This window comes from Electrophorus electricus, chromosome 20 (assembly GCF_041902795.1).
Source record: "Electrophorus electricus isolate QZ-2024a chromosome 20, ASM4190279v1, whole genome shotgun sequence".
In the NCBI taxonomy this organism is placed as follows: domain Eukaryota; kingdom Metazoa; phylum Chordata; class Actinopteri; order Gymnotiformes; family Gymnotidae; genus Electrophorus; species Electrophorus electricus.
Window position 1 is genome coordinate 14,596,139 of NC_137516.1, and position 71,644 is coordinate 14,667,782.

General features: G+C 41.0%; 3 protein-coding genes and 1 long non-coding RNA gene across 11 annotated transcripts; 3 read left to right on the top strand and 1 right to left on the bottom strand.

Moving 5' to 3' along the window:
* Positions 1 to 242: 242 nt before the first annotated feature.
* Positions 243 to 13,157, bottom strand: brinp3b (bone morphogenetic protein/retinoic acid inducible neural-specific 3b). Of its 2 annotated transcripts, XM_081703790.1 has the most exons (8): positions 12,244 to 12,381; positions 11,143 to 11,208; positions 9,486 to 9,676; positions 7,724 to 7,917; positions 3,164 to 3,269; positions 2,720 to 2,956; positions 2,096 to 2,318; positions 243 to 1,516 (listed from the first exon to the last, which is right to left on the bottom strand). In XM_081703790.1, the coding sequence occupies exons 3-8, from the start codon at positions 9,616 to 9,618 to the stop codon at positions 400 to 402; spliced, it is 2,010 nt and encodes a 669-aa protein (XP_081559916.1). In that variant the 5' UTR covers positions 9,619 to 9,676; positions 11,143 to 11,208; positions 12,244 to 12,381; the 3' UTR covers positions 243 to 399. The 2 variants fall into 2 exon arrangements, with proteins under 2 accessions (XP_081559916.1, XP_026876854.2); XM_027021053.3 differs by lacking the exon at positions 11,143 to 11,208 and having other exon boundaries at positions 12,244 to 13,157.
* Positions 13,158 to 17,860: 4,703 nt separating this feature from the next.
* LOC145652599 (uncharacterized) lies at positions 17,861 to 29,260 on the top strand. Of its 5 annotated transcripts, none has more exons than XR_014118874.1 (5): positions 17,861 to 18,095; positions 18,440 to 18,474; positions 26,822 to 26,906; positions 28,101 to 28,219; positions 28,553 to 29,260. It is a non-coding gene; the product is annotated as an uncharacterized LOC145652599 (long non-coding RNA). The 5 variants fall into 5 exon arrangements; XR_014118872.1 differs by having other exon boundaries at positions 28,115 to 28,219; XR_014118875.1 differs by lacking the exon at positions 18,440 to 18,474.
* Positions 29,261 to 51,269: 22,009 nt separating this feature from the next.
* rgs18 (regulator of G protein signaling 18) lies at positions 51,270 to 55,593 on the top strand. Of its 3 annotated transcripts, XM_027021024.2 has the most exons (6): positions 51,270 to 51,288; positions 51,429 to 51,515; positions 52,378 to 52,494; positions 52,727 to 52,788; positions 53,288 to 53,454; positions 55,053 to 55,593. In XM_027021024.2, exons 2-6 carry the CDS (start codon positions 51,463 to 51,465, stop codon positions 55,296 to 55,298), a joined length of 645 nt encoding a protein of 214 aa, XP_026876825.1. In that variant the 5' UTR covers positions 51,270 to 51,288; positions 51,429 to 51,462; the 3' UTR covers positions 55,299 to 55,593. The 3 variants fall into 3 exon arrangements, with proteins under 3 accessions (XP_026876825.1, XP_026876824.3, XP_026876823.3); XM_027021023.3 differs by lacking the exon at positions 51,270 to 51,288 and having other exon boundaries at positions 51,321 to 51,515; positions 55,113 to 55,593; XM_027021022.3 differs by lacking the exon at positions 51,270 to 51,288 and having other exon boundaries at positions 51,327 to 51,515.
* Positions 55,594 to 57,953: 2,360 nt separating this feature from the next.
* rgs1 (regulator of G protein signaling 1) lies at positions 57,954 to 62,860 on the top strand. Its single transcript, XM_081703845.1, has 5 exons — positions 57,954 to 58,030; positions 60,903 to 60,915; positions 61,203 to 61,263; positions 61,989 to 62,155; positions 62,684 to 62,860. Exons 1-5 carry the CDS (start codon positions 57,954 to 57,956, stop codon positions 62,858 to 62,860), a joined length of 495 nt encoding a protein of 164 aa, XP_081559971.1.
* The last annotated feature ends 8,784 nt before the right edge of the window (positions 62,861 to 71,644 follow it).

Sequence of the window (71,644 nt, forward strand, 5' to 3'; positions counted from 1 at the left end):
TCGATTTACATAGAACAGTGAAAACACAATCACCATATTACTGCTTAAGATTAATGTAGAGTTAGGAGCGTGGCAAAAACATCTGGAGTCTTTCACTGAAAAAATAGAAAAAAATTGCATGATTAAAAGATTTTTAAATTTTTTAAATAGGCCCACTTTATTAAATTTAAATTTGGCAAGTTGATGAAATTGTGCTAAAATGTTTGTTTTTTAACTACTGTTTGGATCAAAAACATCAAATATATATTGCGTCTATGAACAGCAAAGCGGTTTATATCAAACACCACCAACAAAGAGCTAGGTCATAAAAACATACTTCAGAGTCCTGGAGAAATTGAATTTTGTCTCAGTAAAATGAAACACAGACAGTAAAAATAAATTGGATCCAAATGCTGCTTATTAACTACATAGTTTTGTTGCTTCGTACTCTGTGTAGTAAGGGTGTCTGGCACCAAAAGCCTGCAGTGCTGTGAGAATTCTCAGGACCTCAGAGCTGGAGAGTTTGAGTCGGTGTCGAAGTAGACAGGAGAACAGATCCAGAGGCACCAGCCCAGGTGGAGAAAGCCTGTTCACCCTGCGTCGGATCTCGGTGAGCTGCAGCAAGGCGGAGTCCTGGGATCCCTGAGTGTATGGGTAGTCCAACTGCAGGATCAGGTCCTGGATGGCTTCCGGGTCGAAGTGCACGCTATAGCCAAGGAGCTGCATGCTGCTGATCTTCATGTAGCCGAAGTTCTGCGAGGCATCCGTGCCATCGGTGGGCTCCGAGTAGGCCGTCTCGTTGTCCTGCACGAAGTCGGCCCGGATCCGGCTTCGCAGGTAGAAGTGGACCGTCTCGAAGAAGCTCTTCCAACGGTTTCCTAAAGTCAAAGTCCAGTTGTAACAGTCCATTGGGATGTCGAGCTTGGCCTTCTCCCAGTCGGGGTATCCGCTTTGCCCGACAGGCATGGTCCAGCTCTCCGAGTGGCTCCCGCCGAACGGGTTGACGGAGACGGCCAGCGCCGGCTCCAGGGTGGAGTTCTTGGTGGTGCAGATCTGTAGCGAGACGCCCAGCAGCATGTGTACCCGGCCAGACTTGAGCCGGTTGCTCTTTAGCGTCAGAAGCATCCTCTTCCTCCAGGAGGGGTCGAACCAGGCGTTGAGGTGCACGTCGTTGCTGACGAAGACGGCAGGTGCAGCGATGCGGCCGTCGCGTCTCCGCAGCAAGTGCCGCAGCTCCAGGTCATGCAGGTCTGTCTCGAAGCCCAGGTAAGGGTCGGCAGGGTCGGGCACGGCGGGCCGGCACAAGCCGTGGCTCAACGTGAACCCGGGGTTGCAGGCCGAGCAGCGCGTCCGGTTGTCCGGTGAGCAGGAGGAGCAGCGAGGTCCATCCCCCACTGCACAGGGGATCACAGCCTGGCACGAGGCATGCTCGGCCGGGCACAGGCAGCGCTGTGCCTCCTCCGAGTAGAATCCCAGCCTCTGGCCCTCGCCGCAGTACAGGATGGAGAGGACGCGATGCAGCCAGTAGCCAAGAGACCTGCGAGCCACACATTAAGCAAACGAAGAAACCCAGAGGTGAGGATACAGCGAAACAACAGAGCGAAACAAATCAAAGCTAGAGGGAACAAAAAAATCCCTAATTATATGTAGTTCATGTGTGCAAATTGCAGAAAGAAACACAATGGCACCACTAAAAGTAACAAATGACCACAATATAAAAATAATAGACAGCAAATGAACAATTTGCATTTTGCAATACTGATAATGGCTTTCAAACATCACATTATGGTAAGACCTGCTTTTAAAGGCATAAATGGCAGGAAAAGAGCCCACTAATGCTGTCTAATAGCTCCAAAAGTTGCAGCCAGTGGTGCAATAAAACATTAGTCATTAGCAGTAGAAAACAGATAGAGAAACAAAACAGAAATGGTTAAACCACAGGGCTTTTAAATTGTAATGTACTTATGAAGATTTTAGCAGGTGCCTTTATGTCACAGGTTAATAATACTTTTGATCCTCACAGCCTCGCGATCGAATTTGAGGGCGTCCCCTCCAGAGAGTTTTCTGAATCCCACACAGGTGCTAAAACTTCACAACCTTTTAGTGGAGCACTTACCTCTCCCTGGGCATGACTATTTTGGGCCTGGAGTGGCACCTCCTGCTGAGGCGGAAGAGGCGGTGGGTGGTGCGGCGGGCCTTGCTGAGCAGGAGGCTCACGCGGCTCTCCAGCTGGGCGTAGCGCCGCTGCAGGGCGCCGTCGACCCTCCACGCCTGCCGCACCGCCGTGGAGTTCAGGATGGCAAGCATTGGCAGGCGGCCCACGAAAGCCTGGAACTCATCTGCTCGGAATGGACAGGGAGGCCTGGAATGACCGATTAGTATATACTAGGGATCTGTTTACTGCTTGGGAAGCAAATAGGGACTGGCCAAATGGAATAATAATGAGTCAGGTTTTGTGGACTATGGGGCTTCGGACTGGAGAAGGTCATATCGGCAAACAGAAAAACTCTAATTCCGCCACTCATCATGTGAAGTGACAACCATGTCATTTACACTTACTGCAGTGATTTATCAGTGATCAAAATACATCACTAAAGGTACAATGCATCATGATATGCTTTACAGTGAAAACCGTCTATGTCTTCTATCTAAACAACAACAAAAACATATAATATAGTAATAAGTAATGGACATTCATAAGTCACCCAATAATTGGCTAAAAAAAGAATACTTTTAGCACCTGACTCCTCGAACTCCTGGTTGGCCTGGCTCCAGGCCCCCTTAGTGCGCTCCAGGGAGTCTTCGTTGGCACGGATGTCCACATGGGGGCAGTTGCAATGCGGATGCTCGTGGTCGCACTGGCACCAGCAGTCATTGTTTCGGCATACAAACTGACCCTCGCCGCTACAGCCAACATAGCCCAGGGCGGCCTTGACGAAACGGCTGCGCAGGTATGCGGGGAGCAGAGCCTGGATGCCTGGGGAATAAAACAGGGGCATTTTATCGCTCCTGCGCCAGTTGCTGAACCATCGCAGGGCAGGTGAGTCCTGCCAACGAGTAGCACGGTGTGTAATCTGCTGGCCAGAAGCGGTGCTTTGATCATGTGGCTTCCGTAGCATGTCATTCATGAGCAGGAGCTGTTACGGTGCTAGGAAGTGTCAGATATTTTCGAGTGTGTTTCTACCTTGTAACTGAACCTTGTTCTCTGGGCTGTGAACCAAAACTGAGCTGACCGAGTCAAGGTTGTCATAGTTACTGCAGCCGAGAGGGCCAGTCCTGGTCTCTGTTACCTGAAAAGGGAGAGAAGGTGGAGTAATGAGCTTCACTGAAATGTTAAGGCACACAGCATCTGATTATAAGTTGTCTGAATATCTCTGTTAATGTGTTTGACTGTCTCATCTGTTAAACACTAACTGCAGTATTAAATCCAAATACATTAATTGGGTCCTTATTTGTAAGTCATCAGTTCATCATTAATCAAACAATGGCAACCAAAATGCGTTTCCTCCGCTTTGCTAGTCTACAGTCTACAGCAGGGGGCAGCAACTCATGGCCAAGCACACTATGGGTTTCAAATTAAAAACAAGTATCTTAATTCCTTGTAGTATTGGAAAAGAGAGTAATTAAATTGATATTTCTATTATTTGTGGGCTACCATTAACGTCTTTCACAAATCAACCAAGTTTACACTTCCTAATAATAAAGAATTTGTAACCAATTCAAAAGGAACAGAATGTAATTAGAGTACATTATTGGCACTGAATCATTTGGACTAAACTCAACAACTGCATGATTTCCTCTGGCTATTTAGAGCTGAAGAACGGTGTGACTCATGTTATGATACAATTGATTAGTCTATTGTCATCGCTTGAATGATTAATCGATGATTAGTCTATTGTCATTGCTTAAATGATTAATTGTTGTATTGGTGTATAGTGCAGTTCTTAAATAAAACTAAACAATCAATAAAAGAGCAGCAGAGTTATGAGAAGTTACACATCATTCAGCATTCCTAAAAAAAATTAATAGAGCTGAATAAAATTTAAAAATCTGAATAAATTCTTCAAAGTCTTACTAAAGAGTCAAGGACAATAAGTAGGTGAGTGTGTGTGAGAGAGCAAAAAGAGAGAGAGAAAGAAAGAGCTTCATTACACCCACAGCAGGCTCCTGTGTTCCTCTTAATGGTGCTGCAAGGAGATTCATTAGAGGTACAAACTCTTCGGCAGGGTTCAGGCTTACTGGCTCGATGCACGGCCCCATAACCACAGTGAAAGTCAAAGACCTTGAAGCCCACTAACAAAGCACCCTTTGTACTGCATGCAAATGCACATTAAATACCCAAGAAGGAAAAAATAAGCCAGCATTAACACAGCTGTCAATTCACTGATCCTTCTGTTAAGATGACGTTTAGCTAGCTTTGTTTTGGCTGACTGGGTAACATTCCCCTAGTAACTGGGCAGGGGTAGCTAATATACTTGACTTGTAATCAGAAGGTTGCTGTTTCAAGCTCCTCAGCTGCCAGTATTGGGCCCCTGTGCAAGGCCCTTAACCCTCAAGTTGTACTCCGTCATAATTGTAAATTGTTTTGGATAAAAGTGTCAGATAAATGTAACTGCAGTTATACTACAGTCTCAGTTTAAATGCAGAGAGTTTCTTCTCTTCAAAAGAATGTATTACATTTGATGATTCAGATTTTTTGTGCAGTTCACCATGACAAATGAACATGCACCAAAAAGTATGCAAAAATTCCAATTGTGAAAAGAATTCAAGTGTTCACATGGCAATTAATGGCCAATATACTTTCATTTAACATATTATTAAAAGAATGCACCTGCAATAAAGTGCCATAAAATAGGTTATTAATCATTCAGAGTGGTTCAGTATGGATTTAATGTTTTTTTGTCAAATGTTCTAGAGTTACAGAGTAATAGAGTTATAGAAGATGTTCAAATTGTGCCATGGAATTTACACTGGAGTATTATTTGGAGTATTTCTTTAATACCACAAGACTTCAGTATGAGTTATTCTTTTAATACCACAAGAATTCAGTATGGAGTATTCCTTTAATACCGCAAGACTTCAGTTTCTTTCAGTCTTCATTTTAGAAGGACAAAACCTGAGAAACAATGTCATTTAAAAAAAAACAACAACACCCACCTACAGTCCTTCCCTCAGGATCTTTATACCTTTTTAGCCAATTCATATTTTTTGTTCCACCTGCAACTACACCTGAGCCAGGTAATCATAGCTTGCACGATCACGCCCGAGTCTGGCCGGACATGTCAGGAGCTGAAGTGAAGCCAAACAAAAAGGAAAGAAAAAAAATAAAGTTGGCCTGGGCCAGATCTTATTCACAGGCACTTCTAGCCACCGACTAAACATTAGAGCCCAAACAAACATCTTTGGTTCCTGTGGCGCTGGGGAATTCTGCAAAGTGGGTTCCTCTGGACTAGCTAATGACACCCTGCGGTCAGATTCACTTTGAGCATTTCTTAGCAGCTTATCAATTCTAAAGTAGGAGGAAAGGAAAGTCTGGGCATTGGCTGAAGTCCTCCTAGCGTGCTTTTTTAATGATTGAGCAAGCCCTAATCGTAGCTTGGAAAATGGCTAAGAAAATGCCTAAACAATCTAACTGCAGCTAACTTTTCGCACACCATCCAGCTGCACCAATTAGAAGGATTATTAAGAGACGCTCAGTGTATTTAACCCTTCAGGAGCTATAGTAAGTTCTGAATGAATGAACAAAAACTGAACAGTATTCAGTATTCACAGTCCAATATCAAGGACTTTTTTCATTTAATGAAAGCTAACACAAGTTAACTCAATCGATATTTATTAATAACGGAGTGTTTTATTATAGAAATAATAGACTTTTTAAAACCAAATCCATTTATAGCTGATTTTTCTTCAAGGAATTGAAATATCTCTTAATAACCTTTTCACACATCAAAACTGCTGTGACTGTATATTTAATTGAAATGGTAACTCTGCAACTTGTACTTTTACTGTGAAGCAGGTCCTTTGTTGAAAAAAATTGCCTGCGGTTTATAACATTGTCAGAGGAGCCTGAAGTGGTTTGAGCCTGAATTCGGCTCGTAGAGAACTAACCCAATGCCACGTGTTTCAGATCTTGGCAGTAGAATCTGAACTATTGTTCAAAAAACCCATATTCTATTCTGTAAGGCTTTTCTGAAGTTCCAGAGGCAGGGGATCTGAAGTCCGTGAAAGGCATGGATCCTGCATTTTCCTGGCCAAAATCCTGCACTATTGCTTATCAGGCACTTGTTCAGTGCTTTACCTTACAGCATCTTTTACCTTACATGCATTGCATAAATCTAATATGATGGAGATACCACTTTTCTGTGGCATTTAATATTCTCTCAAGGTCTGTATCCTCTTGCATTTTTAATTGCTTTTTATCATGTCATTTTCCTCATCTGATAGCTAAGATATGACAAGGAACATATCTGATATCATCTGAGATGAGGTATATAAGATCCATTCAGTTCTTTGGACAAACGATTGCTCATGTTTGGTACATTTATTATTATTATTATTATTATTATTATTATATCTTCATGCTAAGCCAGGCCACTGTTAGGGGTAGCATCTGGGGCTCTAATGAAGACCCAGCTAAATGAATAAGGCCTATGACCTCCTCTCTCTTGCATCATCATTAAACCCCTAATTTAATCCATGCCTGCACTCTTCTTCCCCAGTCACCTGTTCATCTGTCAGAGTGGTGCTGAGGAATCACTCCCCTTGCAGCCGGAGTTTTAAACGCTCCTCGGAGGCGGCCCACGCGCCGTGTCTGTTCTTCAGAGCGCCTCGTTTTTCTCGCCGCAAATATAGTTAATAATGAGAGGAATTAGCCATTGTGGAGAGGAATATGAATAGACATGCCAGGTTCATCCGTCACCGTGACACCTGCCCCCGTCCCTCGTTAATGGAGCACCGTTCGCAGTCATCTCAACCGCAGTGGAAAAGTAAATACGACGACTCTAAACCTGGGTTGCGTGTACCTGGGTTGTGAATTACTCCTGAAGGAGCAGAGGCAGAAGCCTATTTATTCTTGGATGATAATGTGAAAACATTTGCACTAAAATGAGTACTTAAGTATCATGGCTAAAAGTAAATGCCATTATATAATTTTTCTCAACTAGGTTTATCCCTTTTCAATGTATTCCACTTGAAATGAAGCTCAGAAAGGCTTTCAAAGAATTCATTTGTTATTTAGACTACCTTATTACTGCACACAGCTATAGTTCATTCACGAAAACTCATTTATTTTCATTTATCATGAATCTTTAATTAAAAAAAATAAAAATGCTGGTTTCAAAATATGACTACTGATGCTAGATGTGTAGCATGAGTGATTATCCACCGCTACGCACAGCTACACTTGACACATTCATTAATCTACTTACAGCATGAAAGGTTTTCAAACTTTGCAGACTGCACTAGAATGTTTAAAAAATATTATATTAGTATTTACTCAGGTTACCCTCAGAATATAGTAGAACAGTAAAAAACGAGTTTCAGTCACTTTCAGTTTGTTCCCTAATGCATAGTACTGAAGACACCTACCCAAGGCGTCTCTAAGGTTCCGCATACATTCTGCCCTCGTGTGAAAATATCATTCATCGTATGCAGAAACAGGACATGGAGCAAGTCTCACACCTAAAGGCAACTGAAGGGAGTGCACGGGCCCGGTCTGACTGCTGCGGAAAGGCAAGCGCTGTACCTTAATTGCTGCGGTGGCGATCTGGAGGTGGTGGAGCTTGCGTAGTGTGCTGTCCCTGTCGATGAAGTAGGAGGCAGCGAGTTGATGCAGGGCCTCCAGGGATAGAGGCGAGGCTGTGCCGTTGGCAGCCGAGCGGCCAGGCGGGCCGCCACTCAGCTTCCCCTTATCCACGAAAATGGTCAAGGACTCCTCCCCTGGCAGGCGAGAGCGTGGCAAGAACCATTAGCCCCGCGCCAAGGCGACCGATCAGCTCTAATCACCCACAGCCCGAACTCTCTGTCTCTATCCTTGGCCGCCAGGAGCTCAGTGAACCCTGCAGCCCTTGCCGAATCCCGGAGGGCTCATCACTTATTTTATGGATGATATGCATGTGGGGGTATCGTTCATCTCTAAATGGGCGAGGGAGAACCGAAGTCAATTGACTCTGCTGGAGGGTTTATTTAGGGAGAATGCATTTTGGAGAAAAATGAATCCAGTCAGGGGGTGTTCTGTGGTGAATCAGGTAGAGCTTTAACCGATCTCCCAAAGGAGCCCAAATGAGGGCAGAGGAGGTACGTTTAGTGACTGAGATATCGATCATAGCATCACCTTGGTGTGCAGTGTAATTACTCTTTAGAAAAAGGCAGCTGTGGAGCTCCTTTTACAGTTACAGCACCATAACTGCCATGGGCCAATCATCACACACAGGCAGCATGAGGTGGGAAAATTGGCATCAATACCAGCCTCTCTCGTGTTCATCTTCCAGTTATCTCACTTTGCAATGTCTATTCTTTAGGTACTCTGAACTGTATGCTCAGTTCAAAACACCTAGAGCACATAAGAGAACACCTCCCACTAACAGCCCTGCAATTATGACTAATAGCCTAGCCTGTTAAAGTTGGACAACCACTGTTTACCAACATAATGTATTTCTTTTGCATTTTTGTGATATTTTCATATATTTTATAATACACTTTTGTGACACTACATTTCTCAGGCTCGTTAAACTGCATCTAGATAGCCAGAGAGCAGCACCTTGACTGTCTTTATGCCTTCCAGCTCACACTGTGCTACAGTGTACTGCCTTATTCAACACCTAAGGTTAAATGGCACTATGTCATTGTCCTGGAGAGAAAACACATTTTACACTTTAACCTAAAATTGCCCTTAAGCCTACACTTGAAGATGGTTCACATTTTAGCAATGCAATGCAAATTTGTGAGTATGCTTTATTTTACAAATAATATTATGACAGTTACTGACCGTATACAGTATCAGAAACTGTAAGCAAACTTAAGCAAATCTATTTAAGGATGTGATGATTTTGGTACGTGGTTTCTAGAAAGCTGGTAGGTATAAGCTTCCCTTCCTTTTTAGCTACACTATCCTTGCAACTCCAGTGCAAAACTAAGGAAACGACCTTTAGACATCAAACATGTTTGGGTTGATCAATGACATTCAAGGTAAGGGCAAAATGCTGTAAATTGATTTTTCACTGTACTGTACCTTTCACCTGTTAAAGTTCAGGCTTAATATTTAGTTATTAATCTTAAAACCTGAAAATTCAGTAACTACTGTGAAATATGGGGAAGCCACATTGAAACTGACATGGAAGGTGCATAGATACAACAGTGGGATTGAAGTGGCCCTTGGAGAGCAAGGGGCCACACCTTCACATAAAATCCATTGGGGGGAATTAAGAATAACTGATGAGAAAACGGGAATATCAGAAATTAGCGCTGAACTGTCCTCATACCATGAGGACACTTACGCATCCCCTTACCTCCCAGGGTGGCCGATACCAGGAAGTGAGTGCCATACTTCCTTATGAGGCTGTCCGTAATCCTCTGCAAACTTGGCCTCCTCCCCAGCTGACGGATGTTGTGGATGAAGTCTGGGTCAAAGGGCGCAGCCATACCTCGGGCCTCCGGCCGCTCCGCCACCAGGCTGTTCACCTTCCATCGGCCAAACTCCCTGTGGAGCCCCACAAGCGGAGCAGACCATTCAGGACACCCCATCTGGTTCCCTCCTACACCGTATCACAGTCGTTTCGCAGCCTCCCCTGGGTTAGCTCAGTGTGTCTCCCCTCCATCTCTGCCTTGCCCCCGCCCCCCCCCCCCTTTGTTTTTGCTCCGGATCCGTTCCAAACTTTGCCACTGTAGTCAGCCAACACATGCAGGGACAGTGCGGGGTATTTGATTGGGCTGGGACTTCAACAGTCTCAACAGGGGGCCAGGTGCAGGATCCACCTAAGCACACTGTAGTGCTTCACAAAACGCTCAAAATGGCATCCACACGCATCCTTCTGTTCTAAGCCCGGCCGAGCCGTGTTCTGCCTGCACTCTTCTGCAGTGCATAAACCCACGAATCTATCAGGTGGAGCATACCGTTAACTGGTCAAATAAGTTGAATTATTAAAATGTTACACTTGAGTATCATATAACATGAAAAGTCCGCATATATCTTTTCATTATTTGTGGGATTAATTTACGAAGGCATTTCATCTTTCAAAGCCCATAGCTTATTAACACCATCCACTGTAATAATTGTCAGTAACAGTTTACATTATATTGCCACAGTTACCACACTGTTATAGTTTATATCTACATTATACTTTACATTACATAGCCATACAGCGTAATACAGTGATTAACAGTGCGTAACAACTGTTTGAAATTGGTACTTGTGCTGACCTTACTCTATGCACACTAATACTCTGTTTTTCATTATGAGTATCAGAGTGTGATGCACATTGTTATTCAGTATATTAAACTGTAATTAATCACAGTGTAACAGGGTAACAGTGTAAAGTGAATTCTGTTTTAGACGTTGATAGTATGCACACAAACAAACCTGACAGGATGGATGGCTGATCTCTCTATCTCTGAGATGTCTGGCAGCACTTGCTACTGGCCCTAGGGGACTTCCATCTCAGGTTTGCCCCCCCCCCGCCTACATAAACACTTATCTTTGCTTGAATATCAGTAACACACTCTGTAACACTGTGTAATACTTAATACATCAACATGACATAATTTTTAAACTTATCATTTAACGCTCGCAGCTACATCGGCTAGGCCCACTGCTTTTCATTCCTGTTCTGAACCACCAATCTTATCTGGAGGTCACATATGTGACATTTACGAATGTCTTTGCACCTGTGTAAAAGTTACCAGTCGTCTGTGCAATGCCATCTGTGTTGAGTCAATACACATGCCACCTACAGACATGTACCCCATATCAACCCATGACCGTCTGACCCATCTGGGCCTCCTACCACAAGGTCATTGGACCTACCGTGCCGCAGACTTAATATTTATTTTCGTTTTGTTTACTCATCAAGTTCCCACAATACCATTCCATATTGGAACCACACAGGAGACAGCTCAGGAAGAAATCTTCCCCTGCAGATTAAAAAGCACCAGCCCCAACTCGCTTACCTTGATCAACACAAGCCCTCAGGATTCAGGGGAACCAATAGAATCACTTGTCTGAAGAGGCCAATCCTGGAGGGAGCAATCATAGACTGAACGGAGGACGTCATTACCACCAATCAGCCCAATGACAGAAGTTCTGAATGGGTGTGGAGAGGTCTGATGGGTGGCACAGCAATGAGGTGCTAACCAGTGATGGAGTAATATGGCGTTCCGCTCAAGAGCCTTCGGCACTGTCCTGAAGGCACCACGTAATCAAAAATCAGAAAGCCACCATGTAATCAGGGGCAAAGAGCGTAGCAGCAAATGAAGATGAGGTCAAGTGGAAACCGAAGCTAATTCTCCAATCAGAGAGGGTTCTACTACAAAGCAGGAACATCAGGGGAAAGGTCAATGGCTTTTATGTGGTGATTTGGGGAGGGGGAATCCATTTCTAAACTGAATTTCACTTTCTACGCAATTAAAGAGAAGACTTTGCAGCTCCTGATGCAACCATTTTAATCATCACAGCCGAATCTCAGCAGCTGTCACAAATACAGGGTCCAAACTGGCACAAAATGTTAGACAACAGGAAAACAACTGAACATAAGTAACCTTTACTGCACAAGTTGAATAGCCGAGCTTGTGGCATCCTCGCTATCTGTCTATACTGTGATAATCTTAAGAGTAAACGCCTATGCCATCTATCCACCTTTCTACTGATGCCATATCACACATGCACAGCCCATACGTATCTACGTGCTCTGCAAGAGTAGTTATGATCCGCTAGGGAAATGTCCGTCCAGCAAAAGGTATGTGAGGTGAAGGAATGTTACCACAAATCTTTTCATTTCACACAGTCAACAACTATCATACAATAAATGATCAGTTTCGGATGACAAGGTCAGTATCGTAAAAGTAAAACATTACGCAGTATCAGAATCAAAATTAACAGAAATTTCTAAACAACTGCTGGCTCATTATAATAAAAAGAAATGAGTATTTAAATGTATGGCAAAATTTTAGAATGATCTGGAGCATTTAGTCAGTTTTGTCACCACTATCTTATGTATAAAAAAATCTATCAAAAATAATTATTTTTATGTCAAGTAAGGCAAGTTAGCGTACCTGTAAATTTTGTATTTAGTTGTAAATCCGTGTTGGTATCGCTCCGTAAACTCGGTGAACTCTTGAGCGCGATGGAACGGACCTTTATCCGACAACAGCCACCCAAGAGGTTCAGAGGCGTTGGCACAAGCGATCACGGCGAGCAGAATCCAGCAACAGCGGAGATAGAGCACCATGCCCAACCATAGGGACATCAGGTAAAGCGGTCTAAGACCAACACTCCGTTCCTGCATTCTTCAGCCATGCACTCTTCAGCCATGCATTCTTCATTCTCCCAAGTCTCTCCTGCAGTGGCTCCAGTTTACGGTAAGACGGGGCATTTCGCGCTTCGTCTTGTTTATGGCAATCGCGCGTCACAACTCCAGGAGTGATGGAGAGGGTCACTACCTGACTTGTGGACGACTTTGGTTTGGAAACGCTGCGAACACCCTAGAAGGCTATTAGATGTGGTGCCAAATCCAAGGTCGCCAAAGCGCCACAGTGAAATACTACTCAATACATATGTGTTGTCTCCACAGACAGTTTGTCATATCAAATTAGGACACCGTTCAGTACAGTGTAATCGATCTAAAAGCCTTTCTCTGTTTTCTCAACCGAGCAGTTTGTTGTTAGAAATAAGTTGGCTGGCGTCGTGCAAAAATTCTGACAAACATAAAAGGAATCCAACTCTTAGAAATGACGATGCGTGGCAAGGTTTAAATAATAATAATGTAAAAAAACCCTGCAGGAGCCAGGTGAAACTAAACATCCGCTTAACAATGTTCTGTTCTGCCTTCAGGAGGCACTTCGGGTTTGCAATCAAAGAAGTGCACGCGCTCCTTGTCGCCGGTGCATTCAGAGGCAATCGCATTCATCTGCTCGCGGCCAGCTCGAGCAATATTTGTTCTTGTGTTTGTCTTCTCCGAAACATTCACTCCCTCACGCACTAAAGAAATGGACAAACTCTCGCTTGCTTGTCCGCCCACCCCACCTTAGACACGTCTCCTCCCTCTCAGCCCATTCGTATATATTTACTTTGTTTTCTTCCGTCAACATTACTGATTTCGGTAGTCTTATTATAAATAAGTGGCTTCAATTTTATGCTAATGGGTATTGGTCATGTATACATATTTTTTAATAAGATTTGCTAATGAGCTTTAGTGGGATATAGTTTGGATCATTTTTAGGATAGGATTTACCCAACCAACCAGCCAGGCAAACAAACAAAAATATAAATAAATACAAACATGAAGATAAAAAAAACCAAAACAGATTCTATTTGTTGGAAAGTATTCATGTATAACAGCTTGGTACGAATGACTTAATACAGGACATAAATTCTGTAGAACCCAGCAAAAATGCTTGTGTTAGGGTTTTTTTAAACAACAGGCCTACTCTGTTCTGCATAAAATCCCTTTGTGTTTGTGTGTGTGTGTGTGTGTGTGTGTGTGTGTGTGTGTGTGTGTGTGTGTGTGTGTGTGTGTGTGTGTGTGGCAAAAAGTGAGTTATAGAATTCAGATGGACCCCATACAGATGTTCACTTTTCATGCTCTCGTTAAATTTGCATGGCTAGTATCCTTGAATCTTTAAACCAACTGAGGTTCATGAATGAATCAATCTTGTAAGAAATCTCCTAGCAGGTTTTTGTGATCTGCAGACACCTTAAACTCAGTAATGCCGATGCAGTATTATATGCGTTCCACAGTAGGGAAATTACACCAGTCAGCTGAGACGATGTGCTCCACTGACACATCGAGACCTGGTTGTCCTTTGTGGAACAATTTGACTTTCCAGGGCAAAAAGCATGCAACGTTTGCTATTGTTGAATTTGCCGTTATTTGTTTTTTAACGAGAAAAGGAGGCAGAGATAGGAAAATGGGGAAAGGGCATGGAGAAAATATGAAAGAAACAGAGAGATAACTGTTCATAAAGAAAGAGAACGAGAACGAGAAGACAACAAGAGGCAGAGAGAGAAAGAGCGAGAGCGAGAGAGAGAGCGAGAGAGAGAGAGAGAGAGAGAGAGAGAGAGAGAGAGAGAGAGAGAGAGAGAGAAGAGGCAAAGTGCTCTCCTGGGGATAAAAACTCCAGTCTTCTGAACCTTTGTTCTTTGTGCACAGTATTCAAAATGCTCCTAAACCTCCGTCCCTAGTCTCTGATATGCTGGCATTTTTCTTCCTGTTCCCACCATTCCTGTGTTCTTACTTAACTCTCTTTTGTGTTACCCCGCCCCCTCCCCTCCAGGTCAGGCTGTGAGCAGTGAGCATCTCCTGTGACTCCCACTGCATAAGTCACACAGTCTGTCCCAGAGAGGAGCTTGATGTGGATTCCACCCAACACCCCTGTGTGACTAAGACGAGAAAGGCAGGCATGCATGATGAAGGACCAACAGAGTATTACACACAAGGTGTGTGTGTGTGTGTGTGTGTGTGTGTGTGTGTGTGTGTGTGTGTAGGCACAATGCTGTTAACCCACATTGCATCAATGGAAAGACTATACACAGGTGCATATCTGCAGCAATACCTGTGATCTGTGCTTTTTGGATGTGTTTTGTATATATTACATACCATTTAACTACAACAATGTAAATAATAAATAAGTGGTCATTCATGGATAAAACCATTAGCATTCTGTTCTGGGAAATGGGAATATCAGTTAATTTTTATTTTAAAAAAAGATTCCATGTGCACAGCAGTGCCAGAGAGCAAACACAAAAATTTGCATTCCAACGGAAAGCCTGAAGTTGTTTGTTGGGCCCATGTTTGCCAAAGGGCAGTGACTAATGCAGTACGTTCCAGCTATCTAACGAAAGGCTCCGCTAGCCACTCAAACATATGGCGTGCTGATTAATGATTACTTACTTTTCTGACCTTCATGACTCACTTACTGAAACAACTGCCAAATGATCAGCATGATCAAAAGCTTACAGATGAAAGCTTGTCACTGTTTCTAACCTTTCTTACTTTTTTGCAGCAACACACGGGTTTTAAACATTCTGTAGGGTCTTCACAAGTTTTATACTAGCTTCCATTTTACATGCACTGTCATGGGAGGAATGTGGGACTGTTTCAAAGGAATATTTCACCATTTCCTTCTAACAAATCAGAAGACAGTCTAGGGCTTTTCCCATTGTCCTTTCCAAGGTTGGATGGTCATAATGATCATATATCTGTGTATTAATTAGGTGCAGTTTTGTGAGTGGTTACCAAGTGAGCTTGCGGAGTTTGTTTGTTTGTTTTCCTGTTTTGTCACTCTAAAGCAGATTCACTGAACTGACAGGCAGGCCTTTGAGGCTCATATTGAACTGATGTTCAAAGTCTGGTGTTGCACATGGCTGCTGAATACATTGCTGCCGAAACTCAAACACAAAGTGCCTTTCACTTTTTTTTGCAGAGTTTCACACAACATTTCACCCAGTCTCCATCTGCATTTGGTGATGTTCATTACCGAGTACAGTACATTACATTTATAGGAAAAGTTATTATTGTCGCAGTTGTTGCTGCGGCTGATGTTAAATTAAATGAAATGACCTGAAGATGGGATGGCTATGTTTTTCTGTCTTTCTGTCTAATTGCTGCTTCATTTCAAACGATACAGAGTTGAAATGCTCAGCCAAGAAACTCTTTGCTCTCCTTACTGTTTTTAGAAGTGCAAGGCCTTTCCATATAGAGGCGCGTTTGATTGAGAGCGGATTGACCTAAAATGTAACACCATTGGCACCTCACAAAAGAGAGGCCACAGACCATTCCTTTCTTGACCATGAGCGAACACTTCTCTATAAAGAAAATTGCAGAGCATTTTGGGGAGGAAAGAAAGTGTGAAAACCCAAGAGTCAACCAATGCAGACATTTCAACAATGCTTCATTTTAATGGGTTTTGATGGACGCCCTGCACCTTTCTGTGTGTGGAGGAAGAAGTGTGGAATTCAATGCTCTGCTCTTTTGTTAGGCTTCTTCCATCCTCTGCAAAAATTAAACCAGAGTACACAATGGCCTTGTGCATCAATTGACATATTGGCCATCTCTTAGGGCTGCGATGGAATTAAGCAAATTCCTGAAGGTATGGTGTGATGCACAAGTGAACGACTTACACTCTGTTTATATTACCTGCAAGATCACAGCATTTGACGCCCTGCCCTGACTTTGGTTCGAGAAGATTCAGCGCTCAAAGCAACCCGTTAACCGGTAACTGTAGAAAATCAGCAGGCCAATATTACTTTGTTGCTCTGCAGGACAACGGCATCCATATGAGCTGAGATTCTCTCCATAGCCATCATGCCAAGGTCACGCACGAATTTAAGCACCGCAGTTTTCGCCGTATAACATGCGAGGTTAACTGGCACAGAGTCCTTGTCATGCATGGTGTTTTATAGTGAAAAATTCAAGGGCTATTTACTGAACTGCACGAGTTCTCCGAGGCATGAGCTAGAGCAGAATTAAGCTTCGGTGCTTAATTGTGCGCTATGGTTGTGAGAGCTGCCCATAAACACTAATGATAAATTCTTCACAGGTTATCTGATTAAGGTACAACTAAATGCTATTATTGCTGCATATGTAAAAACAATGACACCACAGCCAGTTGTTATTATCAAGTATCGTTATTTAAAGAACTCTTTACTCTCTTCTTCCATATTAATTTTAAATTTGTGCCTTTGACCCCTCGAAAATGTGATCGTATTTTAAATGTAAAAACTTTTCTGATTATCATTTGAGTATCGTTAATTAGTATATGTCATAGGCCATCTGCAAGTCTTTGCACAGAATTGCTCAAACTAGCTGGAGGTCTGGAGAGCACTTGGTGCTGCATTTGCAAACAACAAGCTTGTCTAAAAGAGTACTGAAAAATGAGTCCAGTGATTAAGGTCAGTTATTTGTTACAGTGTAAACACCTACGTAGATGTAAAAAATGGACGAAGAAAAGGAATCCTTTAAAAGTCAGAATAAAGCCCACAGGCTCATATGCAATCTGTATATCTCATGGCCAGTCAGGGTGAGGGCTGTGGGCGTGGAGGCTTTGCAGAGGTGCCCTCCGCTCCAGGGACTTTGGAAACAGCCACAAGGTCTTTCTGCTCAAGGTCTTTCCCTCTAAAACAACCATGAAGCCACTCTGGGGCCATTTACATGTAATTACCAGAGCTTGGCACGGCCTGCAGGGTTTCTCTCATGTGGCGGGCGGTAAGAGCGCTATGCTGTGTACGAAACTTCTGCTACCGCCGGTCTGTCGAGTTTAGCCTCGCCTGCAAGAGTGCAAAAGTTTCACTGGTTGAAATGAGGTTGATGTGAAAAAAACCCTGTGTAGGAAGAAAGAACATATTTTGTTCACTTCAAGGCTACAGTCAGTCCTAAGCATGCATAATGTTTTGGGTTTTTTTTCTAGCCCCTAGGAAAGGTTTTTAAACACAACCTATAAGAGCTACTGAGCAGTGATCAGTGCCACACACAGTACAAACATTCCAAGCCAAACTGTATAGTACACACTGTAATTTCTTTTTTTTTTTAACCACAGAGTGCTTTGTGCTGACTTATGTAAGCTGTAAAGCAGAAGTCGTTATTTCCTCCTTGTGGTTATTGTGTTTTGCTCACAGATGGACTGCTGTTTTGTTAAAAGTGAAGTATTTTCACATTTCACTAGCTGCTAGTCACATAGCTCACTGTGAGCCTTGACGTTTCATCACTGTGTAAGTGTAATTGTAATAACTATGAACTAAAACAATTTTTTCCTCAATATTTTGTATGTTGTTACTGGAAAATACCATTTGGTTTAAGCCAAGAGAATCCTGCTGCTTTCGTATCCATAAAAAGTAGTGACTTCCTTGTCGTGTGGCTAATGGCACAGGCAGATCATTGCCACAGGTCTATCTCTCAAGGACACAGAAGGTAAGCTCTTTTCCTTTACACTTTAGGAGTTTTTCTTCTGAGGTCATTTCAGCATGCTGATGCCAAACTCTCACAAGTCCAACCTTGGAGTGAGGTATAGGAAATATATGAAATGTGAAATATGAGCCTTTTTATATGACACATACTCCAGTGGTATATAGTAAAAAGAAAAAAGGCCACCCTTTGACTTATACTAGCAGACATTTTGGTTGGGCTAGTGTGGGTGTCAGTTTAGTTCTTGTCCCAGCATAAACACAGCATAAATGTTGGACACCTTCTGAAATTGTGTGACTACTGGTACTGATTGTCTTCTCATGTGCACCTTAACTGCTCCACCCCTCCAGAGACCTGGCAGTAGGGGCAGCTTTCACATCATCAGGTATCCTTCCTCTGAAAGGCTATTCCATCCACGCTTACTTGATTTATTCAAAATTTTTTATAATAATCTAAAACACATCTCAGGGCATCCCTGAGGTCATGTTTGATGCTAGATCCAGAAGGGTTTCTCGTTGCTAATGCATTTTAATGCTAAGCTGCTTAGATTGGGAATGGGGAAGGTTAGCTTTTTCACCTGTGGACCTGAAACCCATGGGGCTCCGGCACTGAAAACCCAATGGGGAACAGCACAACTAACCATCTGAGTTAAGCATGGCCTACACAGAAGAACACCTCAATACTCTGTGCATTCTGCGCATATATACATACAGGTATTCATATTCTGACCACTTGGATTTACTTGCAACTCCATGTTCTTCATAATAGTAACCATTTTGTATCAAAAAATAGATAGCTCACTATAATGAACATCATTATGAAAGGCAATTACAGCATAATAAACTTTTCATGGTGACTGCTGACCAAGTCAAGTCACTGTGTAAAAGTCTGACCTCAGCTGGTTGTCCAGTCATCAATTATGCACCAGTTAATCTTTTTGAACTGTATGCTGATGTATGTTCTTGGTTAAGCATTTCAATTTTCTGCAGTTATTCACAACCTTTCTTCAGTTAGTCATTCACACAGCCCAAAATCCTTATGCTGGAATGAATAATTAACCCTTCTCACTGGTAGGTAGCAGAGGCAGAAGGAAAACATGAAACCCAGTCAGCCATCATTAGGGGATATGCTGTAAATTTTGAGAATCTCCTCTCAGCAGGAGAGCCACAGTCGTTAGAATGGTTAGCTCCACACTGTTCTGAGAACTGCTGATTGCAGTGTGTGCAGATCAAGGTGCACCCAGTTGCACTCCTCACCTGTGTTAAGGCATAACCGAAGGAAAGCAATGGGAGAAGCAGTCAGGAGATCTGTGCAGGAGACACAGAGAGTAAAAAATGAGTCATTGCTTTGCCAGAGATGTTAGAAATGTGCTGGCAAATCACTGTGCATCCAGTAGACATATTCTGTCTAGAGACTGTATAAAATGTGTTTGTTACATTATTTTCTGGTCTGAAATGAATCGTGTGCACTTATTGTCTTTTTTACAAAGTAGTTAGTGGTCCAAACTGCCTTTTCTCATCAAATAATATCAGAATAAGATGTCAGAATAAGACGACGGAAAAATTCCCTTTTACGTTCAGAAATGCACGTGAGGGCATTTCATATTCTGAGCAGAATGCTGGAAAAAAGCAAAAGAGGAGTCCTTAAAAGTCAAATATAGTCGGAACTGCATACTATGCTCAGTTGTTAAGAATGAATAACTCAGTGATACTGCTTACTACAGTAGGATGTGACTCCTCCGGGGCAAAACACTCAACAAAGAAAGTTCAGTTGAGCTCTCCCACAATTACTAAAATGAAGCAGTGATCACTGCTTAACTTCTGCACCTTCATGAAGCCCATCACCCAAGCTTGTCAGAACTCACTGCTCAAGCTCGAGTCCTTGCTCCGCTTTTGAAAAGACGGAGCGAATAATTGAAATCCTGTGCAGGTAATTACCAAGCGACCGTCAAAGAATGTAAGATCTTTTCCTTTGTAGGCCTCATCATTAACTGCAGTAAAACGACGGCAAGTTGGGGAATGAGATGGGTTCTTTATTATGCAATGTCATCTTTGAGGCAGAGAGTTAAAATCACTCCCATTCACTATAAACTCCTCCTATGTTGCCATTTTCATTGATCGTTCAATCCCAGGTACAAATGACTCCTATAGCAAAAGCTCTATTATATTCTAAGTAGTAATTTATCCTATACTAAATACAATCCCAGTGTCAAGGGATCTGAGATATGAGGAGTATAGGGTGATATATTTTTTTCTGCATTAGGAAAATAAAGAGGGACTTTTTTTTTTTTTTTTTTTTTTTTTTACAAGATTTACACCTACTGAAAAGATCAGTCATAAATGTCAAGGGATTAATGCTTCTGTTGCAAACCATGATTCTTCCATTATGAATGTTGAATAATCACACCACATTAGGAATTGGATGAGGCCAAACAGCACAGTATATTACTGCGCAAGCACATTCAGAAACATTAGCCACCAGCAGTTGCGAACAAAAGACAAGGCTGGGACCTAGCCTAGCAATGATCTCATTGTTATTGGTGACTTGGCAAAGCCTTATCTCTGCACCCAGACTGTCATTAGATGCAAAAAACAATCACTGCGATCTAGCCTGAAAGACTGAAAGCATGGATAAATGGTTTACTCCAGACTTCAGAGTATGAAACCAGAGATAGTGCACTCTGCTTTCAGAAATACCTCAGGGGCACCATAAAGCGTCTCCCACGCGTCGCTGGAATCTGGGAATAAATACGGATCTTGCTGCTTGAATATGAATGGTAACTTTGAGGAATTTGCTATACATTTTCTTCTGCTTAATCCTAGAAAAAAATGTAATTGCCTTTATCACTGATTCCTGAATATGAGGTCATGGTTTAATATCAGCACTTTTTTAATATTATTAAATATCTGACTGCTTGTTTTCAATGGCTCCTGCGCATAGGATTTTTTTTTTTTTAGTCACTGTAAGTAACATTTCATAAACTGAAAGCTCTCTATTTAATGTAGGTGATTTGTTTTGTTCACTCAAACAAGTCGATTATGCCCAACTTGGCCTGTCGACCTTCACAGACCTGCACCAATGGCACATTTCAGATGATCAATACACTCCATCAGTTTATTTTTTTGTGCTCTCTCGCTTTGTCATGCCGAGGCAAGACGTTCCTTTTGAAGCTCCATTCCTTTCATTTAAGCAATTTAGTAAGTGCTCTGGTCCCACTGAAATTGTACGTATTGTACCCTGCTGGGTTCCTTGAAATGCCTTATCATCCCCCCCCCCCCCTTACCCATCTTATGCCTCACTCCGCAGAGTCACAGGTTAATTCCTTGATGGTGTCCCAGCAAAAAACAGAGACCTTGTAGACAGTGAAACGCCTCAGTCCGGGCGCACTTTAACTTATTATGCTGGTCGAGGTTCAGTTTCCTGTGCACAGTGCTCAGCTGTAGTTATTGTGAAGGAAGCTGCAGCACTGATTTAAAATCAGCATAAAAACGGCAGCCTGCACCTACGGCCCAAGCGCAGTAACAAAGCACTGTGGGAAATACTTCATTATCGACCATTTATGAGGAGACACCGACTGAGAGACACAAATGCCAGTTCTGAACTCTAGCCAGAATGTGTGAATGAGCTGTTTTCACGCCAGAATATTTTTGGACAGCTACACTCATACATCTCACACTCACTCAGAATCATGTTGGCAATGAAAAAAAACTGTTTTACTCCTCAATCCACCTTTGCTGTCAACATATTTAAATGTGGGAAGAGCAACGTTATGATGGACTAATACCGAGAACTGAGCTTGTCATCAAAGTCAGCATCTAGAACTTTCAAGGTGGTTTAAAGCTGTGAATTGACTGATAATCCACTATGAGCCCGGCAGTGTGATCCCACAATATCTGATTTAGTTCGCAAAGTTCACTGCATCAGAACTTTAAAATTATGCATTTTTAACTTTTAAAAACGTAAACTTTAAAAAATAATTTTTATTTCTACATGATTTCACCACATAAGCCAGTTTGTATGATTAAGCAGTTATGGAGTATCAAGCAAGTTCTTTAATAATGGAGCATTTAATAATGTTCAAATTGAGAGTGGTTTGACAAGAAGGAACAAAGACAGAGAATTTTGCACTTTTGCATTTTGTTGTGCAAAATGACTGTAAGTAAAGCGGGTCCACAGGCTGCTGTTTAGTCCGCTATTTCAAACACTGTCTGATAGCAAGAGTGCATTAAGACACCTTTTATGTCGATTTAAGACATTTTGTGGAAAGCTAAAAGGAGATTATAATAATGTTGACAATAATAACTTTGCTGAAATTCATTATTGACTGCATTTGTAATAGTAATAAGTAAATAGCTATTATAAAATCGATGTTGTTATTTAAACCTTGTAAACCTCTTAACAAGTGAAAATTCTTTTAGATAGTATTACATTGAACTACCCCTTTGACACGTTTCTCTCCTGTCATCATCGTTCTGGGAATTGAAATCAAACGCCTTTATCTTCAATGCATTATATACAATGACAGAACACAACTTTAGTAGTCATTCCGCTCAAACTGCTTTGTCCTATGAAAAGAAACCGTTTATATTGCATCGAGCCCTCGGATTCATCGCTTCTGTAGCTCCGCTGATGTCCAGCATTAAGAATAAACGTTTGTCTAGACGGGCCTGAGACCTGTTGTACTTATCTAGCATAACAAACTGTCGGAAAGGCTGATCCCAGTTAAGACTGCGCGGGCAGCTTGGAACAGGAGCGACCCCATTCAAGCCGGCCCACGCTTCAGTCTGACAGCTTCTGCCTGGAATTCCTCAGAGGAGGGCTCTCGTTCCGATCCAACCGTTAAAGCTGGGAACACGACTGGAGAACACGACATTTCGCCTCCCCAGACACATATATCGCGTGTTATTTTTCGCTTGAATGGTACGCTGACAAATTTACATTCTGCGTACGCCCACGAGACCCCCCGACCGCCCCCCCCCCCCCCGCCCGCCCCCCGCCGAGAGCGCGCATGTTTGCGTGCGTCGCAATCTTTCCACGGCGAAGTCAGAACGTGCCAAGGCGAGCCAGGCCTCAGCTGCTATGACTAGTATCGTACACGAAGCCAAGCAAGAAAAAAAATGATTTCTATCTCCACCACTCGGCCTCAGTTTTTCTCCACAGAAAATAACTCCTGCCCTGTCCTCAGCGGCTGGAAGTAAAGCTATGCCTTCATGTTACTATCTACTGGCAGCTTCATTAAGACAAATTATACAATTACCCGTGTTTTTAATTCTTTTTAAATTCATTTCTGTCATTCAGCAACTAATATGTAGGCATTTCTTGGTAAACCAGTATTACTGCATGCTAGACCTGTCCTAATATAATGTATGTACATATAAGAAAATCCAGTGAATAACTGAATAGCTTCCTAATACTAATCTCACCATTGCCCTTCCTATTCATTTCTCTCAATTGACCGGTTTTCCCCTTCTTTTTCTTTTGGTCATTTCATGATTGTTTTCAGCAGAATTAGCATTCAGTATTTAAAAAACGGACATTGTTAAAAATGGTCCAATTGAGGAAGTAAGAAACCCACTTAGGTTGGCACACCAAACCAGCGCATATGGGCCAGACTTATGCATTTTTACTGCCATCTGCTCGTCTGTGTCAACATGGCAGTAATAGCAATTCTCCTCACCCTCCTAAACATAATGTTGAGTTATTTCCTGAGAGAGGCCTGACGTGAATAAAATGCGGTCTGCAACCCCCCACCCTCCACCCGCCGAGCAGACTACTGATGTGGAATCAGATTCAGTCAGTGTCACTTGTATATACTGACTATACTGTCTTCGGGAGTATATGCAAGTGCGTGAAATTATGCCTAAACTGTGAATGCCCCGGAGGCCACGCAGACGTTCTGAGTGGCAAAACTCTGACTTGACTCGGAAGCGCGGAAATCAATACCTGACCTTCCGTCTCCTACTGATTTTAAATAAACCTCCCCCTCTTTTTTAGGTCATAAAATAGTGGGACACAGCGAGAAAAGAACAGACGGCTAGCAGAGAAGCTGGGCTAAAGCAAGCCAAGAGTAGTGTTTTGAAGCACTTTTTTGTTGTCTGATCAAATCCACATGCAACTTAATCTAGACTGCACACTGTTCCCTTTTTATGGTCGTCTTCTAGTCAGGATGCATCTGTCTGCTGAAAACTGTCTGGTGTTTTTGATGTTCAAAATCCATTTGTGCTTCACTCAAATGCATACTGTAAGTGAGAGATGACGTTACCAAGATTGGACACACCTGGCTGTGTTTTTCATAACCTTCAATGCATTTTAATCTAATGGTCCATGCAGAAAATTTATTTCTAAGACAAATATTAAATAAAGAAAGTTCTGAGCTTATATATGGATTTCTAAAACAAAAAAAAAATATATATTAAAAATGTGATTAATTTTAAATGGAAACTCAATAAGTAGTTTTCAGTCAGAACATTAGTCTCATATCCTACAAGTGCTCAGTATATGTGAGAAATTCTACATTACATCATAGGTGGTGTCTCGAGAAGATGGTTATGAGATCACCAAGAGTGTGCAAAGCTGTCATCAAAGTAAAGACTGGCTACTTTGAAGAATATACAATCTAAGACAGTCACTGTTTATTTAACACGGGATAATCAGATATGTGCTATTTCATTGTTTTAGTAAAAATACACAGTGAGTGGGTTCAAACATTTCACTGGAGCATTTATACTCCTGTGTGCACACATCCTACTTTTAGTCAGAAATATTTATGCATATACATACCTATTAGGCATACAGTTAGAGACTATAGTCCAGCAGTTGCCATACACAATTTGCTGTAGCCACAGTCCAGCTCATCAGTTGTCAGCTTCCGATCACCTATCCGTCACTGGCTGGACAACCAAACTGCTACGCTGATGTGTAAAACCTCCCGTGACATGGCTGTGTGTGATGCAGCATTTCCAGTGCTGCACCCGTGAACCATGAGTGTCAATGCCATGTGCAGAATGGTCAGCCACCCAAATTACGTTCCATCAGCAGTGGACCCATGGTCAGAAACTGTGATGGACAAGGAAGAGGGTGAGATACAGACAGACTGCAGCCTATAACTGCTGTATATTACATATGCATAGCTAATAAAGTGACCAGAGTGTAAGTGTGAAGCTTAACCACAATACAGTACTATTCAGATATTACTACATTTTAATAAACGGATGAAAAACATTCTTATCACAGAATAAAAGTTATATGACAGTGTTTACTGAACAAGGTCCAAAACTGCAAATTATTTTAGTCACTCCAGGATTGATAAAGACAGAGTAACATGTGCAGTCAAAAAAAAAAATAGTGGAGAACAGACAGAATAGAAAAGAATTTGTGACTGCAAAGCTAAAATTTTGCAACACAAAAATTGCATTGGTCTTTTTTTCCTCCTCTCTTGCCGTATTGTATACTCAGGCCACACATTTAGACATCAGACATCAGAACTTTGGTTTCCAGCTGAGCAAGAAATGACTGCTTAAATACTGCTTATACCACCCGTTCAAGAGGTTAGTGGTATTCTGGTTAAAAAAAGAAAACCCACTACAAACACATCTTCATGTGTACAGTTAGCTGCCTTGGTTTGAGTTTATACAGAAAGCTGTGCCAGGAGCCACATTGCCAACCTTCGACCTGCCACTTTACAGGTACTTCTGTGCCCACGCGCATGATGACACGCATGTGATTGATGCACCTATCAGTCACGGCAAAATTTCAACTAGGCCATTCCACCCTCGTGCCCTTCATCTGTCATGGACATAGTGTTACCGGTGCAGTGAGTAGATTCAATTTCTGCCATATCGAAGGCAACACTTCCTTGGGGAACATGTCCCGTGAAGAACATTTACAGTAACTGGACCACAATACTATATCTCTCCAACCTCATTTTAGATGTATAATGGGAAAGAAGTGTTATAAAACCCATTTCTGGTTTATAGGGTGCACATTTCTGGAAAATGGCTGCCGGACAGCCCCATTCTCAACAGTGATAAGGCATGACTTTGTGGTTCACGGTGCCCTTTACTGGACCACTGGATACTGGTTAATGGAGCTAAATTATGTAGAAAAAGTCTTATGGCCAAACTCAATAGTTTATATCACAAGATGGTTGGTCTCTCTGTGGGCATTCTAAAATATCCTTAGATGAAACAGAACCATCACCCCCACTATAGGTTACATAAAAAATATCATGCCCATGGCCACCCATAGATGAAAACATATATTAGTATGGATTAGAGCCTTACACCATTCTCTCCTTTGAGAATTTCTTTATGGAAGTGAAAGAACAGCTAAATAATTAATTACTGCCTTCTAAAGAAAAATGAAATAATTTCCCAAATACAACATTTTTGGACATTTTATCTCTGTAAAGTCAAACCACAATTGAACGTGTTCTCAGCATGAATGTGAGATACAACTTGAAGGTGTTTCATTAAACATACTGGACACTGGGTGTGCCCTCATTCTTTGGCCTTGAGCTGCTTCTACACGCTTTGTTACACACACCTGTATAAAGATTTAATGGCATGTGAAAATTCCTGTTGTGAAGTAAACCATTTTTTCCGTTTCCTTTGTGATTTGTCATGCCAGCACAATGAAAAAGTTGCATATGACCTTTTACATTTCAAATGATTACTATAGTTTCATGCGATTTGTGTGAAATGTCCTGTATAACTATTTGCTGTCGACTACAGATGCAGGGAAGGAATTGCTCGTAAAAAGTACCTGGCTCGTGGGAGCAGCACAAGACCCCTTTTCTAGGCTTAAGGGCTGTCTTTTGTGAGTATTGTGTGAGCTATTACATGTAATATATTGATTACAGTCAGTGACCAACTGTCCCTCACAAAAAAAAAACTTCATAATCATGGCTTGAAAAAACATGCCATTTCCACCAAAAAAGAGAGACAGAGCACTCACAGCTCATGTACAATTACTTGTGATGGTCCTCAGTAAAAATATGGATGGCACTCTGGTTGCCAAGGCTGTTTTTATGAGCCTGTAAAAACTGCCATCTGTCATGGAGGACAGGCTTCGTGGTGTGATCGGCTTTTGAGTGTCACTTATTCAAAAGCGAGAGACGCGACCACCCTGGCTTCAGGCACGAAAGCTCTCAAATTTGAGCCGCACTCTTTCTAAAAGGGGCTGTGTGCTCTAGGTGCATTTTTACCTCAAATGATGCCTCCAAAAACACCAGCATGCTTTTACTGTGCCCGAGCTGACAATGCTGTAGAAAAGAAAGGAAAGCTCTCGGCAAAGTACACACAGCGTCTCACCACTTCATGCCCAGCAAACGCTTACAAATGGCATCAGGTATCATTAAGGATCAACAACATTTAACTAATTGTGTCATTTCATCGAGACGTCTAAAAACAAAATGAACCGCGTTCTTGCACCACGGAAAGCATCTCGTGCGCCACAAAACTGTAAAGGCCGTTAACAGGAGAGAATGACTTCTCTTTGGGAAGAGCACCTGGATAGGGAGAGTCTATTTCCGGCAGTGTGCGGGGAGTAGGGCTGGCAGGCCTCTCGCTCTTGTCAATCATAATGAGCACAGAGCTCACCTCAGGCCCAGCGTGCGGACGATCTGTCTCCGGGCCGTGTCTGTGTTTGTTCAGCGTCTCATTCCCAGCACGGCAAGGTCACGCCTGCACCATGCGCTTGTCTACCACGCACACCCACCAGATGGTCTCTCCTACAAAAAAAAAAGAAAAAAAAAAGACAATTTTAGTGTGAATCGGAAAGATAATTCCGCCGTTCCCATATTAATGATCTTGTATGGTCAGAGAGTACATTTTGTTTTGCTGTAAACAGCTGTTAGGCTTGCAAAAGATCAGCCAAAGAGCTTCAGAGTTAAATTTTGGGGACACCTGTGAAATGTTCATTCATATGTAAGACCTGTCAGAGAACTGTCAGAGCACTTGAAAGCAGATGTCATCACTATTTGTTCTTGAGACTCTTTTTCTCTTTTTTGAGTCTCTGAAACATAGCGCCATGGTTCTTCGTGCTGCTTGGAGCGACAGAGAACCCCAGAAGCAACACAAGGAATCACGACATTCCTATCACACACACCCGCACTGAGAATCGAAGAGAAGGTATGAAAGTTAAATGCGCTCTGCTGTGTTGACCACTTCCATAAAATAAACAGCAGTAAAGTGGATTTCAGCTATTATTGTTTATTTGCTTTAATGAACTGTTTTTTATTTGAATAACATGTAGCACTTTAAGAATAAAGCAATCCTTCCAAGAGCTTAATGAACGTGTTTTGAAAAGGGAACAATAGCTCTGGCATTGGCTAGCTGAATGCATGTGCATTGATGGGTTGGCCTGACAGGTGCTGCCTACTAGCTACAGACATGTATAGATTTTTCACTTAAGTGACAATCTGGACTCCTACTTTCGCTGTTTCAATGTCATTTGCAACAAAGTCAGCTGCAGGGATTGTGGAGGGAGTCCTGCATGGTCGTGCGGTCGCGTCCCTGTGCCACCTGGAGAGATGTCATGAAAAGAGAAGCCTGTCAAGTCAGAATAAGGTGCAAAAGACAGAGGAGGTGTCAGAGCAGCTCCCGCTGGCTGGCTGTGGTGCGCAGACGTCAGGACACGCGGTGCTATCGCAGCTGCCGGGTCCGCGCGGGGGCAGGAGACCCGTGGCCCTACCCGTCACTCTCTCCGTCGCCGACGCCTCCAGGCCCCACACCTTTGGTCCTGCGATGGACACAGAACGCCAGCCATCTCATTACACCACATCCGAGAACAGTTCCCGTCGGGTTGGAGCGGATTCTGGAGTCACAGGCGAGGTGTAACCTCCACTTGAACAGAATTCTCTTACCATAGAAGTCAAACACAGCAATGTACCATATTGCCTTCCTCTGTGCCAGCTGGTACATTGGTATTCTCTGGCAGAATAGAGGGCACTGTTCTTAGTTGATATTAAATTTGAAAGAAATCCAGCCCCACTTCTTTTTCAAATTATTTAGCTTTGTCTAATTCAGGTTCTCATTAAAGAAACAACTTCCTAACAAGTATGCACTAATGATCTATTTTTACTGGTATTCCTATGTATACATTTCGCCATATCCACTTGTCTTACTCAGAAAGAATAAAAAAGCAATTAAATAGACATATAAATGTCAAGCACAAAAAGTAAAATAAAATGTATAAATAAAAGGAAGTAAAACTTCAAAAAATTAACTCTTTGGGTATTAATTTCCATCCAGCAGAATCCATATGAATACTGTAGATGTTAATTCAACAGTGGGGTTTCCACCGTGTGTGCGATTACATTCCAGCCCAGTGCCTTGGGTGACATATTGATGTTGATGTTGGGCTTGGCTTGGATGTGGAGCTGAAGGAGTGAGAGTGTAGGTCGCGGAGGCGCTCAGCCTGAGGCAGGCACTCTGGTGTGGCAGTAATGAGCCCTGGGAATAAAGGCTCAGTGCTGCAGGAGCTCCGAGAGAGAGCGAGAACTGTATTACAGTTAATGAGTCAGGAGGGAAGAGAGAAGCAGGCCAAGAGACAGCCAGAGAGAGTGACATGTGAAAGAGAGAGAGAGAGAGAGAGAGAGAGAGAGAGACAGGCAAACAGAGAGACAGAGAGTGAAACTGCAAGAGGTGAGAGAGAAATATAGTGTGTGTGAGAGAGAGAAAGAGTGAGAGAGAAAGAGAAAGAAAGAGAAAGAAACAATGACACAGGAGAACTGTAAGACGGTTATTATCAGGGGAGTTGCTCTGTCGGCAGAGTGTGAATATGAGGAAAAGGTCAGGTGGGAGATTGGGATCACAAAGGTCATCTTGGCAGTTATTAGATCTCATGGGATAGTATCACCGTGTGATGGCTTCATGCACTAAAAACACTTGATATTAGCCCCCCTTCCAAACTCTTAGTGTTGACTTTTGCATCACTGAGATATTGCTCATCCATATTTTACAGATAGTTGTATTAAGCCTTAATTCTGTGAGGTTGTACATGACCCACAGAAGAAAAGATGGCACCTTTATATTACATTTTATATGTCACTGGCAGTCATGTGACAGCATGCAGATTAACACACAAGTAATGTGTATTTCTGTCTGGGTCATGATTGAATGATGAGTTGAATGATGCTTGCAAACATATTTAATGTACCAATGTTGTTTTGATAATGTTACTTATGACATATAAATGCTAAAGGTCATGTCTTTTTCAGTTAGTTAAGGGAACCTCAAAGTGAAGTGTTACCAAAACGACCATCGACTCAGACTAAACTATGACTATGAGCTGGAATATGAGACAACTGTGAGGTCAGCCATGAGGCTAAAGGGAATTTCTTTATTTACTGGTTGGTTTGGTTTACTGGTTTTGGAACCAGCTATTGAGTCTAAATGGAAGCTAACTTTGATGGAACAAACTGCAAAACCAGTCATGTACAGGAATGTTGGTGATATATTAACTACTAAAGGCACAAAATTCCCAAAATTCCAAAAAATAAATATATGACAACATCTCACAAAGTTAGTTGTTTTGGACATGTGACTTAAGGATTGAATTCATTCTTTTGCAATAGACAGGTAGGTAAATAGCATCACAGATACCAACACATAAATCCATATTCAATCACAAAGATCCAAAAACATCACTGCACTCCCAAGTACCACTGCATTTTAATGAAGAATTACAGTGACATCAGCATCCCTGCTTGTCAAACAGCAGCACTGTATGCATACTGTGATAGTATTCCAGCTTTTGACAGAATCAGCAACTAATCAACACAACACCATAACAAGTGTGGCAAATTCAGAAGATGAATCTAAGGAATTCTACCTCTGGAGTCTAACCATCAGTAATAATCAAACGTTTGGACACACCTGACTGAATGTGGGTTTCTCGTGATTTAGAAACATTTTGATCTAGGAGCTTGTGTATTATATGCATGAAATTATTATTTTTTTACACAAATATAAATGTTGAGGTTGATACCTGTGTATGACTATCTTTACAAATGTTACAATTTAGCATTTACATTTTGTTTAAAATACACCCATTTCACTTAGAACTTCAGTGACATTTAGATGTGTAAAATGTTGAATTCGTTCATCATTTTTAAACACATAATAAATGTGGAGTGGCAAAATCCATTAAATGCTATGGTGAAACAGGTTCTAACGAGGATCACCACAGGAGACGCAGACCAGTAGTTACCTTTAGTGCACAGGAAACATTTTTTCTAGTCACCAGCCTCAGAAATTGTAAGTTAAAATCCCTTCAGATTAGAGACCAATAGATTTCAACATTAACATTTGGTGGAGACTGTGTGAATCAAGTGTCCATGGTAGAATTACTGCAAGATAAGATCTGCTGAGGGACACCAATACAAAGGAGATACTTACATTTAGCTGACACTTTTATCCAAAGCAACTTATAATTGTGACTGAGTACAATTTGGTCAACAGTGGCAACTAGACAGCAGTGGAGCTTGAACTGGCCACCTTCTGATTACTAATCAATTAACTTAATCACTGGTACTTACTTGAGGCCAAGGAACACAGTGGACATCAGACCAGTGGAAATCTGTTCTTTTGTCTGAGGAGTCAAAATGTAATATTTTTGGAACTAATCACTGGCTTTGTTAGACACAGAGACTGCAAACGGATGACGTCTGGATGTGTAGTTCCGACCGTGAAACATGCGGGAGGTGGTGTGATGGTTTGGGGGCTTTGCTGGTGACATTGTTGGTGATTTATGCGGAACTGAAGGCACACTAAATCAGCACGGCTGCCACAGCATTATGCAGTGACATGCCGTTCCATCTGGTTTGCACTTAGTTGGGCAATCATTGGTTTTTCAACAGGACAACGACCCTAAACACACCTCCAGGCAGTGGAAGAGCTACTTTGGGAAAAAAGAGTGATGGAGTGCTGTTGTCACATGACCTGGACTCCGCAGTCATCTGACCCAAACCTGTTAGAGATGGTTTGGGATGAGAGAGTAAGAGCGGAGGGTCAAAGGAAAGCATCAGACAATTGCTCAGCATACATGGGAACACCTTTGAGACCGTTAGAAAAGCATCCCTGGTGGCAACTTGATGAAGCTGGTTGAGAGATTGCCAAACTGTCATCAAGGCACAGGGTGAATACTTAGTTCTGATGACTTTACTTTTATTCTAACATGTAAAAAAATAAAGAAAGTTCTATGAATAGGTGTGCCCAAACAGTTGACTGGTAAAGTATGCTGCAGTAATTTAGGCGCTAAGAGTTATCACCTTGCCACGGTTGAAGGTAGCGAGGAGAAATGCTGATGAAAGGTCAAGGCAACCTGTTTGAATATAGAGAAAAGCAGAAATATAGCGGCAAAGAAAACATAGTTAATAGTGGGTGAACTGTGGTTTTTGCTTAATAATATTTGTATGTAATATTGTACCCAAGTTAACATGCTCAACCCTAAATTAATTATTCTTATTTGATGATATATTTATTTTTATTTAATACACCAGTTAGCTGTCTCTAAGAAAGCTAATAAAACAGACCAAATATAACATGAATAAACTACTTCAAATAATGGATTATGCTACTCTGCAGAGGTATTTCTCCCACACTGATAAATTTGAATCAGCTCGATCAAGGACATGATATTTACCTTATGGACTAAATCAGGCATGCAACAAAGAAAATGGGAGCCAGAAACCTCTATTGTGTCATAAACTAACCTATTGTCCCACTTTACTAAACTAACTGTCCCACTTTACAAGGTTTAAGTGGGCACCTGCACCCTATTTATACAGTAAGTGGTCAAATATGTTCTCAGTTTGCACATTAAACTGTGAAATGGAGTGGGCCCACACTGTGAGCATGGGGTCATTTGTCTCTGTGATTTCCACAGCCACTGGCAGATGAGGGACGACACAGAAGCTTCGCCGTCTCCTCCAGCAGCGGACCTCTGGGGTCTCACAGCGCTCTGAAAAACAACTGTGCTTCGTGGAATTGGGCGATGCAATACTGCATGAGTTTACAGAATGAAGGAACAGTGTTCACATCGTTTATCATAAATATAGTGCTGCAAGTCTACAGTTTTGCTCAAATGTTCAAGAGCCTAGCTTGTTGGCAGCGCATGAATCTTGATACATATTTTATATTTGCATTTCATATAATGCCATTGGCAGTCATGTAATGGCGTGGAGATTAAATTAAGATTAAATGAGATTAAGCACATTTATACGGAGGATGGATAGCCCTATAGAAAAGAGAGAATATTTTCTTGCAAAGCCTCATTGCAATTTTAAATCAGACAAGGCAAATGCTAGAATAATCTGAGCATGAGGGAACAAGACTTGCTGACAGTCCCGAAAATCGAGTTTCACGCAGCGGTTTACATGTTCAAAATTAAATGCCTACATTTTAGGAATAGCTTAGCAGCGCATTTAATCCAGTTAATTTGGTTTGTTCAGAAACGCTGAGGTAGAGTTTTGGGGAGAGACCTTGGATAAGCACGAATAAAATGTGCTGTAGCTTGATCACAGACTCTGATACATAGTTTGAATGCAGGTTGTCACCACCCCCTGCCCCCACCCCCCTCCAGGGTTAGAATAAAGTAGAATAAAGATAGTTTTCTGCATGCAGGCAAATGGCCTTGGCTTCTCTGACTCATGACAGAATTGAAATGGCACTTTGCATGTGGCGTGCCATGAGGCGCGTCATATCATGAAATTCGAATTGTTCCATAACTTATTAGCACCTCCATACTTGAGTTCCGCAAAGTGTGATCTTAAAATGCCAATCTTATTTACATGCTTTTTTTGTTATTATCATGTAATGTTATTTTAACATTCATCTCTACATGGCTCTGCAGCTAGGGAGTAAGCACTGCATGTTTTCTCGAGGATCATGTGAATATTACAGGACGCTCTGAACATTTGGAATTGCTTGCTTATCTGTACTGTTAACCAAAATAAAAGGCTTGTCCTGACATCAATCATTGGCAACCTCTTCAATAAACATGTGATAATCATTTTGTGGTCAACTTGCATGAAGATCACGATAAGACAGAAAGAAGTGGTACCCATAACACAAAGCAGTGGGGAAGAATGCCTAGATGTCACTATAAATGACAGATGCGAACAGCGGACAGATAGTAGCAGGAAGTCGAACTAGTTCTGATGAACACGTATTCGTATTGAGAGAAGGCGGAGGGCTCGGAGTATGCAGCAAGGTGGGTCTGGAACAACATCAAAGCACTTGTTGTTATTGTTGTTCACTCAGCTCCATTCACCTGTGAGTTGTTTTTAAGGTCTAATTATGGGCCAGTCGCTCCCTGAACTCTTGACAAAGGTCCACGGCATACTGTTCAGTTCCTCAAGGCCACTTACCTTCAGCTGAAACTCTAAACATTCCAATGCCCGACTACTTACATGACACAAAAGAGTTGGGATAAAGAAAATAAAAAAAAAACAAAGCTCATGCATTTCCTGCTTCTGCCAAACAGAGAGGAACGGAAGCCAGTCTTCGACAGGAGCAGATAAAAGGCTGAGGAAATGGGAAGAGAGCAGCGAGACAGCCATCTACCACCGCTGGATTAGTGTGCTGGAATCACACCTCAAACAGCTTGCGCTTTGATACGTTGCTTTTTTTGCTTTCGCTTTTATCTTCCCAGTTTTGAGAAGTCGAAAGACAAAACAGAATGATGCTTTGAAAAAAATGAAACATTAAGATATCCTAAGAATTTTTTTAAAAAGAAAAGCGTTGACTGTTCCTGTTAAACATTTGCAAAAATGCTGTTTTATTTGTGGGAATTTTATTTGATTTGATTTCAATTCAGTACAATATGTATATTCATATTTCAAAGATGCAAATTTGTACCAAATGTCCTAACTAACATTATCATATGCAGGTGTAGTTAATGGTACTACAGAGTTGGGATAAACCTCTCTCTTTGTTCATAAACTAAGTGGAAAAGAGAATGGAGAATTTTTGTGTTTCTCAGGTGTGGGAGTTTATATTTAGCAAGAACATCCTACTACTATTCCCTGCTCAGCAGTTTTTAAAACACTAATCAATAAAAAAACATCCAACATATTTACACATTCTTTCCTTGGAGAACGACATTTCAGAAGGTGATAAAAGAAACAAAAGAAGTTTTCTGGGTGGTAAGACTTGTCACAAGGTTTTTTCCCAGTAGCTAGTTCAGGATTTTTGGTAATTTGACCAAATATTTCATGCTTTTGGCTATAAAATCGAGAGAAAGAAACAATTGCCTTGTTGCATGGGCAGCGCTGAAGTGGATCGTTTGTGAGCCATCACACATCTCCCATGTTCCTGTGGTTTTTGATGAATATTTCATGAATATCGCTGAACATTCTAAAATGACGAACGTGTTTACAGCAAGATTCACAGGAACTAATGGTAGGCATTTGGTCTCCCAACATTTGCTGTGTGATGATCCATAGCTTATCTGACACAAACAATGATAATCACACTGACAAAAGGAGTCACAGATTGTCATGTATTACTAAATGAATAACAGTTGCATTAATATAGCAATAAAGCACTGTAAAGAACAAAAGTTTCAATAACTTTAATAAGGGATTTTAAAACTCTCATTGATATTCTTCACTGTCTCTGCCATTGTGCTGGATATACTGATAATGTTGGCATGTTAGAGATGTATTTGCTCCTTTAGGCCATTTGAGGCTGGACAAATGTTTTTTGTTGTTGTTTTTGTTTTGTTTTGTTTTTATTATTTGTTTTGGTTTGTTTTTGTTGTTGTTACCTCCCAGGCACACTACTGCACATTGTAAGTACAACAGGGAATTGTTAACACGTGGGAGTGAAAACTATTTTTACCTTTTGACTTTTGTACATCTTTAATTAGCATTTCAAATTTAGCACCACGTGATGCTCACGCCCTACAGGCAAACGAGCTTTTCCCCTGGCAGCACATGAAAGGTATTGTTGAGCGCAGCCATATGATGCAATCGAAGTGTTAATTAGGTTAAAAAAGTAAACGGGGGAACGACTTCCAAACGCGGGGAGGGGGCTTGCGTCGATCTGTTCTGTGGCTGTGGTTTTGAAGTCTGCCTGCGTTTGCGCGGCTGGCTCGCAGATCCGCTTCAAAGTTTGGAATCACAAATGAGAACCGCGTGATGAGAACCGGAAACTGCAGCGAGGCTCATTATCCGAACACTGCCCGCGCTCACGGGCTCGGAGATAACGGCCGGCCTGCCGCCGTGACTCGAGCCCCCGCGGAGTTATGTTGCAAGGGCCATTTGGATATAGAGTGCGAGATGCCAACGAAGACAAGGACAGAGCTAGTTGTGGAGCCCCGGAGAAAGCTGCGCGACTCGTAAGCCAAACAGTTTTTGTAACTAAAAGTGGTCTAATTAACATCCACAGAGAAATATTGAATATATATATCTTTCACACTTTGCAAATATTGACCCCTATAAAAAGGCCCACAACAGATATGTCAGTTATTTCAGTGGTGATAAATATAATAGTTGTATCCATATGTGCTATTTTCCAGTACATACATATGACAAATACATAAATCTGTCAAAGAGATGCACTGGATAGCTTCATAACTGGAGTCACATTTCACGATGCTCTTGGAAAGGTCTTGTTTACTTCTGCATTCTGGACAGCATAGCCCCAACACTTTCATCTTTACTAAACACCAAAGGAGCATCTTATCAATACTAAAGGTAAGAAAATATAAGTAATCACAAGTGAAACTAACAATTGAACAAACTTGACTTTTTCCTTTAATACAAATATTACAAGTATCCCAAACCAAGCATTACATGCAAAAGACACAGATTAGAAATCTAGAAAGGCCAGGCTTCACCTCCTGTGAATAACCCCATCTGAGGCTGATCATTTACACCGTGCAATTTGTTATTGCCTCTCTTTTCATGATTAGTCTATCTTGTAGAAAAAAAGGAAGTCTTCACTAAAGCTTTGCCGTGTCTTTCTTGGAGTTATAACATGTTTCTGCGCTAATTGCCCCATTAGCACAGATTTGGTTTCAACTTTCACGAGATCATTAGGATTTGAGGGTTTTTTTTTGCAATGTGGACCACATATAGCGACCTCAGAAGTGGGGTAATTATTCAAACAAGATGTGAGAGGGTGCACTATGACCTAGCTTGACCTCTGACTGAATATATTTAATATGTCAAACATATTTTCATGCAATGAGCTGCCAAACATGCAGGGCTTTTAGAGAAATAATAAAAACACTTCTTAAATCTTTACACAATCAATACATGATCAACATAAAGCATTATCAAATATTCAGGTATTTTCGATGCAAATGCACCTGTTATTTCAGTACTTCCAAATACCGAAGAAGTCTTTTACATACTTTATGATTCATAGCTGAAGGTGCCATCCAGCTCTGCTCAACTTCAAAATTTGTCTGCCATCTATATCACGAATCGTTCTTCGAATATAACTTTGGCATTGACCCAGCAGAATCGTTGTTAGTGTGTGTGTGTGTGTGGGCTATAACATGAAAAACAAGCAAATGCTTTATGTTAAACAAGTCTTTGTATTTGTCATGACTGAATTAAAGGTAACTGGTGTTAGGAAGTGTTATCATGTGATGCGTATTTCCCTCGTTTCTCTGTTACAGATCATTCTCAAGTGGTGCGACTTCAGTCTCACATCCTTTGTTCACGGCATTTAAACCTTTCAAGCCATCAAGTTCAAGTTCAAGTTCGGTTTATTCGTCACATACATAGTCATACACAGTATAACGTGCAGTGAAATGGTGGAAAATAGCATTTTAACATAATTTCCCCTCCCCTCGTCCAAGTGAGTCAGTGTAGTGTGGAGCAGATGTGCAATTGCACATCAGCAGCATGAATCATGTCATTGGCTAAATAGAGGCCCAGACTGGCTAATGCAGTGGTTGGTTCTAGCTGTTCTCTTACTGCTCCTGTAGCAGAAGCATATGAATCTGAAGACATAAGATGGAGAAGTTAAGCGATTTCAGTACTGTAACATTTTAGAGTTAGTACATTGTGGGAGCATACTGGACTGTTCACAGGACAAAACCCAATGCTGGAGCAAATAAGATTAAAAATGATTTGAGTGGGTTTGAGTGAAAACAATCCCCTTTCATGTTTGGCAAATTGTTTTTTTTGGGGTTTTTTTTAGATTTACCCATGCAATACCAAAAATTCCGTTTTAAAAGGGTAAAGAGAGCCTAACCTTCTCTGTGTAGTATTCAGACTGACACAGATAGATAGTCTTATCATGGCTGGATTAACCATATAGAATAAATAGGCTGCAGCCTCACAAGTACAGGAGAACAAAGTTTGAGTCCCTTTTTAGGTGGTTACTTCATTCGTATTCTCAACATCTCATAAGACAAAGAAAGCATTGAAATATAAACTTCATTTCCTATTAGTTTCTATTGTTCATCTAGCATTTCATCTGCTAGGAAATCCCCTAGGATGATTTGAGAGCGGGGTCTGCAAACCAAAACTGCATTAAGAGAAACAAGCACAAACTAATGAGATGCATACAACTCCTAAATTAACCATGTCTTTCAGAAGAGGTCAAGCAACTTTTTTTTAGCAATCATTTTCTAGGCTGTAGTCCTGTTCAGTCTGTGTGCCTAATCTTTTTTGTTTATTTGTTTTCGTGTTGAATTATTGTTTGTGTACGTATGCTATTTCATATTGGCTTACTTATTATGGTTTTTATATTGTATATATAAAATGTTCAGTTTAAGGAGGCCCAAAAGTTTCTTTGCTTGGGGCCACAAAAACGTTTAATCCTGCACTGGCTTAAATAACTTGTGTGCGTGGAAAAATCTATAATAAAGCAACTAATGGAACCAGACTAATAGGAAATAAAGCGTCTTGTAATCTTTATGTCAAGAAAACGAAAAACACCTAATACCTAACAGATATTCCTATCTTAAATATAGTAGTGTGTAATATTCCCATGAGCCATTGGTAGTTTTATTTATTGATGCTTTGGAATACTTGCTGCCGGTTTGTCATTTGCTCGATGGTAGAGACTTGTGGTCAAGAGATTTCTTGTCGAAAAGTGGCAGTGAACAAAACTGGCATATGGTCATACAGCAGCTGTAACTCCCACGTCTTTTCTCTGGCCCAGAATGACGTCGCGGGTTCCTGCTGCTAGAAAAGAAAGAGTGCCATCCGTTGCAAGACATCTACAGCGAGGCCTTAGTGAATCCAGCACTTAGCAAGACACAGAGGGACTGCGCAAATGAGGCAAAAAAAACCATCCATTCCTACACTAAGGATCTCACGGATGGCTTATGACAGCTGCGGTTCAAACCCAGGACACAGTAGTGTGTCTCTGCTGCCGTCTTCAGACTGCAAATCTGCATGGCGGGTGGGGTAAGGCAAGATTGTTTTGATGATCAGATAAAGGCATACCTGTGCCTTCGAGTCCTCAATACCCAAGGGTCTGGTTGAGCATTCTCGCATTCTGATGAGAAATACCCCAGAAATATGAAGTGGATGTCATGCACAGAAAGTAATTTAAGTATATTAATAAAAGATCAAGAGGGAGGTATGGGACTCCAATGAATTCCATTTGATAATTTTTAGTAATTATATTTATTCTTATGGTTGATATAGCTGCCCCTTGGAAAGAGCTAATCTAGGCTTCTCTAGAGAGAAGAATAGTGTAAATTGAATAATTAATCTACCTCTATTCCATTACACAGGAAGATCTATTCAGAGGTGCTTGCATGTCACATTTATGGAAAGGCACTGGAGTTATGAAATGTGGATTGTTTGCTTTATCTTCAAAGAGATTGAGAGATTTGATTATCACTCTCAGAAAGCATCAACATCAGCCTCTGAAAAGTAAAGCATGGCAATGTATATTTCATGAATATTTTGGACAGACGTTGTATTTACTATTAATTTGTAAGACATTGCAGTAGTGGTTGGTACAAGATAAATTAAACACTTCATCACCTCAGATGTCTTGCTTCTGATAGACTGCCCACCTTTCTCGGGTACCACTGACGTAATGACGTTTGTAGCCCTACCAAATCAATCAATGTTTTTTCACTCCGTTGAATTCGAAGCCTTTAAAGGGATAGATGCTTGACTGGAGGCTTTTGTACCCTGCCTGAAGCAGGCAGTCGTGTCAGGAAAGTCATGTCTTCATCTGGCTTGTACAGTGGGTATGCTGAGATATTAGCGGCTGGTCCACTTCAAATTACTTGTTGCTTTATCCGTAACACCTGCAAAATCTTCTCGCATCCGTGCCAATATACTCCTTAATAGATCGCCTCCCTGTTGATTAGCAGACCTTAGTTAATAATATTAACTATTGGCCCTCTTGGTGTTGAAAGTGGTTCGCTTTTATGTATCTTACCCTTATGTATCTTGTTTCTGTTTTTTTTTCTTCCCCCGTTTCGTGTTTGAAGAGCGCACTCTGGTGATTTGCTGCCCCCCGAGACTCATAAGCACGTCGGTCACTGCGTGGGCCAGGTTAATTAAGTTTTATTATAGACTTTCAGTCGACGGAAGAAAGAAACCCGTTATGTGGATGCAGAAGTATAAAAATAAGTATAACATTTTCTCATTGCATGAAAATAATTTTAAAAAGTGACTAAAACGTCCGTTCTATTTTGCCATTTAACGCGCTTAATGGTAAAATTCTGACGCTTGGGGACATTTAATGTCTTCATGAGTTGCTTGCAAAAGAATGAACGTAACGCGAATTTTCATTTACATATTTGACCGGATAATTCCATAGCCTACTGTACGTATTCTCGTTTATATTCTGTTCATAGTGGAGCTAAATAATTAATTCTGAACATGTGTTTTGTCTTACAATGACTACTGTTACTACAGCAGTGACCCGTTCTGCCTAGACGTAGGAGTTCCGCTCATGGCTTATTTATCAGGGATTGGCGAGTGCATTGCACCAGCTAAATGCTTCGAGTCCCTTGCTTGGAGTCCCATTCGGTTTGCAGGCGCGGGGATATGCGATATGTCTTGCTCTCTGCTCGTTATGTGAGCAGCTGTCTGAGCGCACACACGGGCCGAGCTGTAGTCGGACTCGGATCAAACTGCGCCAGCCGCACCGAGACACTAACCGGAGCACTGGAAGAGGTGTGCGTCGTTACTTGGTGCGCTTGGTGGCTACCACCGCGAAAATATCGATCTACGGGATTTTGAAAACGAACTGTAATGCATCTTGACCGACAGGTTTTATTGTTATGACCTGGTTTTGTTGCATTTTAATTTTGCTGCGCGGGAAAGGAACGCCGTGGGATTTCAGAGATAACAGCCTCATTAAATGGAGGCGATATGTTTAGAAAGCACGGCAACGAAAGCTCTTGTCTAATGAGGCGCTCACATTCTAGACACTGGGTAAATCATACGATATCGACTTCACAGTCTCCTTCTCTCTCTCTCTCTCGCCCTCCCCCTGTGCACGTGTAAGCATGTAATGATGCGTGCGTGCGTGAATGCCCGTTCAAGGAAATAAGTGAACAGAACAACCTGTGATAATGACTTATATTCAGTTAATGTACCCTCTACGGCACATCTTAGAAAAACACCAGGGAAAGGACTAGGACCTCTCTCTCTCTCTCTCACTCTCCCTCCCTCCAACCCCAGACCCCAAGGGTACTGAAGTAACACTTTCCGGAAATACTTTGAAAAAGATACGGCAGCAGGCATCATACCCATTAGAGTGCATCCAGGGGTACTGTCATAACATGGGAGAGACATTAGTGGAGTGACTGCAAATAATCTGCAAAAAAAGTTTTTAAAAGGCTGAAATTCTGTGCTTCAAAGATGATAATAAGGAAGAGATCCACTGATGCATGGCTCTACATATCCCCACCGTCTGCTGGAGCTTTTTCAGAGACTCTGCTGGGTTGTAATACATGTAATAGCTCCTTCCTGCATTTTGAGCATATTTGCTTGAGTATGTTGAAGATTGCTTTTTTGTTTAAAGAGTGTTTTTTGTTTTTGGGTAGTGCAAAAGATTAAGGGGTCTATACACTTTGCTCAGTGTAATGGCTCTTTCAAACAGGTGTCTGCAAAATACCGTGCGATATTTGGATTTCCATCATGGCCAAGTGCAGCACAAAAGATAAATGAAATCTGACTGAGACTGGTTTGCAATTTCTTGTCCTGCAAATTTGGAACAAGAATTTACAACACACCAGTCTTTAGAAGACTCGGCTAGTCCCATATGAATCATTATCTTAAAAACAGCACACAAAATATGCAAATTCAAGCATGTGCACAAGTATAAATGTCTGTGAGTGGCTAAACAAATCATGCCAGCATGTAGCAGATGTTTGGGTTGTGGGCCGAGCACTTTGGGATATATCAAGCGAGCTTGTTTAGAATGTTACAATAGATCATTAGCATTTATGTACTGATTTACTGCGGTACAAATGTGTGGGGGCTTGTTTTAGGATCTGGTTGCTACAATAATCAAGTCCTCCGACGTATTCAGGAGACAGCGTGGCAGGATCACACAGATGCCGCCAAGCTTAGCGTTCAGACCCTGCCACCTTTTTCTCCCAGTGGTCAGGTGCATCACCTGGCACAGCTGGGACTCAAATCTGAATTCTGTTCATAAAGCATATTACTAATTAGGGTGTACCTACAGCGCTAATTTATTTTTTCGGTCCTGTTATTTCAGTATCTCATGGGGGCAGTTATACAGTATGCAAGTGTTAGTCCTTTTTTGCCGGGCTTTCCTTATAAGAGTCTTCTGTGAAGTACCTGTGCAGGTTTTCACGGATTCAGTTATACTCATTTTCGAGTTCCTCACAGCCACTGTGCTTTTAAGAGCAAGATTAAATTTGTTTCTATGGAAGAGACGGTGTAACGGAATAAGACAAATTTTCAAAGCACCGGGAAAAAACGGGAAAAAAAAAGGTGTCCATCTCTCTGGATCTGTGAAGTGGATACAGAGAGGACAGAAACCATTCAGAAGAAACTGATCTCCACATTATCTCCAGCTTCCATTTTGAAACAATGTATCCCGCTTACGCCCCCCCAACCCCACCCCACCCCCAGCTACTGCTATGAAAGCCACTGAAGTGGAGCGAATAGCCATCATAATTTGAACCCCACCGTTTCATGTGCCTGCAAAAAAGGTATGAAATGTGGAGCGTTTTCAATCTACTGCGAAGACCCTGTCAATCGGGGACAGCACTGTGTGGCAGATGGACATTTTGGGCATCTGCGTCTTGCACTGTTACTTTGTGTGTGCGCCGAACCGTCAAAAGTGATTAGACAGCAACACAGGACTGAACTGGTCCCGTCCTTGAACAGTTATTGTCAGCTTGACACATGCCCAACAGTTTTCACTTGTCTAATATTTCTGATTATCACGATGGCATACACTGTGAATTAATCAATAGCAACTGGGAATATATTTCTAAGCCCACACTGTAAACCCAGTGGCATATTAAAGGAAATGCACCATGCAGATTTGTGTTTGTGTTTGTTCATTTCAGTCTCATTAGTAAAAGAAATAACCCATGACCAATTATAAATGTTTCTACCAGAAATGCAGTGCTGCTTTTTTATAAGTAGGTGCATATCTCATAACATTGTCCCCCAAAGAGGAAATATTTATGCATGTGGTATAAAACACAATGAAATGAGCTTGTCAGCTAATGGGAAGAGCCTATTCGATTTTTAATTGTGGTGGATATACAGAAGCTTGAGTGACTGTTTCTTTGGCTGAGTGGCCTAGTATTATAAGGCTCTATTCCAGTATATAGGCCCCATTTCAGCCAAAGCAAAGACTTTAGATGCACTGCGCTCTGCAGGGACTGGGAATCTAGAAAAGAGGAGCAACCCCATTCCCTGCTAAGAACTACAGCCTACTTCTGCAGCTCCATTTGTGCTCAAGTGGTTTTCAGGTCCAGCGGCATGAGGGAAGGTTATTTTAAGGAGAAAATGTATATTGATCAAGGAGAGTTGGCATGTAAATTCTCACGCATTTGGGCATGTGCTTTGATCCAGAGTGCCCTTGGGGGGGGCGGATCCATCACTATTGGCACTTGTGTCTGATTTCCGCTGGGACTGTGAGTGTTTCGTAGACCTAGGGAGAGAAAACTGTCTCGACCTCTTTGCTAGTGCATCACTCAGACTGGCGGGACATTTAATGAAGTCGCCTTACCTTAAGCTGTAGAGCTAGAATGTTAGCCTCCACCCCCCAAGGCATGTTGAAGAGCAGAACAGCATGTGGGACATTTGAAGGAAAAATATGATGGTTTTCTATTCAAACGTCTTCCACGGTACATGTCTAGTACAACTGCAAGCAAAATAAGTTCAATGACATCATGCCCCCAGGTTTTTGCCTGAAATATGAATTAGTATTTTTAACAAATTCACTGAAATATTTCAGAATAATAATTTACCTATTGCTTTCATAGTTGGTATTCATAGCTGGGAAGATCACCTTTCAGTACTTGTGTTGGATCATCTAGAGATAGGAGTCTTGTTTTAGAGGAGTCTTGTTTAGAGGAGGTTTGATTCAGTTTGCTCTGCAAATTTTGAATGAGCCACAGGCAGTAAAATAGTTTATCTATAAAGTGAGTTATAAGATTATATGCATTTGACTTTTTATCAGGTCATACCATGAAGCTGAGATTACAAGACAACTGCTGGACAGTACTGCACTGCTGCATGAACAGTATATTTTCCATAATATCTAAAAGCACTTTTGTTATCTTGTGGAAGCCTACTGGAAGCAGTCTACGTTTTTAGCCATATCACACCTAACAAACACTCAAAAACATAAGATATGGCCAGAAGGGTTTTGGGGTTTTTTTGGGTTTTTTTTTGGGGGGGGGGGGGTGAGAAACTGGTACTTCAATGGGTTATGTTTTTGTTCTTTTTTGTGTTGTTGTTGTTAGGGTGTGTTTGTTTGTGTGCATTTCATACATTTAGCTTACAGGTCAGCATCAAATGTATGCAGTAAGAAAGGATACAGCTTAAACATGAAAGATTAAGGTACAGGACAAGATGAACATATTCCTAGCAGGCTGTTGGTCTTAGAGTCACTTATGATTCTTGTGACCAAGACTGTTAAAAATGACCTCATCAGCTTAGTTACTCTAAAATTCTGGTGACTCCATCACGGTCTTTCCTCATAGGAAAGGCAGGTCATTGTCACACTCTGTGTATTTGTAACTGAAACACAGCAGCCTTCAATCTATCGGGATTGTCACGAATTTAAAATGCCGATTCATCAAAGTTTAATCAAACTTGCACTGCCATCAATCAGACTATGGAAAATATGACGAATGAGCAGGTGTCAAACTGACGGATGCCATGAATACGGCTGCAGATTTCTTTAGTTTGGAGGGGGTGGGTTGCAAGCATAAGGCAGCTCAAGGTGCTATTAAAAATGCCTATATAATGTCCCAGTTTATTTTACTCAAAAACAAGTTTCCTAAATGCCAGTTTCATCGGTCAGTCGCCTAAATACCCACAGGCTGCCCAGGGTCTCAGTCAATATGCAATACAATACAAAACAAGTTCAAAGTATCAGTATCTCTTAAGTGTGTTTTAATAATGGTCTTTAATGAACCTTGTATAACAGTCTGCCTAAGCCTTTAATAGAATCATCAAATACATATATTATAACAGTGCAGTTCCTGTGTGTGAACAGAGGGAGGCAGCCTTGAGGTCTATTGGCACCTTGGTTTTGAAGTTAGTGGCTATCATTGTTGCTAATCACTGGCGCTGATGAACCTGAAGCCAATAAATAAATACTTTTTTTCAGGCCATTTCTTCATACTGTAAATATTGGGTCTACCAAATGCTTCTAAAAAAAATTTACTCTGTACCTCCCTCTGTTACTCTGCACCCCCTGCCTTTCTGTACCTTAAGATGTGCCTTTTAATACCCCTGTTTCCTAACATAGTTCTTCAGTAAAGCCCTTCTGTGTATGCGTATTTTTGCATCCAACACAACTTCATTATTTGTAATTTTAGATATTTAAAAAAAAAAAAATACAGCAGGTATGTTGAGTGTAACTTGTTCTCTGAGAATAACTTGCTGCCTAGTTTGTGGTCAGACTCCAGGGCTGTTGAAGATGCGGCTGTCAAGGAAGTGATATCACCCCAAGTCGGCTATCTCAGGCTATGTTGTTATGCAGGTGTCTGGCGCTGTTATAGGCAGCATGCATGAGAGAAACGAGTGGCTTTACAGGAAGCCGCTCACTTTCTGGTAAGCACAAGGCAACTGGGGAGATCCCACTCATAACATCACTGCGATGTCAGTGGACAGATAAGCATCTTTAAGTTTAATAAGAAATAAGTCGTTTAAAAGAACAAGACATATCATTTACATGATCAGTGTACTCACTGCAAATGTGATTACAGACAAGGAGGGGAAGGAAAGTCAAGGTGTGGTAGTGGGTTTTTTTGAACATTTTACCTTTGTTTACATCCTCTGTGACTAATGATTTGATGACTGTGAGAACACTCCTGGAGCTTGGTGACTCAGATGTGGCTGTCAGTATAATGAAACTGCATCAGGTCATACAACAAATGGATGCCAGATTCTTTCATATTATAAAACAAAAGATGGGAAGTAGCCAAGGACGGACTGCAGCCTCCCAAATCCAACATACCTGCAGTTTGTAAAATTAGGACAGACGCATGAAGCTCATCCTTCGTCCCACATCTTGATGGCAGCAACTCAAACCTTGTTGCAGAGATTGAATTATTCATGCTTTGCCTCTAAACCACTGTTTCACATATGCAACCTTTGCATAAGCAGGAACAGCTTTCTTTTCATTCTAATGATCATATTCAAAAGGTTAAAACATTAAGGCAGTGTCCATATTAACACACTGGACTTTTAAGCCTAGGTACTGTTCATATTAACAGGTCAAAGCATTTAGGAACAAGTTATATTAACAAGTTAAAGTATTTAGGCAGTGTCCATAATAACAGACTGGAGTATTTAGAGAGTGTCTAGATTAACAGGTTAGAGTAGTTAGACAGTGTCTAGATTAACAGTATAGAGTATTAAGGCAATGTCCATATTAATAGGTTAAAGTGTTTAGGTAGTGTTTAGATTAACAGGTTAGAGTATTAAGGCCGTGTCTATAAAAGGTTTTGGATGGACTTGTGCATTATGGTTGTGATTATTTATTTGTAAATCGCAAAATGCATGACACTGGCATGGCTCAGGTTGCACAGAATGACAGTGAAACAATTTATATGAACCACTTGGACTGCACAGAATGACAGGGAACCATTTATAGGAACCAATGGACTGCACAGAATGACAGGGAACCATTTAGATGAACAAATGGACTGCACAGAATGACAGGGAACCATTTAGATGAACCAATGGACTGCACAGAATGACGGGGAACCATTTAGATGTACCAATGGACTGCACAGAATGACAGAGAACCATTTAGATGACCCACATACACTCCACAGAATGACAGGGAACCATTTAGACGAACCACATGAGCTGCACAAAATAACAGCAAATCATTTAGACGAACCACATGGACTGCACAGAATGACAGGGAACCATTTAGACGAACCACACGGACTGTGTTTTCAGGTGACCGTAGTTCCATAACCATCTATCAGTCAACTCAAGTAGAACCTGGTGTGCACATTTCATTTCAAAAGCATATGAAGTGATATTCTCATCATAGTCTTGGAATCTGTCATCATCTAAATCCAGCACTTGGGAAAGGAATGGCTAATATCGTGGGTGAAGATACAGCTATAGGTAGTGTGGTGTTGCAGGAGATCTAACTATAGGTGATCATGGTCACTCGAATAAAGATGAAAGCATGCAGGAACCCACCTGCCATGACTTGTCTCTCCACAAGTCGCCATGCACTACTGACCCAAGGCCCAAGTCATATTTACCTCTATCTGTAGTTTACTTTAACACGCTCACCAGTCAGGAAGTAGATCCTCACGTCAGCATGTTTCAGTTTTAATTTCTGGTGCATTTCCCTTTTTTTTTTTCTTTATGCCTAGACCTCATTTATAAGAACTCATTTGACTACATTAACAAATGGATTTACAGCCAACTGAAGCTTTGAGGCACATGAGTAATGATCAACACTGAAGGAGGAGAGCTTCTGAAAGTATCTCTCAGTCTCCGAGAGACCTACACTCACTTTATTAGCTGTTTTAGCACTTTTATTTGAAACACCTCCCTTCACTGGTCACTTTATTAGGTACAGCTATCTTATACAAGTGTGCAGTTACACACTGTAGAAACTCTAGTCTGTTTGCTTGCACGCACAGTTCGCAAGCCACAACCTACCCATCAATCACTAGTCAGTTTCCAACCACAAGACAGGCACCCCTACACTAGAGACTAGTTTCTTTCAGTTTCAAAACTTTTTTTTTTTAAATTTTCCCTGCTGTTTGAGTCTTAATTTCTTTAGTATTTAGTTATTGTTTTGTCATGTTACCTTATTCTGTAACTGAAGCTCATTTTCATTTTTTTACATTTCTTATTTTATATTTTATATTTATGTCTATATTTTTATCTCGTTCCTTTTTCCTGCATCTTACATGGTTTACATGATTTGATATTAATGTAAAGTACCTTGTCTGATAGCTTTTATATTTTAAGGTGTTCTCTGAAGTAAATGAGACTTGACAGTGTTGACTGGATATGATCTGGGTGGCAGCTCATTCTCCCTGCAGTGGCATGGGTGTGGGTATATCAGTGTACGAGACACAGCAGTGTTGCTGACGTTTTTACACATTTCAGTGTCAAGGCTGGGCTGTCAGAGCTCTGCCAGCTGTCAGATTCTGACCATTCATGAGCTGGAGGCTGCCTAACGCATACTGTGTATGATAACCTACGGGCTATAGTCTCTAACTGCACACCTACAAGACATATCCAATAAACAAAAGTAGGTGGAGAGTGTTTAAATTTCATTTTAACACTCATATCCAGTTGTAGGTGTGACTTCCTTAGCGTGTGGACATATTCAGGCCTGGATGGCAAAAAAAAAACCTTTCCCCATGGATGTGGAGTGGGATATCCACTGCACCCTTTGGAGCTCACTAGCAAGCTGTCAAGCATGTCGGAGGGCTCGGATGAGACTGGCAAAGGCTTCTACTCTGCCTCTCACCTGGAAGAAAGACCCGATCAGCTGGTGGGCCGGAGAATGGTATGGACCGCATCCGTTCCTTAATCCCAACCCGATCTGCTGATGCAATTTTGCAGTGGAAGTGTGTGTAGAAGGGAGGGGGCGGGGGAGGGTTGGCCCTCAGTCTGGACTCTGAATGCAGGAGGACAATGTCTGATTGACAGCACTGGAGTCTAATATCCATCTACCATATAGGAGGCCACTCACATGCTGTCACCTCATTACGCAAAGTTACCATAAGGTGACTCATTATAATCGAATAACAAGTTTCCATTTAAAATAACGTCTCCCTTTAAAGGGCAACTCCATAGCAACGCTCCATGTGTGTCAGGTAATATATTATGCTTAACAAAATAAAGACCTGGGATGGATTTGTTCTTCACTGCCTTACTTACTAGTGCTATTGCTATGCTATATGGAAAAAGGAAAAAAAAACATTATTAGCATCCATGATTGCATACTGAGGTGTGCTCACCTATATAGGAATGTCTGACAGACATTACTATATAATACACAGCATTGCTTTCATGGCATGATAAGTAAACCTTGAATTCAACTGCATTGTTACTGCATCCAACATATGAGGAATTCGGAACTTCATACATAACACAGAACTTCACAGAGACACACTGTATATTAAGTCCACAAGTTTGGGTTTTTTTTAACAAGTGAATTTGGCTGTCAGCAGAGCAATCCTGCCTGATGATGTAATTAACCTATAAATCTGTCTTGCATGCACACTATAAGTACAGTAGGCATTATAAGCACAGTAGACAGAATTCTCAAACATCCATGCCTATTCAGCTTAGAGGCTTGGATGCATCTTCAGCAGTGGAGCATGCGAAAGCTAAATACCAATAAACCTACGCGCAAAAAGCCACTCGTATCAGTTCACCCACAATGTTAATGTTAGAAGGGCACGTTTCCTCTACGGAGTCCACGTGTCTGTGCGAGTGAAGAGATCTTCTCGTGATTGGGCCACCACTCTAGTCTCTCTATGAGGATGTGTCTATTCCTCATTGCCCCGTGTTCTGTCAAAACAGATTTGTTTCTGATTATAATGCAGTTAAACAGGTGACAGCCAGGAAAGGAAATTCAGGATGTGACACCCTTCAATTTGTTTGACCTCTGTTTCTTCTACGGGGACTGTGAGGAGTGAAATTTCAGAGGTTCTGAATCTCATTTTCCAAATTTCTTCCAGATAAAAGAAATAGGAGTATGGTATTTTGATCAGGCAGTTGTGTGAAGCAATGGTGAGATTGGAGTCATAATTACAAAATATACGCCTTACCAAACAAGCCCTAAGATGTATCAATATTTAATGTAAAAAAAACAACCGCGTTTTGGTATAAGTTACAGCAACTGACCAAAGTCTCCATCAACCATTAATGCTTTTTGTTGGTGTAACGTGAGACACAAGTCATAACTTCCAAAATTACAGAATTGTTCGCAACGGTTCTGTTCAACACACCAACTGAGAATAACGTTAAGGAACAATTCCAGATTTGAATCCAGATTCTCTCAAAGCAGTCAGAACCATATCAGGATTCACTTTTTATGACTTCGTAACTGACTAAACCAAATTTCAACATACGAGCCAAATTTTGCACAATGACACCAAAATACCTTTTGCGCAGTCGGTCCCCATTATTTCAGATATCAACACACAGCTTCTCTAACATGAAAGTGTGTTGGTACTATCCAATAGCCAGAGATATTGTTCTGCTTCTGCATTGACCTGACTAAATGATAGACTACAAAAGATAATATTACATTTTAAATAAAGCCTGTCTTGTACAGCAAGACTCTATGCATGCTTTCTCATAGTTTTTTGTTTTTTTTCAACTTGTTAGTAAACTGAGTATTTGCAAAGACTTCTATAGTCCATGATGGGTGCATACTCTCCGATGTTAATTATCCTGGATTTTGTGAGCATTTGTGTGGTTTTGATTTAAAAACATGTCAAATGTACTTGATAAGTTGGAAAGTCAGCAGTGTTACGATAAGCTCAGGGGCAGTTCCCACGAAATGTCGTTTGGGAAATGACATCTGAATATGTATGATACAGATTTCAGTGGTTGGTCTTTAAATAAAACCTGGTCTTTTGCTATGTATCTACATGACAGTGTGTATGTATGAGAGAGAAAGAGAGCAAGAGAATGGAGACTTTTGTGTTTTTTTTGTTTCCTCAATTCAGCTTCTCTGCCACAAAGAAGGAAGTAAGTTTCAAAATGCTCGGTGAGACCGAGTTGCTTGCTTCAAGAATGAAAGACAGCCACTCAAGGTATGTTTTCAAATGCTTTTTCCCATTAAACAGTCATAAAATTGAATGTACATGCACCATAACTGCATAGAAGTCTAAGCTGCGCACGTTTTCATTACGGTGGAAATTACTGCATGATGGGAAGGAGTTGGAGAAAAACTTCCTTTATTTGCATTGCTCAACTGTGTGAAGGACAAGACAAATCCAAACATCTTTCCTCACAGCAGTTAGCAGTCATTAGACATAGTGAATTCAATTATCTTTCACTTTACTTGATGCATAATCAGAGAAAGGTGAGGATGAGCAGCTGAAAGGATAATGCTGTCAGCTGAAGCACAATGCATTTCACGGTACTGATGACTACATATTCCATTTCTGTACAGGGCGTACTGAAACTATGATAGCAAAGTATAAGCAGCAGGAATAACTCACAGGTTTGCCTGGCATGCGGTACACTAAAAGATTGCAGCCTTTAGTTACTGCCAATTGTACTGTACACAGTGTACAGGTGTAGCTTTGAGATGTGGGTTGGGGGTGTCTGCAGAAAAACCACCAGCAGTTTAGTTTATAAAATCTTTTTATATATGCTATATATTTTGTAGAACTTTCTAAAAGTTCTTTGGAGAATTGTCATTTTCAGTAGAAAAGGAACTTTCCACAGCAAGTACAGAAATGGTTCATAACAGACTCTTCTGTTTATAAGTGGCAGCTATACTTCCCCTTATGGCCACGCTTCTGTCACCGAAGCATTGCAGCTCTGCACGGCCTGCTTCTGTGTGAAGCATGCAACTTCACGCTGAACAAAGTAAAGAACCCTAGATGAAATGAGGAAAGTGTGAGCGCGTTAATGCAGCACAATTACTGTTTGTTGATCTCCACGCAGACACAATGACAAGGGAAAAGAGAAGAACAAAAAGAGCAGACTCAGCCTTCTGTTGGCCAAGTCTGGATCCCATGAAAACGTCAGCCCCGAGAAAAAGCCCCTGGCTACAGCCAAGCCGTAAGTCCTAATCCCTTATTGTGTGCAAGACACACAACGGCACCCCTTTGCGCGTTAGATCTGTGAATTGCTAAATCTGGAAATGTTAAAGTAGTAATAAATGCAAAATTTTTAACATGATATTTCAAATACATAATAAGTCATTTACAGAACTTCCTCCATACGTTGTGTGTGTGTGTGTGTGTGTGTAAATCAGAGGATGTAATGAAATGTCTTATCTCTGTGACTTCAGGATCCCCCCTGATGTAGCTTTGAGATGGAGTGATTCTTTTGAAGATCTACTAGGTCATCCAGGTGAGACCACTTCACCTCCACACACTAGAGCTTAACAATTCAGTAAGTGCTCCGAAGCCTGATCTGAGATTGCCAGACCACACAGTTTGGTGTTCTGCAACAAGCAAAAAAAAGGGCGATGTCATGGCTCTTTCCAGCACTCCCGTGGAGAGCTCAAGTTTCACAAAACCTGATTGGGATGACAAGAGACATTTCTGGTGGTTTGACATTTCCAACCAGAAGAAACATACATAACATCATTCACCGCCTCAACCTTGTTAGGGACATACTAGCGCGCTCTCTCTCTCTCTCTCTCTCTCTCTCTCTCTCTCTCGGTTCATCACTTCTGCTTTGTAGTCTGATTCAAGCACACAAAGAAACATGTTTCTCATGGTTTTGATTGTTCTAGACCAGCACAATTCATCCATTTCTGCCATTCCAATATCTCGTGCCTGTTTTTAGAAGCTTCCTTTAGAAGTGAATTTGGAGTGCAGTTTTGCCAAACCATGTGCTCTTTCAGACGGACTGGAGGCCTTCACAAGGTTCCTACGCACTGAGTTCAGCGAGGAGAATATAGAATTCTGGCTGGCGTGTGAAGAGTACAAGATCATGGAATCAGCCACCAAGCTGCAGTCCATGGCCAAGCAAATTTATGCGGTGTTTATCGACACAGAGGCCCCCAAAGAGGTGTGTGACAGCACTCCCTTGCTCACATTATTAAAAAGGGGCACTAACAATATTAGCATTCTGTACTGCAGTGTACACTGGGTGATTTACAAAAATTTTTTTAAACCTTCGTGGCTGAGCACATGCAGTTCAGAAAAATTCATTATACATGCCTATATGACAACATAAAAAACATGTAAACTGTAACACATTGGGTCAGAAACACATTTTCACAGGCTAATGGATGTGAATTTGAGCAGAGGCTATACAAAACCCCCTGTTCAGGACTGAGAGGAAATCACCCCCTATGCACCCCCTCACCACAACTACCACCACCCCTGTCTGCAGCGTCACTGTCTGAGCGCCCTGAGCCATGTGACTCCACCCCAAGGTCCGAGCTGCCGTGTGGTCACATGACTGAGGTGGAGATGTGACCATGTGGTTTTCCTGCTTGCACTGTCACAGCTAGGCTTGCAAAACTCCACCCACCCGCCACCCCAGACCACCTCCCACGCTCTCACAGTTTTAGAAACCACGGTGACGCACAGCCGAAACGGGATTGCTTTTTGCATGGAGGCTCTCTGTACAAGAGTCTTGTACATAAACTGAGACGCTGTGCTTCTTTATGCACTGAGGCTTTTGTAGTCGATACAGTCAGTGCAAAAGCACCACACAGCCCAGTGGGCATGCAACTTTAACCTCCCTTTTCAAGGTTTGTTCAATAGGTGCTCCATTGCACGGAAAGAAGTTTTAAGGCTATTTCAGCTTTCCATCCACTTGAAAATGAAGCAGCTTCTCCAGAGATGAATTGTTGAGTGAGTTAAGCCAGCAGTCAGTCTGCATTGGCTGGGCAAGTTCAGAAATTTTGACATTCTGCCATGATGACAATTTTTCATTGTTTCTTTGCCAATTTGACAAAACTTCAATACTTACAAAAGTCTATTGTTTGTAATCACAAAATCAGTCATCAGCTGATAATAAGGAATATTAGCACTATTTTAAACAGGCTTAAGATGTCCATTGGGTTAGTTTTGTAGTGACGTAGTCATTATATGTGTTTGCTCTTTCGGAAGAGCTGGTGCTAAAGTTGATGAGTTGCACATTAGCACTAATGACATGAAGGTGTGAATGAACCTGGGAAAGAGGGAGTTGTGCATTCTCAGATGTGTAGGCAGGACAGGAGAAACAAATGAAAACCTAACAGAAGCAATATGCAATAAGAAGAAAGCAAAGCACCTGGAGATGTTTTGCTCCTGGAAGAGAGCTTGTTTTATGGATGGGCTAATTCTCAGGGGAGTAGATGCTGCTTAAAGCTATTTACAAATATTTGGTGAATGGTTTTGCTGACTCATTATACATTTCATAAATTCAAGACCCATTAGCCAGTTTAACATGGCATGGCTTGAAGGCATAATGGTTGATAATTAATGTTTTATTGTTTTAGATCTGCATTAGTTTAAACAAACAAACAAAAAAAAAACAGGTAGCTTCTGGACTGCACCCCAAACTGTGATCTATTAGACTGATCTATTAGATCTATTAGACTCTGTTAGACTGTGACCCATTAGATATATTAGACCTTTTCATTTAAAAAGTCGTTTTTTAAATTTGTTTTACAGATTAATATTGATCATTCAACCAAACTCGCCATTCAAAAAAACATCCTTCAACCCTCACAGTCGAGCTTCGACGTGGCTCAGAAAAAGATCTACACCTTGATGAAGAAGGACTGCTTCCCACGCTTCCTCTCCTCAGACATCTACTTAGACCTGACCAAGAGGAAGGGCCCTAGTGTCATGACCAGGAGAAGGTCTCGGTCCTTCGTGTTCAGTGACCGGTCTGAAGGCACTGGAGACTGGTTTTAGCTCACCGGCCGCAGTTGGGGTCGTGGTAATCTTGCTTGCACATTGTACAAACTTACTGACTTGACAAACGTCTGCGAGAAATGTGTGTATTAATATTTTCGATATTCAGGATGCATTCACGTTCACATTTAAATACTAATGTTGTTTCTAATTTATTTAAAATCCTGCCCCTTTGCTTAAGATTCCATGGCAATCTATTTCTAACTACATGATTGAATCTTCCTTCAGACTTGTAAAGTGTACATAAAACGTGTATGATGAATAATTGTGTATTAAAATGCATCTTAATACATAATTTACTGACTGATCTGTCATTCATCATTTAGTAAGTGAATGTATGTGTCAGATTTGTAGTTAAACATGGACCTGTCAGTTTTGTTGTCTTGTTCTCGGGATCAATAGGCATACAGTCTGATGGGCCCAAAAGTGAGAGTTTATAAAATGAAAACAAAGCAAAGGTCGTCACGGCGCTCCCTATTTTGTTCTCTCTCTCTCTCTCTCTCTCTCTCTCACTTTCTTGCTCTATAGCTCAAAACGATAGCATTTACAGTATTTCAGCACGCTGTCATGATTGCATTCAGAGTTTCCCCTGTGCCGTTAAATATTGAGAGAATGGCTCATGTACGTTTTCAGGTGCATCAAGTGCAAGCAGGTCTCCAAAACTAAAACTGAAGCCAAACTGAGCTCTTCTCATACAAATGCTCCTGTAATTTAGCTAACGTTCCATTTTTAACCAATGAAATGTCTCTCAGGTTGTATTACATAAAAAGTTAAGTCTGAAGTCTAAGTCTGAAGTGACCCACAACCTGGTGCCTGCCGTACTCTGGATAATCAGCACACAATGAACACCTCTCAGGAACTCGGTCATATCTTAATCCACACTGGGTGGATCTCTTGGCAAACATCAATTACAGGTGCAGTTGAGGGCTGAGATCTGTCTTAGGATAACAAGAAGCAGAACTGAGGCCGGAACAGCAGCCGTAGCACTGTGGGTGTTAAATCTATCACATCCAGATATTACAGTGCCTGAGAAAAGGCTTTAAACCACTGAAGAAATCTATATTTCATGAGCAATCCAGTCTCAGGTAAAATACTAATGACAGACAAATGGTAAATGTGAAGCAGATTTGAAATCCAGTGGCAACAAACACTTCATTATTAATAAACGATGAGAGCAGAAAGCTGTTAAGCTTTAATAGTGGGACTGTTTATGGTTCTAAAAGGTTATTAATCCTCATTCTCAGAACAATGCCAGGATGAATGGTTTAATGCTTGTAATTAAGATCGACTCGCACGAAAGATTTATCTTTGTTAATTTAAAAATAAAAGCTGTCAGAACCCATAAGGAAATTGTTGCATGACTATAAACTAAGAAAAGGTATTTACACCAGGAATAATTGTTTGGGTATGGAGTCCGTGACTTTACAGGAACTCAGCATCCAACATCTACAATAACAGTCCTAGCTACACAGACATGCCTCCTGGGAATGGTGATAAACACCTTCAACTGCAACATAACATTCATTTTTAATAAACTTTTAGTTACTCACATATTTAGATGTTTGGATTTGAATATTGGAGGACTCGAATTACATGTTTTATTTAGGAAGTTTTGTCAGTTTTTGTGATAAGAAGTAAAGTGTAGTTTAGCAAGGACACGGTGTCAAAGATACCAGAGATACCACTCCTGGTGCATTGGTGGTGCACAGCTTAGCTCAAGGACATAGAATTGTTCAGCTTCTGCTGAATTCTATCAGACTTAATTTAAGATGTCCATTATAACGTGAAAGTTGTTGTGGTTTTTCACAGCAGTACTGCAACGGGAGAAGACACTGGCTCTTCATTCACACAATTTTAGCTGTCTTCTGACTTTAAAAAAAAATGTTTTTGAGCCAGCATTTCAGTGTATTCAATGCTTGTCATGTCTTACGTGCACACACAGGTTTGTTTTTATACCTTGTCAGGCAAACATTAAATTCAAATGAAACTGTTTCTTAAATGGCCCAACCGCTAAGGTAGAGAGAGAGAGAGAGAGAGAGAGAGAGAGAGAGAGAGAGAGAGAGAGAGAGAGAGAGAATTAACAATTCTATAACTTTATCCCTTTCGGTTTTATAAAATGTACTTTACCTTGTCTGTACCATTTTGCTGAAAGGTTGAATTAACAATTCTATAATTTTATCCCTTTCGGTTTTATAAAATGTACTTTACCTTGTCTGTACCATTTTGCTGAAAGGTTGAATTAACAATTCTATAATCTTATCCCTTTTGGTTTTATAAAATGTACTTTACCTTGTCTGTACCATTTTGCTGAAAGGTTACCCGCTGTTAAGTCAGGTCATTTTGACCTGGAAATACACAAACACACACAAAACAAAGAACAGTGGTTTTCAAACAGGGCAACAGTGATCGCTGGCTAACATGTCCAGCTGTAATGCTTGGCCTTTGCAGAAGTGCTGATTTGTAAATAAGTAATTCAGGCTTACAAAGTTCAGGAGTTCATCACCAAAAGGCGTGAACTACTTAGAGAGACAGTACTACTTAGTGATCGCCAACAAAAATCCAGAAAAGGCTAAGCTATTTATTTGGACGAACGACATAGTTTTAGCTAGGTCTTCCTTTCGTAAAGGTGGGCCCCTTGCTGATATACACAGCGGCATGGTAGTGAAGCTCGCAGCCCTACGCGTTAGCTGCGAGCCCTTGAGCAAGGTGAGGCGCAATCGTATGAAATGCAGGTTGGAAACCGACAGAGGACATTTGAAATGCAGTTAAAAGTGACAGGGTGAACACTGGCTAGAGTCGCCGGTAGGGAATCACGACCACACATGGTTGTGTAAGACTCCTGTAACGACTGAAGTGCGGGTACCGAAGTGTGTGGAGAATTGACTGCAGCACACTACCGTTGGCGAGCCTTCATTGGAAATTCAAGCCTAGAGAAACAGTGGCGCGGCACCACTGCGTGTGGAGTTCCAACACTCCTGCCTGCATCCTGTACTAGAAATAAAGGACCATCCCCAAAAGAATCTGAACGAGGCACCACGGCTCCACCTAATGGCCGACTGTGGAATTGTTAATTGGGGCAATGGCTTTAGTTTAGTTTAGTTTAGTTTTATTTTTTTGAAGATAAATAGTATAAATATGACCGACAAACAATGCAGCAAGGAGCATGATTATATTCTGTATGTCCTAAAAATGGTTCAGCAGTTTCATTTCTGCAGCCTAAAGCAATGACTCATATCATTGTCAAGTAAGAAGTCTCCCTCCCTCTTTCTTTCTAACACACACAGGTGCTGTAACCAAATTCATACCCAAATTAGTCAGATTATCACCAGCAAACATTTATTCCACTTAAAAGCTGTCTGAGCTAAAAGAATCTAAATTTCTGCCTAAGCATGAACGTTGCATTATCACCTTCAGCCAAACTTGGTGCAGATAGGGATGGGGATGACAGAAAAACTAAAGACAAGGTTGATGCATAGTGCGCAAGCATTCAAATCTAGGATTATCAGTGCTGAGTCCTCTCAGACTTATTATGCAGGTGCTCAGCAAGTATTCAGATGTGCCATGCTTCAAGTCGTCAAGCACACAGTTGCCAAGAGATATTTGGTACATTTCAGTGCTACAGAGAGAGAGAGAGAGAGAGAGAGAGAGAGAGAGAGAGAGAGAGAGAGAGAGAGAGAGAGAGAAGGCGCAAGGGAGAAAGACAAAGAGAGGGGAAAGTAAATAATGTGTGTTTGTGTGTGGGTGTGTGAGAGAAGCTTTAGTGGATCTCTACCACCTCCTTTGGAAATCAAATTCTAGAGGCCATGTGGGGGTCAATATGCATGCAAATCCTGACTGGCCTTGCATTTTCCACTGCCTGCAGACATTTACATGTCCAGGAAACCTGCTGATATAGGGTTAATCGTCAAAGTTGCCGGGTTTATGAGATGTGAGCGTGGTCTTGGAGGAACCTTCTTCCCAAGGGCATCCACCTGCATTGGCAGCCCAGAGACTCTCACAGCAGACCATTGGGCAGCTGAGGTTAGGATGGTACCTGCTGCAGCACTACCACTGTAACTAACCTACCCCAACAACCCCCAAGCAAACTCCCCCACACCCTCACACCTTCACATTCCCACACCCACACACACCCACACCCTCACATCCCCACACACCCCCACACCTACACACCCAAACACCCCATACCACCACACCTCCACACCGTCACATCCCCACACTCCCACAACTCCACACCCCTGCTCCTCCACACCCTCACACCCCCACACACACCTCCACACGTCCACTCCTCCACACCCTCACAACCCCACACACCTCCACATCCCCAAACCCCCACACCCCCACACCGCCACACGCATACACCTCAACATTTCCACACAACCCCACACATCCACACTCCCACACCTCCACACCATCACATCCCCACACACCCATTACCCCACACGCCAAAACCACACACATACACACCACCCAAGAAGGGCAGCCTTAGTTATGACACATGCTTTTTAAAAAAAGAAGACTGAATGTAAGAGGTGAGGGGTACTGTGCATGTTTTCCATACAGACCCCAGCAGGCTGCTATGAGACTGATGTTTGACAAAAGGCAAATAGGAGGAGACAGGCTATTTCAACCACACTCGATTTGTTTAGGCCCAGATTTCCATCCAGTGATTTTAATATCCTGCATTTGATTCCTATCACTTGATTGACAGATTTTTGGGTAGTGACCAAACAAACGAGACGATCAGGTTGTTGGTTTTTTACTGAGTACTCAGTCACAACAAGTCACCAATGTAAGCACTCGCATAAATGATAAATAAATGCTTGCATGGTTATTAATATAAGATGACAAGAATAATGGGATATGCCACTAAGGTCAAAATAACAATTTGAATTCATTTTGAGTTTTAGTACATAGACTGAGTTGCTTTTTAAAATGTTCATTTTCAAGCCCATAAGTATTCCGGTACATCTGGAATGGTCTACTATCCAAAAGAAAGAAAGTGAAATATGGTTGGCACTTGTTCAACTCCAGAGGAGGGTGCGACAGTAATATTAAAGCTCATGTTTTGTGTACTTGTTGGAAAACATGATTAATTCAAGTCCAACGTAATTGATCACCTTAAGAATGAACTCCATCTTGGTGATTTTACTGCATATTATTTGGATTAGCTATTCAGCCATAAACAGCCTACATGGCAGACAAATTTAGATATGGTCTTCCTGTTTGAATTTTTCCTGATGTAAAAAGATCTGTTAGTTCATGTTCCCTTTGCATCACAAGGTCTGAGTTTAACAATGTTATTCCATTAATGGATCGGACTGCTCAATTTAAGCCATCCTCCTGATCTCATCTATCTCATAACTACTTACACCTGTTCACCGCTTGGAAGCCCTCGTGTTCACTGCCGGTGTCTGTTGGGCCCAAATGTAACTAAGGAGAGGTTTCCCCACAGGCCCTGCGGTGAGGGGACCCTCCCGAAATCAGAGCTTTGCATGTTTATTTCCATGTCTTCCATTCATGGAAGGTAGACCTGCTCAGAGCCCTCCAGAGTCCCACAAGCTGGCAGAGCAGGCAGTAGCCAGACACAGAAGATTGTAGGGGCAGAGATGGCCATAAAGTGAGTTTGTCTAGGATTCAATTTGCATTGCTTATTGCAAATGGGAATAGAACTTTTAAAGCACTGATTAGGCCGTGTTTAACATTACGGGTTTTAAATTCCTTGTATGTCTGATGGCAAGCTGATGCACCAAGATGTCAATATTTTTGGGGTGTTTTTAAGGGCATATGATGGTGTGAACTCCTTGGGGTTTCTTTGAAAAGAATGTGATTATGGTTTTGCAGTCTATGTGACTAGTGAAAGATCTCAATCTAATTTTCAAAGGTAGATTTTGTTGCTTTTCCAAGGATCCTCTTGAAGATGCCACATCCTGGAGTGAGTCTATTGAAAAGCTTTTGGCATGTAAAGGTAAGCACCACATGGGTCAGATAGAGTTTACTCAGTCACATTTTTAGATACACATAATAAAGGCCAGTAGAGAATTTAAAATTAGTGTCAATGCAAAGTATTTTGAGAATCTCAGTGAAATTTCCATTTACTCGTATACAAAATAACTTATGCTAATTATTTTACTATAGTATAATATAGCTATTTCTTTTCTAATACAGTCATTTAACCATTATATACAAACATATAAACTGTTGAAATTCATTAGACACAATCTGGTAGAACTTGATCAATGTTTATAACCATTTATTCAGAAGGGTATTCAGAAGGGCTTGCAGTAGCATTTATAAATTATTGAAATTCAATTGCAAATTATTATTTTCCTGCTGTTTGTGTGACCCAGTTATAGTTAAATGTGGTTTCTGTAATATCAAATCCCAACAGCATGATTTAAACATGTTTATTTTCTACCAATCGGTTTGTATACACATCCACCAAAGTGATTTTAATATTTTGAGAAAAAAAAAATCAAAAATCAAAACGCAAACCGTACTCAAAAATACTTGAATGCTTCACCCTTTAAGGTCCTTTGCATAGTTCAAATCTAAGTGCCAACATTCAAATTTGGGTTTTCCATCTTCTCTGTGAGAATCAGTCAAATAAGAAGTCCGAACTGCAGCGTTTGTACACATGGTGTGGGGAGATTTATGTTTTCCCCATAATATCTCGGAAATTTGCCTTTGCAGCTGGTCAACAGGCCTTCCAGGAGTTCCTGAGGTCTGAGTACAGTGAGGAGAACATCCTATTCTGGCAGGCCTGTGAGGACTATAAGAAGATCAAGAACATACCAGAGATGGTCAGTGCAGCCAACCGCATTTATTCCGAGTTCGTGCAGGTGGAGGCACCCCGACAGGTATGCTACAGCCCCGAAGGTTTCATTTGTTGCAATATGCTTAGGGAGAGAAGACAAGTGTTTCTGCCCACTGTCTTCCAGCAGCAATGGTTCATCCCAGTGGAGGTTCCATCAGTTTCGGGAACCAGCTGGGTCGGAATCGACGACCAGAGAGGCTTTGCAAGAAAACTGCAAGCAGGCATTCTCTGGATTGTGTATTGTGTATTGTATATTGTATATTGTATACTGAGCATTGCTAGCGCCCAGAAGGTAGTATAAGTCTGATGTGCACACAACATGTCACTGCTGTCTTTTTAGATCTTGGTCAGTTGGTTTAAGTCAGGGGGAGGGTGAAAATCCTTGGGATATTAAAGTGGGCCAAACTGTGGTTAATGACAACATTGTAAAATTGTACATGTGCATTAGATAACTGCTCTGGCTATATTTGACGCAAAAAGTGACAATATTTCCTTTAGTTTCATTGTTGAAGCATAACCACTGCTTAATGCTTAAAACCAAACATGACATCTGCCCTCTTGGGCTTTCCAGATCAACATTGATTGTGGGACCCGGGCAAACATAACGAAGTGCATCTCAGAGCCAACCCTGGAGTCCTTCAACAAGGCCCAGAAGCAGATCTACAGTCTTATGACAAGGGACTGCTACCCCCGATTTTTAAAATCCGAAATATACCAGTCCATACTGGAGAAAACGGGCAGCAGTTGATTTCTCTAGGAAGTAAGCACTTCCTTTCAGAGTGCATTATGTTCCCAGGTATATGCAGCTTCAAATTCGGTCAGGCTGAACCACTGGATTTTCAAATTAAGGTTAACTATTTAAAAAGTCAACCTGAAAGGGCCATTTTGAACAGAGAGATGAAGTGCTCTTTATTGAAGGGCATCATGACGTTTTAATCGTTTTAAATCCTGAATTAAACTGGTAGTGTAGTTTTAAAAGGTCTCTGAAAATAACAAGAATAATTTGATAATGCAATTATTTATAATGCAAAAAACAGGTGTCAAACAGGTCAAACAATTGTAGTGCAGCACTATGCATATGTAAAATCTATACAAAACGTTGTAGCTGAATTCTGCTTCAGGATTTGAACATTTTAAGCATTTACCTGTTGGCATAGATTCTGAATATTCGCTGTCAGTCTATTACCTGGTAACTAATGCATTTTACAAAGAGAATCTAACTGCAAGTGTATTGCATATTAAAAATGGTAAGTATAATTTTTGTGGACCACCTTATATTGTACAGCAACATGCATACTGTATTAGTTAGCATTATTATATAACACTGTAGATAGCTCTAATTATAAAATTATAAAATGTAAGGGTGTGCATCAAAAGTTTTATTAATGTAATAATATATAGAAATACAAAACATATTTTTGTTTGTGTGCAAAATGTGTCAGCGGGCTTCATACATACACAGCATGCTTTTTTGTAAGAACCTTGTGGTCATAAAACAGTTAAAATAAATTATAAATACTCATCAACAAACCAAGGTAAGCCATCTAGTGCTCAAAGTGCAGTATGCATGTTCTGCCAATTATCAATAAGAATGTAATGTTAGTAATGTTTAGTGCAAACCTCAGATGCTTCTATGAATGTATCACACCTAAGTTTGTGTTCAAGCCTCTCCCCTAAACCTCACTGATCTAAACAGTTACTCTCCCAGGATTACCTGTGAAAATAAAAGTGCTACATAACTAAGCATCTTCCATTTGGACTGAAATAGATGTAACCTTTCATCACTTGAATATGTGTTTTAAAATGCCATTTGCGCACTCTCTCAGATAAACGGCAGGTGGCAATAGAGCCAAACAATAGTTTGGTTCTTTATTACTTTTTTAAACAGTATATTGAAATTATTGTTTGTTTTGTAATGGCCTAAATATATTCTTGAATTTAATAGTGACCCCACAACCCACTGAGTGGTCATTTTTTTGTCTTAAGGGCATAAGGTCTTGTGGTTTTGGAAAAAGAAACAAACACAAAGAATCTTAAGAAATAATCCCTTTATTAAACCAATATACAGCTGTGGCGTCCAAAAGTCTGAAGGGTATTTAATGCCTTGCATTCAGTGATATTACATATATGACAATATAATGTTGAAATGCTTTGCCAGGCCTGTTCTGAAGCCACTTTTGGTTCATGCTTGTCTTACGGCTTTTGGGTGTCTCTGTCTTTCCTTTGCTGTGAAGTGCATGCTTCATTGTCTGTTAAAATGGTCTTGATGAGCCTCAAACATTCCACTGCTTCTTTTTAATGAGCCCCTGGGGTCGGTTTGTTATGCATGCTTCTTTAAATTTCTACAATCAGTGTATTTGTGCCATATTCAGTTACACCATCAATAAAGATGAGTGAGCTGGCTTAAGACATTACTTGTATATGATATTATTATACTTATAACATTAATTAACATATGAGGTATAGTTGTCCTCTCTATCAGTCTTCCCAGCACGATTTCCCATCTCGCTGGGAGATGCTTGTTGCCTTCTGCTGTACGTAAATTCTCTTTTGGAAGTTTGCATGCACATCTCTGCCATTTATCACCTGCTCTAACATCTCATTCCTGGGTTGGAGGCTAAAGGGAAGTTTACAACTAACAGGGTGCTTTTATAATGCTACAAAAATCACACCATCATACAGCAGACTAGTTTTGCACTCTACAGACAGTGACAGTTTAAATGTCACATTTTAGGAAACAGTTGTAGTCTTTACAATTTCACATAGAATTTTTGGGTTACAGCATAAAACTGCTTTGCTTTGCTTTTTGGACCACTGTTACACTCAGAAGTCAGCTGACTGACTGTGCCAGGGACCTGTACTCTATGAAAGCTGTAAGTCTTTACTGACCACTTTTATAAGTAACCTGGTTTGGACTGAAGAGCATGTTTTAATTGAGCTTTGAAATACTGTTTATGCAAATCTTTACAAAAGTAGCTAAAGCATATATTTCACCTTTTCTTCCCACAGAGTGAGCAATTTTTGATGTTAACAAAAGATGATGACACAGTAACAATAAGGGACAATACAAATGAATAGAACAAAAAAACGTTGCCATATATGAAAAATGCTGCAATTGTTGAAGCACTAAAAAACAAACAAAAAAAAAAAAAAAACGCTTCAACACTGAAATATTACGTGACAACAGATTAATCACATTGCACATTAAGCATTATCCAAAATGAAATATAAAACATGGCTAATAATAGCTAAGTAATGTCAAATTAATAGTATATACACTAAGCATTTTTATAGTAGTATCCTACCTTAACTATGACAGTTGAGCAAATCTTTATCTGGATGACAACATGCTATCTAAATATAGAACAGCAGCAAGATAACATTTGCATTTCTCTGTGCTGAAAACATTTCAGTCCTCCCAGTGCAAGTGATCTCAAATGCAGAGTTTTTGGAAGCATTTTGTTTGGAAGCGTTTTGTCACTGGATCACTGACTTGTTAACTGACATGAAGCAGCATGTGAAACTGAGAAAGCATACCTCAGACTCCCGGACCATCAACACAGACCCCCTCCGGCGCGCACACACACACACACACACACACACACACACACACACACACACACACACACACACACACACACACACACACACTCACGGCTGCGTTCCTTCTCCCCTAGTCTTCTCCCTGTACACTAACAGCCACGTCTCCAGCCACGAGTCGGTCAAACTCCTGAAGTTTGATGACGACACCAACCTCACTGGGCTCATCTCTGATGGGGATGTCTGCCTATTGACGGGAGAACGACCAACTCAATTTAAAACAGTGGAGATGGTCGTTGACTTCAGAAAGTATGCAGCCCCTCCTTCCATCACTCTGGGTGATTTCTCAGTTGACACTTACATTGGGTGGCCAACCGTTACATTGTAACCATTTTTCCACTGTAGAAAAGGACAAATGTCGACATAGTGTTGATGTTTGATCCTTGCACAATGTTGGCATTTGATGCCAGGGCCGGGCAGTGTTGGAAATGTTTGAAAGCAGCATTTGCACTCATTATTGGACAAGCACGCTAAAAGCAAGGTTGCAATTTTGGTAATAGAATGAATCATGCTGAAGGTCTCAATGACTTTTAGTGTGGGAATGTGAAAGGATGCGACATTTTCAATATACCATTCCATCAGATGTTTGCCCTGCAAGGGCTGCCCCGGTCAACTAAGTGATGTTGTTGCAAGTAAACATCTAGGAGAAGCAGTAGCTCAGCCATGAAGCAACACGCCATGCAAGCTGACATTATAAAGAATTCAGTGCCTCCAACTTTCTGGCAAGTTGGGGGAAGGCCCTTTGATATTTGACAGTACAGTGCACCCACAACATTGTTTGGGCACAAGATTCCCTGACCTCAATCCCAGCAAACACCTACAGGATGAACTGGAAAGATGACTGCATGCCAGGCTTTATCGCGTTCAGCGCCTGGCCTCACTAGCGCCTGGCCTCACTAGCGCCTGGCCTCACGTACACCCTTGTGTCTGATTGGCAATGAATTTCCAGTGTTTTGTTTGTGATGTATTGTTTTTGTGATGTATTGTAGTTTTAGCTATGCATAAATGCTTGTACATGGAAACATTTCCTGCAGAAAAGAAAATGACAGGACAGCATATGGGACAACGCAAACACATAAGGCAAAAACACCACAGTACAAGAAATGAAACTTAATAAAACACTGACTTTATGAAAACAGTAGAAATATACAAAACAGATACACTGTCATTAAGCCACTATGCAATAGCATTAACAAAAATCAGAATCAGAATTCATTCATTGGTCAAGAACATTTTCAGATACAATAAATTTGACTTGGTGAAATTGTTGCCTGGCAATCAAGATAAACAAAATAAGAATAATAAAATAAGAAAAATAAAGTGGATAAATACAATAATACAATAAGACAAAAAAGAATAATGCAAAAAAAAAAAAAAGACAGGTATGCAATAGAAAATGCAAAATGTAACAGATATGCAATATAATCACGGTGTAATGAGTACCATGAGTATTTCAATGGGAGACCTGGGTCTTGTTGAATAGGCTGGTTGCATTCAGGAAAAAACTGAGCTTGTGGCAAGAGGTTTTGGTCGCACTAGACCTCAGCCTCTTGCCAGAGGGAAGTGTTTTGAAGAGATTATGTCCAGGGTGTGAGGAGTCAGTCAAGCTCTTGCCTGCTCCAGTGTTCTGGTGGCATGCAAGTCTTGGACAGATGATAGGTTGTAGCCAGTCACCCTCTCCGCAGAGCAGATGATGTGCTGGAGTCTCTATCCTTGTCCTTAGCAGTAGCAGCAGCATACCAAATGGTGATAGAGGAGGTGAGTATGAACTCAACGATGGCAGTTGAGAAGTGTGCCCTCTTCTTCGACTGTCACTGGAAGTACATCCTTTGCTGTGCCTTCTTGGATATGGAGCTAATGTTCTGCTTCCACTTGAGGTCTCGTGTGATGATGGTAGGAGAAGGAGAATGGTTGCACAGTGTTTACAGAGTGATGGGGGGGGGTGAGCATTGAATGTCAGCAACATTGGAATTAAGTTGCCTATGTGAAGATAAGATTTCAGCTTGATGTCAACATTTGGATAATGTTGAGTGCCTGGTAGGCTCTATGCTAAAATGTATGCACCTTTTTGCAGTGGGTGTGGTTAAAATAACTGAACCACTAAACAGAAGGAGTGTCTATAGAGTTAGTTTTTCAGTGGCTCTGAAATTCCATTAATTTTCAGTCTGTACTGTCTAATGCAAAGGTACAAGGTTGTACTTCATGTATCCCACAAAACAATGCAGATTATCCATCATTTTCAGAACTTCAAACAACGTTTACAACCACATATTTCTTTCTGTAATATTTTTGTGTATGTATTTTTTAAAATTAATTGTAGTTTTGTATACATGTAGTTTTTGCATGGCCACTTCTATGTGAGGGACTCATTCTACAGAGCATAAACTGGTTCATTCAGGGATTACAAAGCAATCTGATTGATCTCACATGAGTATCACCTTATTAACATTTTATTTTTTAAATAATGTCAATTTCATAAATATTGTTTGCTACTTTAGAGTGGCAAAAATGACAGATTGCTCCTTCAGACTTTTTACCATAATTTCTCTTTTCCATACACCAGTGCTTTACACTTTACATTTCTTTACATACAATTACATACATACAACTGTGTGCATAGTTTTAGAACACGCATATTTTCATACCCATTGTTTCATACATATATACATAGGCTATCATCACTATAGTGAGAAAAACACGATAAATAAAACCAAACAGATTCACAAGAAACAGGCTCAAAATCAATAGAGCAGAGAAAGCAGAACACAATATAGAATAAAAAGAAGCAGACAATGACAGACAAGAGCTGGGTGTGACCGCACACCAAGGTCACCTCTACCCGAGTTACAGAGACTCATGGTTCTTCAGAAAAGCCGTCCAATGTAAGTACACCCACAAAACGCAAAAGTAGTAGGATGCCTAAAGATGAATTCATTATGGATCTAAATGGGAGGAAGGATACCAGTGATTCTGGTTAAACTGGACAATTTGCCATGTTTTTTGGGTGCCCATGGTTGGCTTGAAACAGTGTGCAGCTAGTGATAAACATGTCCGAGCTGCTTACGAGCAGTAGACACATCTGCCACTTCTAGTACTAGAATCGCTCTGTTCTTTTTACCCCAAACCTCTCTTGAGGCAGATAACTTATACTGCTAATTGTTAATTAATTTTATCAACATTGTTATGTGATGTGTTCTGATGTGATGTTTTATGTTGTGTGATGTTCTGACACAGTAAACCACAACATCATCCTCTCTGGTCTCTCCAGCCACTGTGTGACTTGCTCCAGCGGGAAATGGTTTCAGTCCTATCCGGAACACCAGTCACTTATAGAGAATACACATCCAATCCATGTAGACTCTCTAACAGTGTCCCCAGGGGCTCAGTGCTTGGCCCTTTTCTACTATGCTCTACTATGCTGACTATACCTAATTCATTCTTTCCTTCCCACCTTCTGACACTCAGGTTTCCAGACATATCTCAGCTTGCTTGATTGACATTGCATCATGGATGATAACCCACCACTTGAAGCTCAACCACAGCAAAACAGAGCTTCTGTTCATCCCAGGAAGTGCCAATCCTCACCATGACCTCACAATTTATTTCAAGGACTCCCTGGTATCAGGTGAAGCTGTTTCTAGCCTGGGCAAAACTTTGGACAACCAGTTGTCGTTTTAATCTCAAGTTCTCATGTTTCAAACCTGACCTGTCTTGCAGATTTCTCCTTTGTTACATATGAAGGATTTGGCCCTTTCTCTCACAGGAAGCTACCCATGTGATTTTGCAGTCACTTGCCATCACAAAGCTAGACTACTGCAATTCGCTACTAGCCTGTCTTTCTCTGTGGCCCATCAGACCTCTACAACTGATCCAAAATGCAGCAGCACGACTAATCTTCAATCTTCCAAAGTTCACGCATGTCACTCCACTGCTGCATTCCCTTCGTTGGCTTCCAGTAGCTGTCCGCATTAGATTTAAAACTCTGATGCTCACCTACAAAGCCAAAAATAGACCAGCACCTCCCTACATGATGACAATGGTTAAAGTCTCATCTGTACCTCGACTGTTTCTAACCTCAAGAATGGCTCAGCATAAAACACCATGCTTCAATTCTCATGGAAGATATGCATCGAGACTATTCTCTGTCATGGCTACCAGATGGTGGAATGAACTTCCTTCTACTTGGTATCCAGAGAGTAGAGTCACTTGCAGTCCTTATACTCAGACTTATCTATTTGTGGAATATTTAAATGACCATTGATCTTACACCTATGTTGAGTAACTAAAACTATAGTACTTATTGTTTGGTATTGTTTGGCATTCATCATCATCTCATATAAAGCTGATGCTTATTTTGCACTTCTTCCGGGTATCTGCAATGAATCCTGTTTTTCGCCAGTATTCTAGTTCAACTCTAACCTACTGTACTGATTAGGTTACATTCTATGAGTATGTAACAAAGCACTTTTTAAGTTGCTCTGGATAAGAGTGTCTGCTAAATGCAGAAAATGCAAATGTAAATATAAAATGAATAATTTCTGAAGTGATAGTTTACATTCTAAAAATATGATATGTACAATTTAAAATTCAAAATAAATACATCTTATATATGCTAAGTCATTATTACTTTAGAAATTCAATAAGTTGTTTCACATAGTTCACTGTGCCTTTTTTAGTTTTTTTTTTTTTTTTAATAAAGCACTTCAAACAGTATGTGTGTTTCTACGAATAAAATCAAATTATCATTCTTTAACAATTAGAGATATTATTGAGAAAATACTATCGTAAATCCAGCGTAACATTTTTTTAAATGTTTCAAAGCAGCGACATTTAATAAATGTAGTGGATTGCAGTGAGAATGAAGGCTGGGAAGAAAATGCTTCCAGCACTATTCTCCGCATCCTTAAAAAGGCACATCATACATGTTAATGAAACCATGCTGGCGTATGCTCAGAAAGTTTGTGTGTAAACTTTCTCTAATATGTTGCTGCTAGTCTACATGACTGTGTGGCGCAAAGCGCTGGTTGATGTTTCCATGGTAACAGCTGTAGCTGTTACAAGCCTCTGACTGGTGGAATCTGCTTTAGCACAACGCATATTGGGCCTTTTTGTTGTTCAGTTTGTTAAATTACCGCAATGAACACAACAGCCGCCGTGCTTCCAAAAAGGTAGCCAGTTCTACTTATCATGCTGTAGTCCCTGACTGGAGGAAAATGAAAATGCAGTCAGCTTGGTTTGCATTTTCACAAGCATTTTGAAACAGGTGATAATGTTATTGCAAAGAGGAGAAGCCCTGTTTCTCCTTTAACATTTGAATTTTGCAATCTTTCTATTATGGTGATGATTTTGAAAATTACATTTCAAAAGCATATTAAGTGAATAACATTTGAATAATCGTTTTGACACAGTTGTTGCATGATCACATGAAACAAGTTAATTCAAATTTAGAAATACATTTTAATTTAAATAAACCTACTCATAAAGCTCGCAAATGTCAGTGTAAATGAAATATCAAAAGAAGTAGACCAAACTTTTATTTTTGTTACTGATATGCTATCATAGAACAGAATAACAACCAGTTGTCTAATGCCTAACATAACAACACAAAAAAAATGTCTACAGTGAATTCTTGTGTTGCTTTCAGTTTGCATGGTTTTATGCAGCTCAGGTAATGGAATGCAAACTATCCTAAAATATGCAGGTGCGTCACGAAAGAATAAATATGAGGGTGTGATGGTTCAGTGCATAAGGTATCTGATTAGTAATCAGAAGGTTGTCAGGTCACGCCCTACAGCAAGGCACAATTGTGTTCAGGCAGAGTTGTGTTCAGGCAGAACTGTAAGTCGTTTTGGATAAAATCGTCAGCCAAATGCTGTAAATGTTTTAGCCAAAAGCTGCAAATGTAAAATTTCCTAAACCAGAGTATGTTTCA

Excerpts from the sequence above, each read along its gene's own strand:
- brinp3b (XM_027021053.3), bottom strand. The coding sequence starts at position 12,476 with ATGCAGGAACGGAGTGTTGGTCTTAGACCGCTTTACCTGATGTCCCTA. Across the intron at positions 9,677-12,243 it reads ACTAAATACAAAATTTACAG|GGAGTTTGGCCGATGGAAGG; the intron begins GTACGCTAACTT and ends GGGGCTCCACAG. Across the intron at positions 2,957-3,163 it reads GAACAAGGTTCAGTTACAAG|GCATCCAGGCTCTGCTCCCC; the intron begins GTAGAAACACAC and ends TTTATTCCCCAG.
- rgs18 (XM_027021022.3), top strand. The coding sequence starts at position 51,367 with ATGAGAGAGAAAGAGAGCAAGAGAATGGAGACTTTTGTGTTTTTTTTG. Across the intron at positions 52,495-52,726 it reads CCCCTGGCTACAGCCAAGCC|GATCCCCCCTGATGTAGCTT; the intron begins GTAAGTCCTAAT and ends CTGTGACTTCAG. Across the intron at positions 53,455-55,052 it reads ACACAGAGGCCCCCAAAGAG|ATTAATATTGATCATTCAAC; the intron begins GTGTGTGACAGC and ends TTTGTTTTACAG.
- rgs1 (XM_081703845.1), top strand. The coding sequence starts at position 57,954 with ATGGTAGTGAAGCTCGCAGCCCTACGCGTTAGCTGCGAGCCCTTGAGC. Across the intron at positions 61,264-61,988 it reads AAAGCTTTTGGCATGTAAAG|CTGGTCAACAGGCCTTCCAG; the intron begins GTAAGCACCACA and ends TTGCCTTTGCAG. Across the intron at positions 62,156-62,683 it reads AGGTGGAGGCACCCCGACAG|ATCAACATTGATTGTGGGAC; the intron begins GTATGCTACAGC and ends TGGGCTTTCCAG.